The following is a 72,089-nucleotide window of genomic DNA, read 5'->3' as shown; positions in this document are numbered from 1 at the left end:
ACTTAACCCTCTAAGAGGCAATGGTTAATCCATCAAGCTCATCTCATATTGAATGTTTTGCAACCAATAGACCTCCATTTTTTATGGGAACCGATTATTCATATTGGAAAACAAAAATGACTTGGTTTTTAAAATCTATTAATCTTGATCTATGGGATGTCATTGAAGATGATCCCCACATTCCTTGAAAATTAGAAAATGGAGTGATGGTTCTAAAACCTAAGCAAGAATGGGATGAACTTGATAAAAAGAAAGTTCAATTAAATGCCAAAGTTATTTATATCTTACATTATGATATTGATATAAATGAATTTAATCATGTTTGGCAATGTAAGTCGGCTAAAGAAATTTGGAGACTTTTAAAGATCACTCATGAGGGAACCAACCAAGTTAAAGAGTCTAGAATCAACATCCTTGTGCATGATTATGAATTATTTTCTATGAAGGATTTTGAATCTATTGTAAAGATATTTTTTAGGTTCATGGCGATTATGAATGAACTTGCAGCCTTGGGAAATACCTGCACCGAAGTAGAGAAAGTCAAGAAGATATTGAGGTCTCTACCAAAGAAATGGGAAACAAAAGTGACGGTTATTCAAGAAGCGAAGGATGTCACCAAACTCCCGCTTGAAGAACTCATTGGATCACTCATGAATAATGAGATAAAATTGAACAATCATCAAAGAGTTGAAGAAAATAAGAAAAGTATAGCATTTAAGGCCTTAACAAAAGATGATGAAAAGGAAAAGAGTGAAAATGAAGACCTTGATCTCATCACCAAGAAATTCATTAAGTCCATCGAGCTTGAGAAAATAAAGGAAATAAGAAAATCTCATTCAAGATAAGAATCTTTAAGTGCCAAAAAGAATAAGAAAGCCATGGTGGCAACATAGAGTGAAAGTGAAAGTAATGAAGACTCCATGGAAGAAGAATGAACAAATAAGGATGCCAACAGGTGCTTCATGTTTTTGGAGGAACATGAAGGTGAGGTAAATTCCAAATCTAACTATAATGTGTTTCAAGATGTACTTCAAGAATTATATTTTGATCTTGAAAATCTTGGGTTAAAAAATGTCTCTCTTAAGAAAAAGATTTCTTGTCTTCAAAATGAACTCAATGAGCTTAAGGAAAAATTTGAAAATATTGAAAAGACAAAAATCTCTTTTGAAAAGGAAAATGAAGAGTTGAAAAAGAAAAATGATTGGTTAATTTACTCTCTACAAAAGTTCTCAAACGGTCAAAAAAACTTTTTATATGATTTTGGCAAGTCAAAAGTGCATTTTTTATTTTAAAAAAAAAAAAGGTGGGAAGGGGGGAGGGGGCTGGGCTACAAGCCTTTAAAAAATAAAAATTATTTTGTGAAGGAAGCCTCTAGTTTTTCACCTTCAAAAAATTGCAATCTCTGTGAAAGAGGAGGTCATATTAGTGATAATTATCCTTTAAGAAAAACCCCTCATGTTCTTTAAAACTCTAAATTATTTTAGATTCCAAAAGAAAGAAAAGGCTAACCCTCTAGGACCCAAAAAGATATGGGTACCAACAGTTACTTAATTTGTTTTGTAGGGATCCATGCAAGAAGAAAAAGGATATGCTTACCTTGGAAAGAATGCATTGATAATATTAGTAATGGAATCCCTTCTAAAGCTTAATTTGTAATATCATTTTATCATTTTGCTAACACTTGGTATAATTTTTATTAATAATATATCATTTTGTATCACATTGATAAAATTGGTATAATTGTTAAACCAAGGTTTGGATTAAAAAAGAAGGTTTTTTTTAAAATATATATATATATATATATATATACCTAGGTAAAATTGAAAGATCATATGCTTGTATGTTCTGATAGTGTTATTCAATGCATGCATGTATGCTTGTATCTTTTTAAATGCATATGTTCTCCCATATATCTTTCCAAATCGTGCTTTAAATTGGGAATGCTTCAAGGTTGAGCAATCTTTTATTTGGAAAATGTTTTTAAATGAAAAAAGGGGAGATTCATTTCTATAAGAAATTATATTTTCTTATTGTTTATTTTTAACTTTTGATATTATGTGAGGGATGTCAAAAAGTTCTTCCTTTTTTATTCAATCATTCTCATATGTTTTTTCAACCTACGAGTACATATCAGAATATATTTTCTATTCTAAGCTATACAAATTTTGCTCCTATAATTAAGCTAACATGTGAACGAAAGAAATCTCACTTTCTATAATTACTCTAATTTCCTTTTAATATAAAACTCACGTCAACACTCCCCCTCAAGTTGATGCATACGAATCCTTCATGCGCAACTTGATCAGTGAGTTGTGGAAGTCTTTGCTTGACACAGCTTTGGTAAGTATATCTGCAAGCTGGTCCTTAGATTTAACAAATGGAAACCGGATTGTATTAGTCTCTAGGTTATATTTGATGAAGTGTCGATCAACTTCTACATGCTTTGTTCGATCATGTTGAACTGGATTTTGTGAAATGTCTATAGCTGCTTTATTGTCACAAAAGAGGTTCATTTCAGACTTGGGAGCAAAACCGATCTCGGCTAGTAGTCTTTTCAGCCAAAGAAGCTCACACAAACCCTTGGCCATCCCACGAAATTCTGCCTCTGCACTAGAGAGTGCCACCACATTTTGTTTCTTACTTCTCCATGTCACAAGGTTTCCACCTACAAATGTGAAATACCCTGACGTCGACTTCCTATAAAAAATGTTCCCAGCCCAATCTGCGTCTGTATAGCCATCAACTCTCACATGATCATTCTTAGAAAACATGATCATTTTCCTGGAGAAGACTTCAAGTACCTTAGTATCCGAATTACAGCCTCCATGTGTTCTTCACTTGGACAATGCATAAATTGACTTACTACTCTCACAACATATGCAATATCTGGACGAGTATGAGAGAGATAAATGAGCTTGCCAACTAACTGTTGATATCTTCCCTTGTCAGTTGGTTTCTGATTTGGATATAACCCAAGTTTATGATTTTGGGCAATTGGGGTATCCACTGGTTTGCACTCCAACAATCCAACTTTAGATAATAAATCTAGAACATATTTTCTTTGGGATAAAAATATGCCTTGGGTTGATCTGGCAACCTCTATCCCAAAGAAATACTTGAGCCCACCTAGATTCTTCATTTCGAATTCACTAGCCAACTGCCCTTAGAGCTGTGAGATTTCTACAATATCATCTCCTGTAATGACCATATCATCGACATAGACAATAAGAGTCGTGACTTTCCCTTGCTGGTTTTTTAGAAACAAAGTGTGGTCTGCATTGCTCAGTTGGAAACCATACTTCTTCATTGCCAGGTTGAATCGCCCGAACCATGCCCATGGCGACTGTTTTAACCCATACAAAGCTCGTTGCAACTTACACACCTCATTAGTTCTCGTGGTCACTATGTAGCCTGGAGGGATGCCCATATAAACTTCTTCTTCAAGCCCACCATGAAGAAAGGCATTTTTTACATCAAACTGATGTAGTGACCAATTTAAATTTGCTACAAGAGATATCAACACTCTAACAGTATTTAATTTAGCTACTGGTGAGAAAGTATCTTAATAGTCTATACCATATGTTTGAGTATACCCTTTTACCACGAGTCTTGTCTTGTATCTTTCTATAGATCTGTCAGCTTTGTGTTTAATGGAAAACACCCACTTGCACCTCACTATTTTTTTTCCTTCCGGTAATGGCACTAGATTCCATGTCTTGTTCTTCATTAGTGTCTCCATTTCATCTTTGATTGCCTGAGTGCACTTCGGGTCTCCCAAGGCTTCCTCCACCCTTGTTGGAACGTGACACACAAAAATTTTATGCACAAATGTCTTGAGAGGTTCATTTAGCTCCTTTGTGGACACATAATTGGCGATAGGATATCTTGATCTTCTTCCCTCAATGTCTGGTGAGTAGCGACTTGGAGGCTTGCCACGATTGTGCCTGTTAGGTAACACATAACCAATAAGAGGTGCCAAGATATTTGTGTAAAAGGAGCTTACCTCAGGATCATTCTCAAGAGTTGGATTTTTGGGTACTGCAGAGGGGGAAGTAACATGTGCTTTGTGATCATCTTCATGATGTTCAGTAGCTAGAGAAACATGTTCTGGTTACCTCAGTTCCACATGTATTTCAGATACGCTCGACTAATTTAATTCTCTCCAATTCTGCTTTTCCTATCTAGTCTCCCCCTGAATAGGAGAATTAGGTGGAAAAAATAATTCAGTTTCCACGAAGGTGACATCCATAGTAATATACATGCGACCAAAAGTGAGATCATAACATCTATATCCTTTTTGGTGAAAAGCATAGCCCAAAAATAAGCATCAACGTGCACAAGGGTCTAGCTTAGTCTGCTGGTTTTTATGGAGATGGACATATGCTACGCACCCAAATACACGTGGGGGAATCAAGATTGCAGGCACAGGTGTATAGCCTGAGAGGGCTTATAAGGGGGTTTGGAAGTCCAACACCTTATAGGGCATTCGGTTGAGCCAATGAATTGCAGTGGTAACGGCATCAGCCCAAAACCGAGTAGGAACATGGACACCAACTAAGAGAGCACGAGCTGTTTCAAGAACATGTCTGTTTTTTCTCTCAACAATGACATTTTGTTAAGGCATTTAGGGGCATGAAGTCTCATGAATAATACCATGTTGTTGAAAGTATTCACAAAATTGGTGATTGACATATTCACCACCATTATCCGATCGAAGGACCTAAACCTTAGCAGAAAATTATAGTTGCACCATGGCATGAAATGATTTTAAAATGCCTAGTAATTCATCTTTATGTTTGAGCAAATAAAGCCAAGTCATGCGGGTACAATCATCAACAAACAACACAAACCATTTGAAGCTGTTGACAGTAGTAATTGGGGAAGGTCCCAACACATCAGAGTGGATCAAAGCAAATGGAGTATCCTTTTTTTATTCAAATGTAATGGAAAAGAAACCCTATGACTCTTGGCTAATATGCAAGTTTAAAATTGAAAGTCAAAATTTTCCAATTGAGAAAATAAATCCGGAAACAAATGTTTCATATAGGTGAAGGACGGATGTCCTAACCGACGGTGCCAAAGCCAGAGTTCATTTTCTTTGACACCAAGAGTATGTTGTGTGTGATGTGCATGGCCCACACTCAGGTCTTCCATATAGTAGAGTCCTCCCCTCTTAGTACCACGCCCAATGATCTCCTTCGTTAGAATGTCCTGGAGAAGACAGAAAGTAGGGTACGTTAGCACAATGCAATTCAGATCAGAGGTCACTTGGCTCATGGAGAGAAGCTTATGAGATAAGGATGGAACAAGCAAAGTATTATGTAGCTGCAACGTAGGGGATAAGGTCACAGTGCCCGCGCTAGTGACAAAAGAGGTAACACCATTAGCATTGGCAATATTGGTATGTCATGGTAGGGAAGTCGTGGTGAAATCTGTAGCAGTAAACGTCATATGGTTAGTTGTGCCTAAATCTAATAGCCATGCACCACGGTAACCATCATTAGTCGAAGTATAACAAGCACAACCATAGTTACCTAAGTTTAGCATTGTCATTTGTGGTGTGAATGAGAGTTGAGGTTCGGCAGTAGCCACAACTGCTGTAGCAGAGCCTTCATCCTTGTGCCCACGTCACGACCCTTCTTAGCCCGAAGATCATTCCACCAATCTGAATACCCGTGTAGTTTAAAATAGGTGTCACAAGTGTTCTCCGAATTGCCACAATGAGAGCACTTCAAGCCCTCTGAAGATGTACGAGACTTATGCCTGCCATTGTGCACGGTAAGAGGTTGGACAGAGGAGCCAAGTTTGAGTCCTTTGGTTGCGAGAACAGCGCTAGAAACCGTATCTGCACTGCCAGTGATCATAATAGATTGACGGAGAGCTTGGCGGCGGACGTGGGCATATGCTTGCTCCATAATAGGGAATGGACGAAACTACAACACATCACCCTGGATCTTATCTAGTCGATCATCTAAGCCATCCAAGAAAATATACACTCTGTTTTCTTGGAGAAGAAGATTATAGCTGTGAATATCAACTACACACTCCATAGGATTAGGGCAGTGGAAGTCAATCTCACGCCACAACCCTTAGAGGTCATTGTAGTATTTCTCAAGAAAGCCTCAAACCTGTTTAAGCTGCGTCACACGACATCGAAGATCATAGACCTAAGACATGTCACTACCATCAAAGTAAGTGGTAGCAATGGAATCACCAACTTAGCTGTAGGGAACCGAATGAAATTTCCTATCAAATAGGGATCCATGGAGTTGATCAACCAACCTTTGACAATGACGTTGTCAGTGCGCCATTGTCGAAATGTCGGATCAATCGAAGGTGATTGTGGTATATCACCATTGATATATCCCAACTTGTCTTTGCCAAAGATATACATCTCGACAACTTTGGACCAGAGAGCATAGTTGGTTCCATCCAGCTTGATGCCGATCGGAGCAGCAGAGGGTTCAGTGGTCAGAGTCAGTGGTTGGACTTTGGTAAGAGCTTCAGTCACCTTAGTCGTGAATTCGGAGAAGAGAGAATCGGACTGAGACGCAGTAGGTTGGAGTTCTGCATCGGAGTCCGACAACATGGTGGGCGAGGTGAGAGACGCAGTGTTTAGGGTGGGTGGGTACCAGGGTTAGGCTCTGATACCATGTCAAAAAGTTCTTCCTTTTTTATTCAATCGTTCTCATCTGTTTTTTCAACCCTACAAGTACATATCAGAATATATTTTCTATTCTAAGCTATACAGATTTTGCTCCTATAATTAAGTTAATATGTGAAGGAAAGAAATCCCACTTTCTATAATTACTCTAATTTCCTTTTAATATACAACTCACGCCAACAAGGGATTATATACTTTATTGAGACTTTTTGTTGATGACAAAAAATGGGAAAAGTAATGGTAGGTTGCTAACTTGGGAAGAAATGTTAATATTGTTTTAGCAATCCTATCCATAGTGATGCAATGTACCTAATTTGTCATATTTATATGCATCATGTTCAATAATATCTTGCCAATTGCTAAATTGCTCTTTATGTTATTTATGTTTGACTATATCATTTTGAGCACCCTTAATATACTCCTTGAAGTTTCTAAACTTGAATATTTTCTAAATTCAAATGAGTATATATTGAGGGGGAACTTTTTAGCAATCTTGGTTTTGTCATCATCAAAAAGGGGAAGATTGTGAAACCAAGGTTTGGTTAATCTCGGTTTTGATGATAACAAAACAAGGTTTGGAACTAATAATTATATTTCAAGTGTGATTAGGCAAGAAGATTTCCAAAGTGGCAATCACAAAGACAAAATCAAGCCAAATAGAAACCAATAAGAAGAAGAATACCTCAAAGAGAAGTGTTTTTCAAGACCTAAGCATTATAGGATCTCTTTGTAAGGTTGTTGGGGCACTAGGTCTTTCATGCATTATATTATTAATTTATGGACCAAAATGATTCAAAAGTAATTTTGTTTTAAATCCTTTAAAATTGGATGATTTCATGTTTTCAACCAAAACCTTGTGTCAAATGTTTTCCAAACTTGTTTAAAAGGTTTTAAGTTGGAAATGATGATTATTGAGCCAAAAATGGCTCAACCAGTTGAACCAGATGAGAAACTGATCAACCTGTTCAGCTCAATCGGTCGAAGAGTGCAAAAACCTTCTCTCTATTCCAGAACGCTTATTTAATTGATCAAGGTTGAACCTCAACCGGTCAAGGTTGAACCTCAACCGGTCAAGGTTGAACCTCAACCAGTCGAGGTCCAGTCAAGGGGTGGTCGAGGTTCAACGGTCACCCGCCAAGCATTAAATGTTAACAACTAGTCAATCGATCGACCCCCAACTCAACTGGTCGAACCCCCAACTACTAGTTTGGTTGTTTTCCTCTATAAAAAGGCTTCAATCTTCATTGTTTCAAGAGCTTAACCTTCCTAAACATTTCTTGAATATATTTGAGCCTTGGGAGAGTGTTTTTTAGTGCACCATTATTCTAAAACTTGCATATCATTAGTGCACCTTTCAATCTTAGTTTTTCTTGTACATTTGAGCTTAAAGTTTTGTACTAGGATTTTGTAAGAATATTTCCTATCTTCATTTGTAAATCTTTGAGAAGAAAAGTCTAAGTGTGTGATATCACTTAGGGATTCTCAAGTATGGGGTATCTCTTGAAGAGTGTAAAGGGTGCTTGGAGCCAAAAGTCCAAGATGATGGATTTGAATCATAATCCAATTATATTGCTAGAAGGCTTGGTTTGGAAGCCTTGAAATGGTGAAACCTCAAGCTTGGGATTGAAAGTAAAGGAGAGTGAACGTAGGCCGAGTTGCACCAAACCACTATAAAAATCTTGTGTTTGCATTCTCTTTTCCCTACTCTTTTAATTTATATGCAATTATCTTTATAATGTTTTATTATATATTTGCATATAATTATCTCTTGCATTCATATAATTTAAATTTTCAAAAAGAGACCATCACTCTATTCACCCCTCCCCCCTCTAGGGTGATTACCTTAGGTTGGATTAACCTAATTTTTCTAACAGTATGTTTTGAGAGATTTGGGATTCTAGTTCATAAGCGTACAAAAGGGCATTTTGGTAAAAACATAACGTTGTACTAGATTTTATGAATTGACTTTTTGGAATGGGTTGATTAATTAATTGGATCCCATTAGGATGAATTAATTAATTAAGTCCTAAGTAGGCTAGATTAAGTACTTGAGCCCAAATTAGGCTCATGTCACTTAAGCCCATAAGGAACCCTATAAATACCCCTATTAGAGGTTAGGGTTGATACCATAGAAAACATAGATATAGAGAATAGTGTCACATACCTATGATTCGGATGTTCTTGGATCGATTCCTACCGGTTAAGGAAACTTCAAAACATCAATAGATCTCGTAAATGCCATGATCATCCACCCAATGGCTCCTTTTGAGTCTAAGCACTAAGATGGTGGAGATCTCAAGGTTAGAAGACTAGGGTTCTCTCTCTGAACTACAGGGAGAGAATAACAAAACTTAAAAACCCTCCTTAAAAGGGAATTTTTATAGACTTCCTATTGGACCTAAGTGACTTAAGCCCACCATGGGTTTGGGTCACTTAATCTAACCTAAACATGTTGTTAATTGATTAATAATTAACCCAACAAGTCTCCAATTAATCAATTAACCTAGCTCAAAGATATTGTTCACTTACCCCTACATAACCTTTTATAATTACTAAAATGCCCTTATGCACAAAAGTGAACTAAAAACTCAACAAACACTTATAAACCATGTCATCAAGGAATATGAACTCAAGTGGGGACCATTAATACCCATAGGACAATACTAACTCCCTCAAAATCCAATTCTAAAGTTGACTCAACATCTCACCATAGAGAGTCATCTACACTCCGATACCCTATGTATATAACAACGAGACACCAAGTGCTCGAGTCTATGACCTGCTATCCACTGTATATAGTCTTCTTATGAACTATGTTGTCCATAGTCTAACAAGGTTAAAATTATCAGCCTTTCAAGACTACCTTTACAATCCTTATGTTACAAATCCTTCTATTATGTGATCAAATTACATATTTTACCTTACTAAGAGCATATGTCAAATTCCAATAAAGGAATTACTACGAGCCCACAGGTTTCATGGTCACACATCCTTAGGATCACCCAAAGGAAGACACTATCTCAAAGTCCATGAGATATCATGGTGTCTTTATTGAGAATACCTATTCTTACCAACTTCCATCAGTGACCCAATCCATAAGGAATATATGATCATCTTACGATCTCACCTATAGGTCAAAGCCAGTGCTAACTTCTACAAAAGCTCAATATTCTCTCAAGGTTGAGAGACTATACAATATAGTGGTTTGGTGAAGTCATGACTACTCGGTAGCCTCATGTCATGACTCACTATAGGTCTTTTCCATTACTAACTTCTACACATGCTCAATATTCTCTCTAAGATGAAAGACTATACAGTATAGTAGTTTGGTGAAGTCATGACTACTTGGTAGCCTCATGTCATAACTCATTGTAGGTTTTGTCTAATGTGTGCCTATAGAAACTAGTGCACTCACCTAGAAAACCCCATCCCGATGGCCAAGACCATCTATCCTTCCAATTAAGAGGTGGTGTCTACATCCATAAATTAATAGTGTAAGTTTATGAATTGGTTGTGAACAAGTCATCTACTTGCAAGGAACCCATATGCAACTTTTAATGCACCCAAGTCATGTACAATGCAAGATATGTTGGCCTAGAACGCTCATGGAATAAGGATAGATAAAAATGAACCTTGAATATTATTAAATGAATAATATAATCCAAATTTGTTACATCATGTCATGTTTTTTTAGGCTCGATCCTAACACTTCTACAATTTCAAATTCTTCAACAACATCTTCCACGGTTTTGAATTGATCTCAAAACATCCAAATCTAGGTATGTTTTCATTATTCTCTAAATCTGATATCATATTGGTGTTTTGAATACCATGATTCTGCTTTGGTTTAGATTTAAAGAAGCCTAGGGTAGATGCATGCACCCTATAAGATCCGGGGCTAAGAAACTAAACAATCTAGGATTCCAAGCAATTACCACCCCTTAAGTCTCTTAAAAACAAGCTTCCTTAGGAAAATGTCTTAAGTAATGCTGCTATGTTCCAAAGTAAAGTTGAAGCCCTCCAATACTTAACTTTCAAGCAACTATTTATCATTCATGCAATTAATTAGGTATGTCAATATTTTAGTGATCCCAATGTGGTTCACTTGAATATTATAAAATGCATTTTAAGATACCTTAAGGGAATACAACACTTGGGTTTACGTTATCTCTCCACCAGTATTATCTCTTTTTAAGAGTTTAGTAATGCTAAATGGACAGGTTGTCCAACTACAAGGAGTACTAAAGGTTACCATGTCTTTATTGGCACAAATCACATCTCCTGATGTTCAAATAAAAAATCAACAATTGCTTGCTCTAGCACAGAAGTAGAGTATTGAGTTGATGTGGATTACTTATCTCCTACGAGATATTGGAATGTCCCTCTCTAAACCACTACAATTACTTTGTGATAGTGTTCGTGCTCTATACATGTCATTTGATCCTATGTTTCATGCTTGTTCTAAACATATTGAACCTGATTATCATTTTGTATGACAGAAGGTAGGTACGAGCACACTTGTCATTCACTATGTTCCCACGCATAATTAACTTGCTAATATTTTTATCAAATCCTTGTTAAAGGATGTTTTCTCCATGTTTCGGGGCAAGCTTGACATCCTTATTAATTCCTACTCTAATTTGAGGGGGCCCATTGATTACTACCAAAAAGTGCTATTTTGTAGACCTAATTATAATGGTTTTAAGCACCTTTGAGTAGTAATCATATTCATTTAACCCAATTAATTCATTAAGGTCCTTAGTAATTGGTTTTAACCATTTTGTGGCAAGTTTACATGTTTATATCAGCTTGTGAATCAATTCAAGCATGCCAAATGATAGAGGAGCTACTTGGACAAGTTATGGCAAAGCTTTTGGAAGCTCAAATTCATGAAGAACCAAGCTTTGGAGCTCCATAGCCCTTTGCCAAATTCGTTCAAAGTATGCAAGGAAAGAACAATGGAGAAGAGGAAAGCAAAGTAAAGAGAAGCAAGGAGGAAAACAGAGGACAGCAGCTGCAGTCTTCTTTGGCACTTTTGGAGCACTTCCCGAAGTCCATTTTCTACATACTATATACCATTTCAAAGCTCAGGAAGTCAAGAATCCAACTCTTCAAACCGTGTACGATTTGGAGCTGAAATGAGGAAGATATGGCCTTCGGAAGACAACTGCTCCAGGGGTGTTCGAAATTTTCGCACAACACCTTCCAAATTCGCACACCCCTTTGCATGGTGCGAATTTTCCCCTGTTTCTGCCGACTCCACACGAGATCTTTTCTTTTGGATATTTTTGTATAAATTTCCATTCTTCTCCTTGTAATCCACCAATCATAAGATTTCTTAGCTAGGAAGGTTGGAAAAACTTCTCTATATATATTCCCTTGCATCCATTGTAATAAATATCGATCAATATATAGAATATACAAAGCTTTGCTCTGTTTTTCTCTCTTCTCCTGTTTTTCCCCATTTCTATTTTCTTAGTAGCCAAACAGCCTCTGAGGGCTTTTCCTCAAAGGATGATTGGCTAAAACTTTTAGTTTCTCAAAGTATGGATGTTATGTGATGGCTTGGATGCAATCCCATGGAAATTTCTCGCACCCGGAAGGTAAGGTAGTCGTTTTTCATTAATGGTTCATTAATGTAAAGTTTGGTTTTTATTTCCTTTTGACAACTTCCAACGGCCAATACTTGATAAGCTTTTGGATTTCTATCCATTAGTTATCTCCTACGAGCTATTGGAAGGTGAGGTTTTCAATTCCAAGTTTTGTATTAATCCGTTAGAACCAATTTCAATGACCATTGAAAGGTGAGTTTATCACCTGGAATGACTTTGAGTTGCCAATATTTGGTAAGCTTTTGGCTTTAGACCATTAGTTATCTCTTACGAGCCATTCAAAGGAAGTCTAAGGTGATTAACCATTGATGAAATTCACTACCATCTGTTTTGTCATTTTAAAGGATTAAAACTTAATTTGCTAAATCCATACCGGTTCGGGAAGCAAGCATCACCATAGTTGCAACCCCAACGCGAGGAGCCTATCCTGAGATTTCCAATTTGCATAAGAGCCAGAGCATAGCTATCCTATCTTTGAGAAACTTGTTTTTACACCCTTTCATTTTAATCTTTAATGTTAGCTTAGATTAGTTTAAATCTTTCTAAAACATTTACATCTTCTTTTAAAGCTAACATTCATAAGAAAATCACCTATTTTCCTAATTTGAATATCACTTGTGTTTGTGAAAACCCTTCCCAGTGAACGATCCTAGAACCACTATGCTATAGTAGCTTGGCTACTTTAGTAATAGTATTCAAGGTATAAATTTTGTTGATACGCCTTTAAAGCTAAGCTACCATGAGTCGAATCAAATGGCGCCGTTGCCGGGGATCGAATCATGAGTCGAATCAAATGGCGCCGTTGCCGGGGAAGGTGCCACAAGCACAGTGAAGCAACCATTAAGGGTAACTTGTGATCTTCATCACAAGTTTGGTGATTTTTCTTTTCTTTTACTAACTCTTTTTAATTGTTCGTTTTCTTTATTTATGTTTTAGTTTACCTTTCAACTAGTTTTAGTTAGTCTTAATTTTTTTAGAATTGTTTTTCTTTTGTTTTCTCTATTTTTTCACAAATTGCTAGTTGTGCATGCCATATTGAATACGAGATAATAGAGGAAGCCATGAACTTCATGAGTTATGAGCACTTGGTGGAAGAGTGTCCTATCATTCCAGTGGTGAGGGAAATGTTTGGTGATTGCAACACCTACAATTCCAATTGGAGGGACCATCCAAATTTCTCTTGGAAACCACAGCCGCCTCAGTACAACCAACCTACTCAAGCACCTCAGCAAGCCTCGAACCTTGAACAAGCTATGGTGAATCTTAGCAAGGTCGTGGGAGACTTTGTTGGAGCTCAGAAATCCATCAATGCCCATCTCAGTCAAAGAATTGATAGTGTAGAGAGTTCATTGAACAAAAGGATGGATGAAGTGCAAAATGATCTATCTTAGAAGATAGATAATCTCCAAGATTCAATCTCAAGGTTTGCCAACCTCAACACAGTGCAAGAAAAAGGAAACTTTCCTTCTCAACCTTATCAAAATTCCAAGGGCATCCATGAAGTGGAGGCTAAAAAGGGAGAATCTTCAATGGTGAAGGAAGTTAAAACGGTTATCACTTTGAGTGGTAAAGAGGTTGATTTGGCCACATCCAAACAAGAGCATGAAACAGAGAATGAAACAGAGAAAAAGAAGAGGGAGGAAATTAAAGGAAAGAGAAAGGGAATTGTTTCCATTGCCATCATACAATGCAAATCTCTAATGAAGGATGCTAACTTCATATGGGATCCGGGCAAGCTGAAACATAACAACATTTTTTTTTATGGACTTAGTCTTTCTAAAGACTAGCTAGTCCATATCTTTTTGCTTTATTACTTGTTTTAATTTTGATTTCAATGCTTTAATTTTAATTAGTTTTGATTTAACATAAGTTTTTGGATGATCATTGTAGGAGAGATTGCAAAAATGATGAAAGAAAAGGAAGAGAAGAGAGAATTCTGGCCATTGGTTCTATTGCCACTTTCGGGACATATTTTGGAGTACTTTCTCAAGTCCATTTTATACATACTATATACCGTTTCGAATCTCGGGAAGTCAGGAGTCCAACGCTTCAAACGGTGTCCAAATCGGAGTTGAAACGAAAAAGTTATGGTCATTGCAAGAAAACTGGACCGAGCTGAGCGGGAATTTCGCACACCTCAATCCAAGGTGCGAAAAATTTCGCACCGTGCGAAACACCTCCTGGCACACGAGTGCCATTTCGCACACCTCAAGCCCATTTTCACACCATGCGAAACAAGGTGCGAAAATTTCGCACACCACTATTCAAGGTGCGAAATTCATTTCAAGGTGCGAAAATCTCAGTTCAAGGTGCATCAATTTCGCACACCTCAATCCAAGGTGCGAAAAATTTTCGCACCGTGCGAAACACTCTCCTGGCACACGAGCGCCATTTCGCACACCTCAAGCCAATTTTCACACGGTGCGAAACAAGGTGCGAATTCCTCAGTCCAAAGTATGGAAATTTCGCACGATGCAATTCAAGGTGCGAAATTCTCATTTTAAGGTGCGAAAATTTCGCTACTGTTGGACACAATTTTGAAGCACTTACTGGAGCTCAAATTATGCATATGATATGTCATTTTAAAGCTTGGGAAGTCAGGAATCCAGCGCTTCAAACGTTGTGTGATTTGGATTTGAAACGAAGAAGTTATGGCCGTTTGAAGACAACTATGCAAAGCTGAATGGAAATGTTGCAGCCGCACCAAATTTCGCTACTGTTATACACAATTTTGAAGCACTTCCTGGAGCTCAAATTATGCATATGATATGTCATTTTAAATATTGGGAAGTCAGGAATCCAGTGCTTCAAACTTTACATGATTTGGATTGGAAACGAAGAAGTTATGGCCGTTTAAAGACAGATGGTGCAGAGTGCGAAAATTTCGCACCTTGAAATCCAAAATGCGAAAATGTCCAAATGTCTTTTAAACCAATTTTTAAACACCCAAGACTCTGTTTTTCATTCCTAAAAGCCATTTTGACTTCCAAAAAGAGTTTTTAAATGTGTGACCATCCAAATTTCGAACCTCACCTCTCCATTTCAGCCATGGCCAAGATTAGAGGAGAGCCCTCTCACTGAGATCACATACACCAAGCCTCTCACTCCATTTTTAAAACCTCCTAAAACCATCAAAGCTCATAGCTCCAGCTGAGAGCTCCAGTTGAGAAGACTATGCCACCTAAGGAGACTACCAGAGCAGAGGTCAATGTCCTAACCCAACCCATTCAGAAGGCCACCATATCTCCACAGGACCCTTCTATTACTTGATCATCTCTTTATTTTTTGTATTTACTTATTATATTAGTATACATAATTCCATGTTTTGATGTCTTATATTCTGGGATTGGATGTATTACTGATGATACATCATATATAGACATCATTTTTGTTTAAACTTGGCATTTTTCTATTTCCTCTACTCACTAACTCTTATGTTTTCTTTGAAACATGTGGTTTCTCCTACATGACTCAGACTCCATGTCACTCAGGAGGTACCACTTCCTCCCTATTTTTTAATCGCTTTGTCACATTGAGGACAATGTTTAGCTTGGTTGGGGGGAGAGTTGAGGAAGTAAGTTTTGTTATTAATGCTAAGTTATTTTGGTAATTTAGTTGCTTTTTGCTTAATTTTAAAATTTTTTAAGTTTTTATTCTACTCTCCATGGTTATTAAGGAAAAATTCTCAAAAGTAAATGGGAAAAATTAAATTCTTATCTTATTGCCATAGTCTTAGAGTTTGTATTATGCTTACTAAAGTTGATGAATTGTTGAAACTTCTATTGAATTCAACCTCAGTTCTTCCACTTTAAGCTTATCACACACCGTGCACACTAGGTTCCGTTTATAAGATGAAAAACTATTTCCCTCTTGACTTAGGAAAATTTTAGACTTGGTACCTTTGACCTCATTTAATAGTGTTGGGACACCTTGTAAAAGGCCAATGAGCCTTTGGAAAAAGAAAGAAAAAGAAAAATGTTTGCTTGCCTTGAAACCCGAGCAAGGTCTAAGGGGTATATGGTGAAAATCTTTAAAACCTGGTGCCCTAAGCCTTCATTGGTTGGGAGTCACCGACCTCAATGCTCGTTACATGGGTGAATAGGTGGAGTTTAACATATTGTAGGTGCTTGGGTATTAAAATTCATTCTCAAAAGTCCGGGGTGAAATCCGAGGAGTTAGTGGTTGAAAAATCCTTAAAGCTTGATGCCCTAAACCTTGATTGGTTGGGAGTCATCGATGGACCCCCGTTACATGGACAATTTAGAAAAGAATGCCTTTAAGCTTTGCACTCCTACATGAAAAAAAATTGTGAAAGAAAAGAGGTGCGTTCTTAGCCTATTGGAGGTTGATTAGTTTGCTAAGCTTTGAAAAGAACTAGGTTGAGGGGAGAGATTAGTTTGACATACTATATCCGGAAACTAATAAATAACACATAGATTTTGGTGGAAGAGTAAGGATTGGACCTTTGGGAGTGGAAATTATTTTGAAGCTTAAATTTGCATAATGCCTACTCTTTATGAATTGTGACTAGACAAAATTATTTGATAGCTCCTATTGAAGTTTGAGTTTTATTTCTTTCATGTGCCATGTGAGAGTTTGATCAATCATGCCACTCATATCATTTTTTGGAGTGATTTGCATGATCCCTTTTATGTATATTATTATAGTTTACTTAGTTTTTATCTCCTCCATTGCTAAGGGACTAGCAATGAGTCGGTTGGGGGGTGTGATTACTACCAAAAAGTGCTATTTTGTAGACCTAATTATAATGGTTTTAAGCACCTTTGAGTAGTAATCATATTCATTTAACCCAATTAATTCATTAAGGTCCTTAGTAATTGGTTTTAACCATTTTGTGGCAAGTTTACATGTTTATATCAGCTTGTGAATCAATTCAAGCATGCCAAATGATAGAGGAGCTACTTGGACAAGTTATGGCAAAGCTTTTGGAAGCTCAAATTCATGAAGAACCAAGCTTTGGAGCTCCATAGCCCTTTGCCAAATTCGTTCAAAGTATGCAAGGAAAGAACAATGGAGAAGAGGAAAGCAAAGTAAAGAGAAGCAAGGAGGAAAACAGAGGACAGCAGCTGCAGTCTTCTTTGGCACTTTTGGAGCACTTCCCGAAGTCCATTTTCTACATGCTATATACCATTTCAAAGCTCAGGAAGTCAAGAATCCAACGCTTCAAACCGTGTACGATTTGGAGCTGAAATGAGGAAGATATGGCCTTCGGAAGACAACTGCTCCAGGGGTGTTCGAAATTTTCGCACAACACCTTCCAAATTCGCACACCCCTTTGCATGGTGCGAATTTTCCCCTGTTTCTGCCGACTCCACACGAGATCTTTTCTTTTGGATATTTTTGTATAAATTTCCATTCTTCTCCTTGTAATCCACCAATCATAAGATTTCTTAGCTAGGAAGGTTGGAAAAACTTCTCTATATATATTCCCTTGCATCCATTGTAATAAATATCGATCAATATATAGAATATACAAAGCTTTGCTCTGTTTTTCTCTCTTCTCCTGTTTTTCCCCATTTCTATTTTCTTAGTAGCCAAACAGCCTCTGAGGGCTTTTCCTCAAAGGATGATTGGCTAAAACTTTTAGTTTCTCAAAGTATGGATGTTATGTGATGGCTTGGATGCAATCCCATGGAAATTTCTCGCACCCGGAAGGTAAGGTAGTCGTTTTTCATTAATGGTTCATTAATGTAAAGTTTGGTTTTTATTTCCTTTTGACAACTTCCAACGGCCAATACTTGATAAGCTTTTGGATTTCTATCCATTAGTTATCTCCTACGAGCTATTGGAAGGTGAGGTTTTCAATTCCAAGTTTTGTATTAATCCGTTAGAACCAATTTCAATGACCATTGAAAGGTGAGTTTATCACCTGGAATGACTTTGAGTTGCCAATATTTGGTAAGCTTTTGGCTTTAGACCATTAGTTATCTCTTACGAGCCATTCAAAGGAAGTCTAAGGTGATTAACCATTGATGAAATTCACTACCATCTGTTTTGTCATTTTAAAGGATTAAAACTTAATTTGCTAAATCCATACCGGTTCGGGAAGCAAGCATCACCATAGTTGCAACCCCAACGCGAGGAGCCTATCCTGAGATTTCCAATTTGCATAAGAGCCAGAGCATAGCTATCCTATCTTTGAGAAACTTGTTTTTACACCCTTTCATTTTAATCTTTAATGTTAGCTTAGATTAGTTTAAATCTTTCTAAAACATTTACATCTTCTTTTAAAGCTAACATTCATAAGAAAATCACCTATTTTCCTAATTTGAATATCACTTGTGTTTGTGAAAACCCTTCCCAGTGAACGATCCTAGAACCACTATGCTATAGTAGCTTGGCTACTTTAGTAATAGTATTCAAGGTATAAATTTTGTTGATACGCCTTTAAAGCTAAGCTACCATGAGTCGAATCACCCATTAAAGGAAATAATCAAGGAGATACACATCCTAAAGGAAATATTAAAGAAGATACACAAAATCAAGCACATAAGAGGAAATAATCCACTATAATCCGTATTTCCATACATCTACAGAAATTAAACATTAACAATATTTGCTTTTCTTAATTTTAGGATATTTTACTATATATATATATTTAGAAGTATTATTTGGTCCTTTCTTTGTATAAATCACCTATATTCTTGTATAAAATTCTGAAATAAAGTAATAGAAATTACTGTAAGAATACCAAGCATTGTTTTAATTAAGTTGAACAAAAAGGAAGTCATCAAGTCAATATAAAGACCCTCTTTAGACACATTGGGAGCTATTGGTAGTTGTTTATTATCGTCTAAGCATGGTTTGAAATATTGGTAAATACGAATATATTGGTACTTGGATTTTACGAATATATCGGAAATATCGGTAAAAAATTGATGGATATTTCCACAAAAATATCAATAAGGAGAAAATTATTCTAAATTCATGGAAATATTTGGAAAAAATCTAAAAAAAATTATAAAATAAGTAAAAAGTACACACGTTAAAGTTATTTTGTAAGTGTAATTGACATAGGTATGGTCAATGAGAAAAATATCAGTAAGTAGGGATATATCGGTCTTAATAATTTATTATTTATCTTATCAAATTAATTAAAATTAAAAGGATAAATATACAAAATTTAAAAGTGAAGTGATAGTAATTTTTTAAAACAGGATTAGTAAGATAAATTATTTAATTCAAACACATTAAATAATGTAAAATAAATTATGATGCATATATGATTTTTTAATATTTATTTTTATATTTAATTATCATATAAATGATATAAAAAAAACTTCTTAAGAAAATTATAATTATGGTTTTTATACTTTTATTAATCAATGAAATAAAATTAAAAATAAAATAATTATAATTTTTTTTTTAATAATGAACTTTAACATTATTGCGAACATATATTTATAAACGAGGACTTGGCCTAGTGGTAGTTAGGGTTCAACTCAAGCCTTTTGGCTTGGGTTTGACCAATCAACTTTTGGTGTCGAATATTATAGAAAACACTAGATGAGTGGGGATATAGAATGTAATAAGCAAAGGAATGTTTCAGACAATTTTATGCGGTTTCTAAACTTTTTGTAAACAATTCTTCAATTGTTTTACTGTTTACACCTCCTTAATTACTCTTTAATAACTAAGAATCTTGTTGATCGCATCACAATCTGCTAGCATTTATAACCGAACAATCCATTGCAGGCTTCATCACAACTATTATAGTAGCACATTATAACAAAGACCGGTAGGAAGTCTCCTACTCCTTATTCTGCTAGAGATTAAAAGAACCTTAGTGAGCAAGAAGTCCTTGACCTGCATGTAGAATATTTACATAATCACATAAATTAATCATACATGATTAAAGGATACTAACAATAGGAAATCACTATAAAGAACATACCTGTTTGAGCCATCACAAAAAAAATGATTGATTGTTGCAACCAAGTCTTCATCTCTATGATCTTGATAATAGTTATGGTGGCTCGATGGGAAAACAGAAAAAATCCTTTTTATCTAGATTAGAGAGGGGACTTAGCATAACTCAATATTGGGTTCTCATTGGGCCCTCCCATAATGGGCTTCAATGAGACCCATAGACTACACTTGCCACTCAACTGAGCTTCTACTCAAAAGATGCAAAACCCAATCCAAAATGTGATCACTAGTTAATTGGGCTCATTATACAATAAACTATCCATTAACCTTTTTTTGCAAAAACAAATTATTCAATTAATGTTAGGCTATATAAAAAAATTTCCAACATTCTCCCACTTGGGCTACATTAATTGTTTTTTGAGGATTCATTAAATTCATTTTGAAAATAAGACTCTCGGGTTAAGTACAAAAAAGTTTAGTTTGTGTGGCCACACTTTTTTTTTTTTTTTTTATAAAGAAATGATAGTCTATAAGTAGCATCTTGATAAACTTATCCGGTCCAATATGATCTTAATATTGGACTATGATGGTCTATATGTTAATCTCAACAAACATAATGCCCCTTATCGACATGGATCGTAAACCCAGTAGTGCAGTAAGAAATCAATGCCAACATGTGATCATCATCTATATGCATTGTTTTTTATCAATCCTCATTAGAATTTGCCAGAAAAATGAAATTGTACTTGCAATTTCTCAACAAAATGAAATTGCTGCAATTTCTAAACAATATGAAATTACTTGACTTTAACAAGTCATATGTCACCAACAATGCACCACAAGATCTCAAAATAGTGGTATTTGTGACATCCAATAGTATACAACTATAATTCTTAAGGTTCAATATCTCAAGATACCATGTTGTATGTAATTCAATTACAACATACGACATGCTATAATATAATACTTAATTATGATGATCATAATAAAAAGATTTTAATTTTGCAAGTCGCATAACAATAATGATCAACGTTTACACAAAACAATAATTGAAATAAGGGAAATCACAAAAGCTCCCATTAAACCAAAGAATCAAAAGACTTAATGACACTCATATTCACAACATGTTCCTTGAACGTTATGGGCTTTAAACCTTTAGTTAGAGGATCCGCTAGCATGGACTCAGTTTTTATGTGCTCAATCACAATATCTTTTTTTTTTTTCAATAACTCCTTGACTGTAAGGTACTTGATTTCCATATGCTTGGAAACCGTACTAATCTTATTATTCTTAGAGTATAACACAGTTGCATTATTGTCACAATAAATCACAATGGGTCGAAAGATGGAATCAACAACTTGCAACTCTGAAATTAGATTTCTTAGCCAAACAGCTTGAGATGATGCACCATAACAAGCTACAAACTCAGCATACATGGTCGAGGATGCAATTAGGCTATGTTTGACACTTTTCCATGAAATGGCTCCACCAGCTAACATAAAAATGTATCCTAAAGTAGATTTGTGATCGTTAGAACAACAACCAAAATCAGAATCTGAGTATCCAACTACCTCAAGATTATCCACCCTCCTATACACAAGCATAAAATCCTTCGTTCTTTGTAGATATCTCATGACTTTCTTTGCAGCAACCCAATGATCATGTCTAGGGTTCGATAAATATCTACCAAGAACATTAACAATGAAGGCGATATCAGGCCTCGTACATACTTATGCATACATCAGGCTACCAATGGCATTAGCATAAGGTATAGTCTTCATGGCATCCTTTTCCAAATCATTCTTTGGACACTATTCATTACTGAGTTTATTTTCCTTCGCAACAAGTACATCACCTGCTTTGCACGTCTGCATATTAAATCTTTTAAGCACACGATTGATATAGGCTCTCTAAGATAGTCCAAAGAGGTTTCGAGATCTATCACGATAAATCTCAATACCTAGCACAAAAGATGCTTCTCCAAGATCCTTCATGTTAAAATTAGCAGAAAAAATACGCTTGGTATCATTCAAGAGATTCACATCGCTACTAGCAAGTAGAATTTCATCGATATAGAGAACCATGAAAATGTACTTGCTCCCATTGACTTTCATGTAAACGCACTGATCAAACTTGTTCTCTATAAAACCAAAAGACGTCACAATTTTGCCAAATTTCAAGTACCACTGACGAGAAGCTTGCTTGAGACCATAAATTGACTTTTTCATTCTGCATACCATGTTCTCTTTTCCATTTTCCTTAAATCCTTCAGGTTGTGACATGTAGGCCTTCTCACTCAAATCACCATTGAGAAAAGTTGTCTTGACATCCATTTGATGAAGCTCTAAGTCAAAATGAGATACCAACACCATAATTAGCCTAAAGGAATCTTTTGTAGAGACTAGTGAGAAAGTCTCTATGAAATCAATGCCCTCTCGCTGTGTATACCCTTTAGCAACCAACCGAGCCTTATATCTTTCAACATTTTCTTTGTTGTCTCTTTTGGTCTTGTATACCCATTTGCATCCAATGGGTTTATATCCTTTGGGAAGATCAACAAGTTCCCAAACATCATTGTCTGACATAGACTGCATCTCATCTCTCATGGCAATCAGCCATTCATTTGCCTTATCACTACTGAGAGTTTCACGATAAGTAGTAGGGTCCACTTCTTCTCTAATGTCATACTCTCCCTCTCCAAGGTAAACATAATAATCGTTAGATAAGGCAAGTCTTCTAGTTCTTTGTGATATCCTCATTTCCATAGAAGGAATCTCATCCACAATAGGGTTTATTTCGATAGTGGGGAAATTGACAGTAGCAACTCCTTGTTGAATCCCAGAATCAAAAGCTCCAACATCAAGGTTAACGTTTGAGACTAGCAAAGGTAAAGAAATAACATCCATGGGTTCCACTCTTTCATCGGATTGAGAGTGTATACTATCAGCAACATCCAACTCTAAAAACTTTGCCACTTGAGACTCAACAACTCTAGTGCCACGAGTCGAACAGTAAAACTTGTATCCTTTTGAGTGACTAGGATACCCAATAAAGTAGCACCTAGTAGTTCTCGAATCCGTCTTCTTTAAAGAAGGATCATAGATTTTCACCTTAGTTGGACATCCACATACTTTAAAATGATTCAAACTGGGTTTTCTGCCTGTCCATAGTTCAAACGGTGTTTTAGGCACAAACTTACTAAGAACACGGTTCAGAATGTAGGTTGTTGTTTTAATGGCTTCACCCCACAAGTATTCTGGAAAATTTGATCTACTCATCATGCTCATCTTCATTTCCATAAGAGTGTGGTTACACCTTTCTGCCACTCCATTCTGTTCAAGACTACCAGGCATAGTATACTGAGCAACAATACCATTATCTTGTAAGTACCTTGCAAAAGGTCTCTTTTATTGTCTAGCATCACCATGCTTCCCATAATACTCACCACCTCGATCAGATCGTACAATCTTGATGACTTTCCCCAGTTGTTTCTCAACTTCAGGTTAGAAGACTTTGACCATTTCAAGAGCATATGTCTTTTCTTTGATCAAATATGCATAGTCATATCGGGAGAAATCATCAATGAATGTAATGAAGTACTTGTTGCCACACAAGGTAGTGGAATAAGGTCCACTAATGTCTATATGAACAATCTCCAACAAATTTTGATTGCGAGTTACACCCTTTTTCTTATTCTTTGTATATTTTCCTTTCACACAATCAACACAAATTTCTAAGTCATCAAAATCAAGGCGGGGAAGAATCCCAAAACAGATTAACCTTTCTACTCATTCTTTAGAAATGTGCCCCAAACGCTTATGCCATAACAATGAAGATCTTTCCTTAGTCAAAGGTCTTTTAGCAACACTGTTTTAAACATTGTAAGAACAAGTAGATAACAACGACAATCTATAAAGCCCATCAGATAAAACACAATTGCCTATCACTTTAGAGTCATAAATCACATCAACTCTTTTATTTGCAAAAGTGAAACTATATCCAGCTTTGTCAAGTACTGAAAAGGAAATTAAATTCCTTCTAAACGAAGGTACACAATAACCATTGTCCAAAACAAGCTGAAAACCATAATCTAATTCTAGAACAGCAATCCCAATATGCTCAACATCAATCCCGATGTCACTGCCAACTTTAAGCTTTAACTCTTTTTCACTTGGCTTCCTCAGATTTCTTATCCCCTATAAAGAAGTTGCAACATGAACAGTAGCACCACTGTCAAGCCACCATGAATCTAAAGGAACATTAACTAAATTAGATTCCGAACAGACATAGGCAGATAACATACCATGTTCCTTCTTTTTCGTCTCTAGCCAATTCTTAAACTTAAAGCAATCAACCCTCTTATGACCCTTTTTGTTGCAGTAATAGCACCTAAGGTCTGTGTTCTTGGCATTTCCATTTCCATCTTCTGCTTCTCACTCCCACTCTTCTTGAAATTCTTGCTTTTCTTATGACTGTGGAAGTTGGGCTTTCTAGCCTTTTCAACTCTCTTCTAATTATTCGGTTTTCCAAGAGCAACGAGATGAGCAGATTCATTCTTTTCTCTTTTTAGCTTTTCTTCTTCAGCCACACACTTAGTGATCAAGTCAGTCACACCCCAAGACTGATTCAGGGTGTTGTATGCAGTCTTGATTTAGTTGAAAGAAGATGGTAGAGTATTGAAGGCTCGATGAACAATAAACTTATCGGGAATGGGAATGTCTAGTGCTTTCAATCTAATTTGAAAATGCACCATTTTTAGGATATACTCATGAGCCCCATTCATATCATCATTCCTCATATTCATCAATTCATCCATAAAATGCCCAGCTTTGGTATTGTCAAATGTTTGGTATTGCCACAACAACGAGAAATTCCTTAGCATTGTTGCTCTCAGGTATTCCTCCAAGGAGATGCTCAGCAATGGACCTCTTGATTGAAATGAGACTCAAACGGTTCGATCTTACCCATTTCGCATAATGAGCTCTCATAGCTTCAGTACTTTCATTAGTAGGCTTAGGAAGTTCATCTTCACGTAGAGCCATGTCCAAGTCCATCATTCCTAAAACAAACTCTATGTCTAATCTCCATCTCTTATAGTTCAACCCACTTAGAATTTCAATTGTAGCATTATTGTTGTTCACAACAAAGGAAATTGATTGACAAAATTTTGCAACTAGATCAATTATGGGCAATAGGTAAAATACTTAAATAAGCATAAGCAATACAATACAAGAATCAATTGTACTATCATAAACTCCCCTTTGGGCAGAGTCCACAATAAACAACTATTCTCTAAGCATGAAGATCAACAAATAATTCATTAAAATTTATTTCTTTTGGGCAAATAAATTTATCAAATTATTTATCTCATTCAATATCCTCATGTTGTTAAATTAATTTGCACAATAACCTCCTTTGGGCAGGCGATTGTACAAATTAATCTAAAATTTTCCCCATCAACAAAGTAGGAACTCATAAACTTGCAAATTTTGATGGTTAAATCACTTTGGTGAAATATCCTCAACAATTCACATGCAACGTTCCAAAATTGGGTAAATTAAAAACAATATTGCCCAACACCAATAGTGCATATTAGCGATATATATGCATATGATCAAACAAGATGAAGTACGTCACAAAATGATCAATTATAGTTGCAAGAATTTGAACAACAATTTTTATTATTATTATTATTATACTTTAAACTAATTATTTAACTAGTTTATGTGATTTAGACCAAGTAGGAGAGTATGCTTGAAAAAGTTTCAATCTAGAGAGAGTGAGTACTACACTCCTATTCCATATATATTAGCATAATTTCTGGTAAATTCTCAACATAAAATTATGCCAAAAAATAATTTTAAGCTAATTAAATAACATAAATAAGTAATAATTATTTAATAAATATTTTCTACCCCCAAAAAATAAAATAATATATCCAGAAAAATAGATTACAAAAGAACGAGTGCACAGGAAAAAACGGGGCTCAAAACGGACACCGGATGAGGTTACACGCGCCTCACACACTTGACCCGCGAGTGGGGAATGTGTGGCATGTGCTGGAGGTCATCTTCAACCTCCAGCAGTGGGTCAAAAATTCTTCAATACGGGTCAAATGACCTGGTTGCAACCCGAATTACAAACAATTGAAAAAAAAAAGGTTTTTTGATCGAGATCTTGAGGGGTTTTAAACTTTAGGTTGTTTCTAACAATTCTAAGACATTTAATCATAAAAAAAAAACAACTTAGAGATCTCCATAATTGATTAACAAAATTCGGTTTTTCATACCTCCATAGCCAAGATCGAAAAACTCTATTTTAACACCTATTTCGGCCTTATTTTACATGTATTTTTACCTTAACAATATAAGAAATCTCTCTACAACAATTAGTTAAACAAAAAAACTTCTCAATCTTGCTCAATTTTTTTAAAAATATAAAATGTATTGTCTAGGGTTCATACCCATATTTTTGAATTTTTAATTTTTACCAAATTGAGCCAAAAAAAACTGAAATTGATGATACATATCAACTATAATATATGTAAACAACAAAGTCTAAGAGTTTAATTTGAGTAAAACACAACAATTTGAACAAATTAAAATTTTCTTGAATCTTTAAACAAGAAAATTCTGAAATTTTTTTAAAAAACTTAATTATTCCCAAATTAAACAACGAAATTGCACATATAATATATCAATTTGAAGCTTGTGACAAGAGGAACAAAAGGCCTAAGGTTTCATAATCATAAGAAACACAAAAAAAAAAAAAAAAAAACCATACACAGTCATGGATCACATATTCGACTCTGAAAATAAAATAAAATAAGAAACCAAAAATTTTATTTTCGATTTCTAATTATAGATCCTAAATCATGTAAATCTGGCGTTGATACCATATGTACAATATTTACATAATCACATAAATTAATCATACATGATTAAAGGATATTAACAATAGGAAATCACTATAAAGAACATACCTGTTTGAGCCATCACAAAAAAAAAAAAAATGATTGATTGTTGCAACCAAGTCTTCCTCTCTATGATCTTGATAACAACTATGGTGGCTCGATGGGAAAACAGAAAAGACTTTTTTTTATCTAGATTAGAGAGGGGACTTAGCATAACTCAATATTGGGTTCTCATTGGGCCCTCTCATAATGGACTTCAATGAGACCCATAGCCTACACTTGCCACTCAACTGAGCTTCTACTCAAAAGATGCAAAACCCAATCCAAAATGTGATCACTAGTTAATTGGGCTCATTATACAATAGACTATCCATTAACCCGTTTTTGCAAATACAAATTATTCAATTAATGTTAGCCCATATAAAAAAATTTCCAACACTACACCCACAATCATCAAGTGAAGTAAGACTATCTAAACATCGATTGAGTATGAAACACTCTCACACACCAGCTCGCACAAAGCATGTTTGCACAAACACAAGCGGAAAAAAAAAAAAAACAAAGAGCCATGTATAGTGCCATATATTTTATAATTCAAGTTCGTTTTCGAAACTGTTCATTATCATAAATTCTGAAATTGCGGTCAACCTATGAATAAAGCAACCAACATTCTTTGGATTCAAGTCGTTGATAATGGGGGACAGTATGAAATGACTTTTAGTGTGAAAAGAACTAAGTTATGATGGGGTTTGGAGACTTACAAAAATTCTTTAGAAACCATTTAGTATCATAAGAAGGATGTCTGAGCCCACAATTGCTTGAAAATTTCACACGGAATGAAGAATTCCACATGATACGACCCAGTTTGAGGGTTGTCTACGCTCCCTGATGTGGCCAATTGACCCATATTGGAATGTAATGTCAACTATAATGTCCTCCATTCATCCACAATGAAATGCAACCAATAATTTGGCCATTTAATGCTAAAAATTGTTTGGACAAGGAATTTGGATCTCAATCGTTGGGTATATTTTCATTATTCTCTAAATCTGATATCATATTGGTGTTTTGAACACCATGATTCTGCTATGGTTTAGATTTAAAGAAGCCTAGGGTAGAGGCAATCACCCTACAAGATCTGGGGCTAAGAAACTAAACAATCTGGGATTCTAAGCAATTACCACCCCTTAAATCTCTTATAAACAAGCTTCCAAAGGAAAATGTCTTGAGTAATGCTACTATGTTCCAAAGTAAAGTTGAAGCCCTCCATTACTTAACTTTCATACAACCATTTATCATTCATGTAGTTAATTGGGTATGTCAATATTTTAGTGATCCTATTGTGGTTCACTTGAAGGTTATAAAATGCATTTTAAGATACCTTAAGGAAACACAAAACTTGGGTTTACGTTATCTCTCCACCAATATTATCTCTTTTTAAGAATTTAGTAATGCTAAATGGACAGGTTGTCCAACTACAAGGATTACTAAAGGTTACCGTGTCTTTATTGGCACAAATCACATCTCTTGGTGTTCAAATAAAAAATCAACAATTGCTTGCTCTAGCAATGAAGTAGAGTATCACTCTTTCACTTTCTCCATAATTGAGTTGATGTGGATTACTTATCTCCTATGAGATATGGGAGTGTCTCTCTCTAAACCACTACAATTACTTTGTGATAGTGTTCATGCTCTATACATGTCATTTGATCCTATGTTTCATGCTTGTTCTAGACATATTGAACTTGATTATCATTTTGTATGATAGAAGGTAGGTACGGGCACACTTGTCACTCACTATGTTCCCACGCAAAATCAACTTGCTAATATTTTTATCAAATCTTTGTTAAAGGATGTCTTCCCCATGTTTCAGGGCAAGCTAGACACCCGTATTCATTCTTGCTCTAATTTGAGGAGGGCTATTAAAGGAAATAATCAAGAAGATACACATCCTAAAGAAAATATTAAAGAAGATACACAAAATCAAGTGCATAAGAGGTAAGAATCCACTGTAATCAATATTTCTATACATCTACAAAAATTAAACATTAACAATATTTGATTTTCTTAATTTTAGGATATTTCATTTTATATATATATAGAAATATTATTTGTTCCTTTCTTTGTATAAATCACCTATATACTTGTATAAAGTTCTTAAATAAAGTAATAGAAATTGCTGTTAGAATACCAAGCATTGCTTTAATTAGGTTGAACAAGGAAGTCATCAAGCAGCATAAAGACCCTCTTTTGACACATTGGGAGATATTGGTAGCTATTTATTATCGTCTAAGCATGGTTTGAAATATTAGTAAACACAGATATATTAGTACTTAGATTTTACGGATATATCAGAAATATCGGTAAAAAAATGATAAAATAAGTAAAAATACACATGTTGAAGTTATTTTATAAGTGTAATTGACATAGGCATGGTCAAGGAGAAAAATATCAGTAAGCAGGAATATATCGTTCTTAATAATTTATTATTTATCTTATCAAATTAATTTTAATTTATAAAATATTAAAAGTTCATCATTACTTATATATATATATATATATATATATATATATATATATTTTGAATAAATTTATATTTTTAATATTTTAAAATAAAAACATTCAAAATTAAAATAAAATTAAAAAGATAAATATAAAAAATTTAAAAGTGAAGTGATAGTATTTTTTAAAATAGGATTAATAAAATAAATGATAAAACATTTAATATTAAAACTATAATTTATTTAATTCAAACACATTTAATAATGTAAAATAAATAATGATGCATATATGATTTTTTAATATTTATATTTTTTATATTTAATTATCATATAAATGATATATAAAAAAAGACTTGTTAAGAAAATTATAATGATGGCTTTTATACTTTTATTAATCAATGAAATAAAATTTAAAATAAAATAATTAGAATTAGTTAATTTATTTTTTTAATAATAAACTTTAACATATTTATTATGAACATATATTTATAAACGTGGACTTGGCCTAGTGGTAGTCAGGGTTCAACTCAAGCCTTTTGGCCTGAGTTAATTGACCGATCAACTTTGGTGTGGAATATAGAGAACGGAATATAGAGAACAGTGGATGAGTGGGAATAATACACCATATGACAAATTCTAGTAGATATAGAATGTAACAAGCAAAGGGATGTTTCAGACAATTTTTTGCGGTTTCTAAACTTTTTGTAAACAATTCTTCAATAGTTTTACTGTTTACACCTCCTTAATTACTCTTTAATAACTAAGAATCTTTCCGATTGCATCACAATTTTCTAGCATTTATAACCGGACAATCCATTGCAGGGTTCATCACGACTACTATAGTAGCATATTATAACAAAGACCGGTAGGAAGTCTCCTACTCCTTATTCTGCTAGAGATTAAAAGAACCCTAGTGAGAAAGAGGTCCTTGACCTGCACCCACAATCATCAAGTGAAGTAAGACTATCTCAGCATCGATTGAGTATGAAACACTCTCACACACCGGCCCGCACAAAGCATGTCTGCACCAACACAAAAGGAAAAAAAAACAAAGAGGTATGTATAGTGCCATATATTTTATAATTCAAGTTCGTTTTCGAAACAGTTCATTGTCATAAATTCTGAAATTGCGGTCAACCTATGAACAAAGCTACCAACATTCTTTGGATTCAAGTCGTTGATAATGGGGGACAGTATGAAATGACTTTTGGTGTGAAAAGAAATAAGTTATGATGGGGTTTGGAGACTTACACAAATTCTTTAGAAACCATTTAGTATCATAAGGATGTATGTGCCCACAATTGCTTGAAAATTCCACACGGAATGAAGAATTCCACATGATAGGACCCAGTTTGAGTGTTGTCTACGCTCCCTGATGATGCCAATTGACCCATATTGGAATGTAATGTCAACTAAAATGTCCTCCATTCATCCACAATGAAATGCGACCAATAATTTGGCCATTTAATGCTAAAAACTGTTTGGACAAGGAATTTGGACCTCAGTCCTTGGGTCTGTTCGTCCACAACTGAAAAGTCTTCATGGAAATTCCACATGGTGGACACTTTTGAGAAATCCCGAACGCATTCTGCCTGGACAATATTGCAATTATATATAAACAAAACAGCTACAGAGATCTTGAAACCAAAGTCTCAAAGGTGAAGGGGATAACTTTTCTTTTTTTAATTCCAATGGAGTGGTTTTTATCCAAGCATTTGATGTTGGTGTTGATAGTGTTGCTCCAAATCAATGGATACAAAGCTTGTTTGGAAGAGGAGAGAATGGGCCTCTTAGAATTCAAGTGGTTTGTGAAATCCAACAATGAAGACGCTGACGGACTTCTCCGCTCATGGGTTGATGACAGGGAGAGTGATTGTTGTGGGTGGGAGCGAGTTAAGTGCAACTCCATTACAGGCCGTGTAAACGAACTCTCCCTCGGCAATATAAGACAAATTGAGGAGAGTTCTAGCCTAATTCGCATTTATACCAGGATATGGTCCTTAAACACCTCCTTGTTCCGTCCTTTCCAAGAATTAACAAGCCTTGACTTGTCCAGAAACTGGTTCAAAGGTTGTCTTGAGACTGAAGGTATGGATTCCCTCTTCTGTAATATTCCCTCAAATTGTGCTTGGTTCATTAGTTTTACTGCTTGACAACTCTTATATATGTAGCATTTTCTCAAATTGCATTTGATCCATCAATTTTATTGTATCACTAGACCTTTTTATTGCGTCAAAATTCTCTCCATCCCTATGCATTAATCTTTGTTACTCTCATGCAAAATCAAGTCATGCATGTGTAATATATGAGCATTATATCCACTATTTATAAGTTTCACTCACAAACATTTAAAATATTTTTACTAATATTTGCATGCACCATTATTTTTTAGCATTTGATTACATAACAAAGTGATGATCAAATATTATTATAAATATGTCAATAATTGATATTAAAACTAGCATTTTCCTAGTGACCATTAGAACCTCTTTTTTTTTTTATCTTTTTAAGTCAATGTAAGATAAACTATATTCATTCATTTATGTACAAGGTGATCTAATTTTTCTTTTTAATCTAATTTTCCTTTTTTAAGATTTACAACCTCTACTCATCATAACCCCCTAACTGAATCGAACATCTTCTCAATTGATTTTAAACAAATAGGATTAGGATAGATTCGGATGAACCAGGATGCAAAGTAATGAGACCTTATATGTGGTACATACGAATGAGACTCAGTACAAAGCAATAAGATTTGAGTTGTACATGTGACAACATCTTATTGGTGACATTTTTCAATTTTATTGAAAAAGTACATTCAATACTATAATAGGACCCCATTAGCTAAACATAATGAAAATATACTATTTTATCAATTTTTATTTTTATTTTTATTTTTTATTATTGTTTGTCTTGATATATATAGCAAAATTCATGAATATTTTCTAACAATCCTCATCTTCTTCTCGTAGGTTTTGAAAAGTTGTCAAGCTTAAAAAAGTTAAAAATTCTAAACCTTCAAGATAATCAATTCGACAAGACTATCATACCATCCTTGGGCACCCTCACATCTCTGAGGGCTTTGACCCTTAGAGAAACAAATATTTTGGAAGAATCATCATCTCCTATCAAAGGTATGTCTTCCATTAAGAGTGAAAAATGACAATACATCTTAAGTGAAACATTCCTCTCTGCTTCTTGAAATTATTGACTTATATTAACTTTGGTTAGCCTTGTAAATTAGCGGTCAATAGAATTTGTATCTTTATTTTGCTTGAATTCCAATGAAATCACTGAATTTTCACTGCAATTGTTGGTAAAAAATTTGTGAAATTTATTTAGATCCTCTTTTCATATGGTTTGGTTGGGAAATTGTAATCCTAGGTGCAGTTTCTAGAGGAGAGCAAGAAAGTGTTTTTGAGAGACCAATTTTTTCTTCTTTGAAAGAAAGTGATTCTGAATTTAGTTCTGGATTGCCTATGGGAAGTTTGCAGCCACAGAGAGAGGAAGAGAACAAAAGAAAACCAAAAGCTTAAAGGCCAGGTTTGAATCATGAAATGGGGTTTAATTTCCTTGAGCCGAGGAATATTTGGCTTAGTGATGAAACTAAATACTATATATGCACTGGCCCCAAAGCATTACATTCCTCAAAAATCATTTTGTTGAAGTATCTCTATATGAGAAATTTTAGGTACAATGAGAAAATGACAGTATATTGGATGTAGTGTGATACTTAGAAAGAAAGAGTAAATGGAACTAATTAAATTGTACGCCTTCTAATTCATTAGTTCTATAAGAGTCGCCATTTTCCAATCCTTCCTTAGAATGGGTGGAAAATACTGTTGGAAAACAGTAGAATAGGAGGTAGAACAACATGTAACAAACTAGAAACATAAAAGAAAGTCAACACTCACCACCTTGAGAATTAAAGTGTTGAGGAGTGCTTTCCGCTGTCCATGAAAATTAGCTTACCACCTTGAGACTGTCCCGATGTAGTGTGTGAAAGGCCCTCTATCATAATGCACACATGAAAGTTTGAGATTTATATCACAAAACTATCTAGTGGGGTTAAATAGGTAGCCCTTCAATATTGGCCCAAAATACTAATTTTAAATATTTTAGAATTTTTAAATTTTATAAGGATATTTTTAATCAGTTAATCCAAGAACATCCAACCATACCGGCAAACATGTGATTTACACGAAGACCACCTATAAAGTCTCCCTCAAACTTAAAAGATGTAAGAACCCTAGGTTCAATAGACACATAGCTAAGCCACTAGTTCTAGAAGTATACATAATTACCTAGTAAACACTACTCTACTTGAGACCCATATTCACAAAACCTACACTTATCCTCACATCTATGACTCAAGACCAATATGCTCAACAACTTCAAGTGATGTGATCCGCTACCACAAACTCAATGAACAAAAGTATTACTTTTGAAAGATTGGATTAAGTATGAAAAATGATGACATGAAATTAATTCTAGGGCATAAAATTGTGAAAATGTGTAGCTAGGCATATTTATTCTTAAAGGAAACCTTAGTGGACTTGGGTGAATTTTGAAAATAATTAAGTACCAAATTGGATTGAGGAAATAAGGCAGAATTGAAATTTCTTAAATACTAGACAAAATTATGCTCAAATGCCTTAGTGTCCCTTGGGGTGCTTGAGTGCTCCTTGTTAGAATGGAGCCTTAGAAAGCATGACATGATATAACAAATTTTAATTTCATTAACAAATTTATTTATTTATAATTTTGGTTCTCTTGACCATCTTATTTGCATTAATTGGTTATTTGAGCATTCATACCCATATCATTTGCATTTTTCATAATTTGAGTGCATTAGGAGTTGCACAAAAACTACAAGTCCTAAGTTCCTTGCAAAATGGTAAGTTGTGCAAAGTCAACTCATGGATTTGGGCAATCCATCAAAGATTATAGTTAGCTCTTAATTGGAGGAATGACTTGTTTTAGTCATCAGGATGGTTGTCCTATGATAAGTGTAATAGTATGTATGGACACATTAAATATGACCTATGGTGAATCATGAAATTCGCTATTTGATGGTCATGATTCACAAAACTACTATATTGCATGGATTGTCAACCTTAAGAAGATATTGAGTATGTACTAATGAAGTCAATATGAGGCTCTAACCTATGTGTGAGACTCTAAGGTTGTCACATATTCCCTACAGGTTGGGTCACTATTAATGAAGACTAGTGGCGGTAGATATCCTTGATAGAGGCACCATGATATCTCATAAGATTGAGACAATGTTTTACCTTGGGTGATCCTAAGAACATGTGATCAAGAAAACTATGAACGTAGTAATTCCTTAAGTGGAATTTGATACATGTTCTTTGTGATCTAGAGTATGCTAGTGGATCACAAAATAGGAGAATTTGAAAATCAAGGATTAGAGAGGCAAACTTGAGAGGATGACAACACTCACCTCATTAAATTATAGACTAGTTTATGGGAAGTTTACATGTAATGGATAGTAGGTCATAAATTTGAGCTTTGTCTCATTGTAATATCATAAGATACTAAAGTACAATTAACTCTATTTAGTAGAGTGTTGAGGATTCTAAGAGAGTCAATATTTCCCTATGAGTCTTAGTGGTCCCTATTCGAGCTCTTAAATCATGGTGGCACAGTTGTTTAAGGGAATTATGGGTTTATAATTTCTAAGTGTGCATAAGGGAGTTTTGATAAAAATGTAAGATTGAACTAGATCTTACGAGTGGTCTTTTTAGATTGGGTTAATTAAATTGGATCAATCTAGGAGCATCCTTATCGCATATGTTGGGATAAAGCCTTTGAAAACATGACATAATATAATAGATTTTAGATTTATCAATAAATTTATTTATTTATGATTCTAGTTCCCTTTATTATCCCTTATCCATTAATTAGTTATCTAAGCATTCATATCACTTGCATTGTACATGACTTGGGTGCATTAGGAGTTGCATAGAAGATACAAGTAATGACTTCTTTGCAAGATGATAAGTACTTCACAATTGATTCATGGATTTAGGCAATCTAGCAAAGATTGTGGTGCACTAACTCATAATTGGAGGGATAACTTGTCTTGATCATCGGAATGAGGTTCTCATGGTGAGTGCGTTAGTGTATGGTTACACACTAAACAGGACATATGGTGAATCATGACATAAGGCTATCGGTTGTCATGATTAACCAAACTACTATACTATATGAACTCTCAACCTTGAGAAGGTATTAAGCTTTTGTTGAAGTCGATATGAGGCTTTTACCTATGGGTAAGACCCTAATTTGTTCATATATCCTTATGAATTAGATCACTATTGATGGTATAAGGGACACTAGATTTTTGCATTCCTTATCCTAGGTTTAGGTTAGGTATATGAACACTCCTTAAGGCTCTAGATCCTAGTAATGGAAGCATAAAAATATAATTTTTATTAACAATATTTAGAAGAACAATGTTTTAGATAACTTTATGTGTGATTTAGATGTTCCCTAATTAATTCCACATAATAAAGAAAGTGTTTGAAGCATTTGGGAGTCTCGTACACCCAAGATCTTCCAACTGATGACTCAAACCATGACCTTCGCACCCCAAAGAGTGGACTATGGAAGGGAGGATGCCTTGGCTCTCAATCTCTCTCTATGGATGTGGAAGACAACGGTAAAAAAACCTTGGAAACCCTAACCTCTAAGCATATATTTATAGGGTTTCCCTAGTTGACTTAAGTGACTTGAGCCCACCAAGGCTTAGGTTACTTAATCTAGCCCAAAACAGGTCTGAATTGATTAATTAACCAATAAAGTCATCTAATTAACTAACTAGCACAATCCAAAGGCCTTGTTCACTATCTCATGTGCAATCTTGCATAATTATCAAAACGTCATTATGTACAAAAGTGAACCTATAGTCAATCCAACCCTCATAACCCATGCCAGCATGGTATATGAGCTTAGAGCGAGAACCATTAGGACCCATAAGAGTATTAGCTCTCTCACAATCCAATTCTAAAGTTGATTTAACATCCTACTATAAAAAATCAACAACACTCCAATACCTTATGTAAATAATAACAAGATGAAACTTAGGTTCATGACCTACTATCCACTATATCTAGACACCCCATGAATTGGTGTTCATAATATAATAAGATAGTATTATTACCTATCAAGATTACCACTCTAATCCTTGAGTTACAGATCTTATTATGTGATCAATTCACATACTCTAACTCCAAGGATACAACAACCAATTGACAATTGACAACAACTGACTTTGAAATGTGAGCAAAAGATTTTTCTCACCCTCAAGTGCTAGGAACCTTGGATTGCTCTATTCCCAGACCTTTGATCATATAAGTTCATGCAAATCTACCCTAGGCTTCTCTAGAAACAATTCTAGCAAACACAATAGCATTGAAAACCATTTAGAATAATGAACTAGAGAAGACATTAATCATAGCTGGATCTCAATGTTTCCATATCAATTTTTCATAGTAAGAACATGTCTGAAAGGTCTAAAGGTCTTGTACACCCAAGATCTTCCGCTCAATGACTTGATCCATGGTCTTGGCATTCCAAAGTATAGTCTTTGGAAAGGAGAACTCCTAGGCTCTCTCCACCTCTTTAACTCTCTAGAGGTGGAAGACAACTATCTCTCAAAAAACTAGAAACCTTAACCCTTAAGGGGGTATTTATAGGGTTCTCCTAATAGGTTCATTAACCACTAAGGATTTCATCACTTAATTTAGCCCAAAATGGGTCTTAATTGATTAATTAATCGCACAAGACCATTTGATTAATCAATTAGCCCAATCTAGAGACCTTGTTCACTGTCCCCTGTGCAACCTTATGTAATTACCAAAACACCCTTATGCAAAGAGTGAACCTAAAGCCAATCCAATCCTTACAACCTATGTCATCACGATATATGAGCTTAAAACGGGGACCAGTATGACTTATAAGAGTACTAGCTCCCTCATAATCTAATTTAGAAATTGATTCAACGTTGCACTAAAGAGAGTCAACTGCACTCTAGTACTTATGTAAATAACAACAAGATGAACTTGAGTTTGTGACCTACTATCACTTATCAAGGTTATCTCTCAAATCCTTGAGTTATAAATTTCACTTATTATGTCATCATTTTACATACTCTAGATCCAAGGAGTATATGTCAAATTTTCACTAAAGGAAATGTTATCGCTATAGTCTTCTAGATCACATGTCCTTTGGATCACCCAAAGAGACACACTGTCTCAATCGCATGAGATATCATGGTGCCTCTATTAAGAATAGTTGTTGCCACTAACCTTCATCAATAGTGACTTAATCTATAAGGAATATATGACCATCTTAGGGTCTTACCCATAGGTCAAAGCCACATGTTGACTTTGGCACAAACTCAATATCCTTTTAATATTGAGAGTCAATGCAGTATAATAGTTTGGAAAATCATGATAATTGATAGCTTTATGTCATGATTCATCATGGGTCCTATCCAACATGCACCATATACACCAGTGTACTCAACCTCTATTAACTCCTAATGCACCCAAGTCATGTATAATGTAAGAGATATGATCTAAATACTCAAATCAATGTAAATGCATTAAAGGGATAACTCAGGGACAGTGAAGTCTAACTTTGTTAAATTATATCTTGCTTTTAGGGACTCAAGCCCAACGTGGAGTTCTCTTATTAGTTCATTTAAGCTCGTCTCCATCTTAGTCATATAATAGTTGAGCTTGAATTGTTTGAAAGAATCCACTAAGGTCTCTAAAACCATGTCAACTTGGGTTTCCTCATTGATCTCAGCTTCAAGGATTTCCATCTTGTTAAAGAGTTTGATCGTATGAATTGTATGATCTTTAAGGGGAGTTCCTTTTGGCATCTTCTTACATTAACCTCAAAGGTATCTAAAGATAAGATCAACATACCTTTCATTTGGTCCATGGACTATGCAAATGGGACTATGGTGGGTGATTCTACCACTTCATATCACAAGTTAAGTGTATAATCATAGTCATTGAACTATCAATGTCACAAAGTAAGAAACCCACTGGTGAGGTGGTTGCTCCCACTAGAAACATATCTAGTCTCGTCTTAGAGGAAACTCCATATCCCTTGATTCCTAGGGTCCAACCCACCAGTAGGGTGGTGATGAACTGAATCAAGATAGGCTCAACAATGGAGGTCATGGGTTTTGTTAAAGCCCTCTCCCACTTAATCTTTTGAAAAGAGACTTTGAGTGATTTTGGTAACCTTTCTTAAAATAAATTCTATATCATGAGAACTTCCAAATTCATTATTTACTTGTTAAACAAAGACTTTTGTGCTAAAAGAATTACTCTCTTATTCCGTTATCCTTATATTATCCATAGACTAAACGGTTTCCTCTTTTCTCAAAGAAGGAGAACTAGAAGGACTAATGATAGATGTAGTTCTCCTTCTCTCAGGAGGGAAAAGCCAAAAGAACCACCTATCTAACCAAATGGATAATCCAAAAAGGAACAGCAATACCTTTTAACAATAACTAGTTCAAAGAAAAATAACATTGGAAAAAACTTCTCATGAAAAATTATTTTCTTAAGAAAAACCCAAAATCACTTTTCAAAAATTAAACAAATATCTTGGTAGGCTTTCTTAATCATGAATTATCTATCACGGATTTCCAAAAATAACTTATTTCTTTAAATTAGAACCTTATGCATAAAAGGAAAAATCTTATTTTATAAAGACTTAGAAAAATAAAAACTACTTCCTTGAAGAAAATAAATCCTATATACCTTTCCAACTTGTCTTTTCCTAAAATAAAAGATTTCCTAATGACTAACACATTCCAATTTAATAAGTTATCCAATTAAAAAAAAAATAACGTGAAACTTCACTTACCTAAAGCATGCCCAAATATTCACATGCTATAAATTATACCAAAATAGCATATCAAGCATAAAAAGAAATTAAAAGAATAATTCCCATGGCCTTAGGGATGTTGTTGCATATTTGGTAATTAAATTTGGATGAAAATCCAAATTACCAAAATAATCCTGCAACCAAAAAAAAGGGTTAGGTACTAAAAAAAAAAAACTCTATGCCCAAATTTTTTTTTTTTAAACCATTAGAAGCACCACTTGATTGCATGAGCTACTCAAGCGCTATAAGTGACTGCTCAAACGCCTAAGGCGCTTGAGCGTTTATCTTAGTGTTCGAGCATTGCATCCCTTTCTTTCACATCCAAGGCTGCTTATTTGGTAGATTCCAACTATTTTCTCTACCAAAAACTTATCTTAACTAGAGTGGAAGTCATGATGTTCATGATTGATGTCTTGGGTTGCTTGCTTGCCTTCGATAGGTTATAAGATTGATAAAAACTTATTTTTACAATAAAAAAAACCTATACACTCCTCTGAAGGAGTTTACAATCAATCTAATAAAAAACAATATTTTTGCAATCAAGGAAAATCGTATGCTCCTAAACATAGAGCTTACAACCCATTCTAGAAAACAAACAAACCAAACATTATTATAATCATCATATTACAACCATCAAGTGAAACTCATGCACAAATTTAATTATCTCATATATTCATCCCTATGGCCATGAGATGAAATACAAGCCTTGCAAAACAAAGTTAGCACACCCTAGAAAAGATCTAACAAACAAAAACCTATCTTAGGCCTTTGATACCAATTGGTTGGAACCTTGGATTACTTCATTCCCATACCCTAAATCATATAGGTACATGCAAATCTAGCTATGCTTCTCTAGAAACTATTCTAGCAAAAACAATGTCTTTAAAAACCATTTAGAATAATAAGCTAGAGAATATAGTAATAATTTCTGGATCTAGATGTTCCCAAATCAATTCTTTATGGTGAAGAATGTGTCTAAAGGTCTCGTACATCCAAGATATTCCGCCCAATGACTCAATCCATGATTTTGGCACTCCAAAGTGTGGGCTTTGGACAGAAAGACTCCTAGGCTCTCTCCCTCTCTCTAATTCTTTGAAAGTAGAAGACAATTATCTCTCCAAAAGTTGGAAACCCCAACCCCTAAGGGGCAATTTATAGGGTTTCCTTAATAGGCTTAAGTAACTTGAACCTACCAAGGCTTAGGTTACTTAATCTAGTCCAAAATGAGTCCTAATTGACTAATTAATCATACAAGGCCATCTAATTAATCAATTAGCCGAATTTATAAGCCTTGTTCACTATCCCCTATGCAATCTTGTATAATTACGAAAATAACCTTATGTATAAGAATGAACCTAAAGCCAATCCAACCCTCACAAACTATGCCATCTAGTATATGAGCTTATAATCAAGGACCACTAGGACCATAAGACTCCCTTAGAATCTAATTTAGAAATTGATTCAACATTCCACTAAAGAGAATCAACTATACTTCAATACCTTATGCGACTAACAATGAGATGAGCTCAAGTCGGTGACTTACTATCCATTGCATGCACACTTCCTATGAACTAATCTGTAATCTAACAAAGTTATGCTATCACCTATCAATATTATCTCTACAATCCTTGAATTAAAAAATCCACTTATTATATGATCAATTCGCAAATCCTGGCTCCAAGGAGCATATGTCACATTTCCACTCAAGAAATGTTATGGCTATAATATTCTAGATCATATATCCTCTTAATCACCCAATGGGACATATTACCTTAATCCTAGGAGATATCATGGTGCTTTTATTAAGAATGCCTATTTCCACCAACCTCCATTAACAATGACCCAATCCATAAGGCATATATTACTAGAAACCTTGAATTACTCTTTTCCCATGTCCTTGATCTTGTAGGGTGTATGCATCTATCCCTAGGGATCTCTAGATCTAACACAACAAAAAAATGGCTTTAAAACCATTTTAGAATAAAAATCTAGAGATTAAAACTCATACTTGCAATCTAAATGTTCTCAGATCAGTTTTATCACAATGAAGAATGTGTATGAATGCTCTGGAAGTTTCATACACCCAAAGTCTTCTGTTGATGACTTGAACCATGATCTTAGCACTCCAAAGTGTGGGCTTTGGAAGAATGGAAACCTAGGCTCTCTCTCCCTCTCTCACTCTCTAGAAGTGGAAGATGACTTTCTAAAGCCATCTAAAAACCCTAACCTCATAAAGGTGTATTTATAAGGTTTCCCTACTAGGCTTAAGTGGCTGAAGTCCACATAGGCTTAGGTCACTTAATCTAAACCAAAATGGATCTTAATTGATTAATTAACCACATAGGGTCATCTACTTAATCAATTAGCCCAATCCAAAGACATTATTTACTATTCCTTATGCAACCTTGCATAATTACCAACACATCCTTATGCATAAGAATGAAGCAAGAGTCAATTCAATCCTCATAAACCATGCTAGCATGGTATATGAGCTCAAAGCGAGGACCATCGAGACCTATTGGAGTACTACTCTCTCCCAATCCAATTCTCAAGTTAATTCAACATCCTACTACAGAAAATCAACTGCACTCCAATACCCTATGTAAATACTAATGAGACAAAGCTCGAGTCAATGACCTACTATACACTACATATAGACCCCCATGAATTGGTGTTCATAATCCTAACATGGTAGTTCTATCACTTATCAAAATTATTTCCAATCTTTGAATTTAAAATCCCACTTATTATGTGATCAACTAACAAACTCTACTTGCAAGAAGCATATATCAAATTCTACTAAAGGAATTACTATTGCTACAGATTTCATGATCACATATCCTTTAGATCACCCAAGGAGACATTGTCTCAAACCTATGAGATATCTTGACGTCTCTATTGAGAATACTTGTTGCTACTAACCTCCATCAATAGTGACCCAATCCTTAGGGATATATGACCATTTTAGGGGATCACCCATAGGTCAAAGTATCTTGTTGATTTCAGCACAAGCTTAGTATCTTCCTAAGGTTGAGAGTCCATGTAGTATAGTAGCTTGGTGAATCATGACTATCGATTGTCTTATGTCATGATTCACCGTAGGTCCTATCCAATGTGCATCACATATACTAGTGCACTTACCTTGGGAAACTCATCCCAATTGCCAAGACAAGTCATCCCTCTTATTAGGACATAGTGCACTACAATCTCTACTTGATTGCCCACATCCCTGAGTTAATTGTGGATAATTTATCTACTTACAAGGAACCCATGACATGTATCCTTTGTGCAACTCCTAATGCACCCAAGTCATATACAATATAAGAGATATGGATTGAATGCTCAAATCAATGCTAATGCATAAAAGGGATAGAAGGGGAACAGTCAAATCTGACTCAATGGCTTAATCCCAACATATATGACCACCTTAGGGTCTCACCCATAGGTCAAAGCCTTCTATTGACTTTAGCACAAGCTCAATATCCTCTTAAGGTTGAGAGTTTATGTAGTATAGTAGCTTGGTGAATCATGATAATTGGTAGCCTTATATCACGATTCAACATAGGTCTTATCAAATATGCATCACATACACTAGTGCACTCACCATGGGAAACCCATCCCGACAACCAAGACAAGCCATCCCTTCAATTAAAAGGTAGTGCATTATAGTCTCTACTAGATTGCTTAAATCCATGAATTGACTGTAGACAACTTATCTACTTACAAGGAACCTAAGACTTGTATCCTCTGTGCACTTCTAATGCACCCAAGTCATGTACAATGTAAGAGATATGAGTTGAATGCTCAAATCAATGTCAATGCATAAAAGGGATAACCTAAGGGTAGTGAAGTCTAACTTTGTTACATCATGTCTTACTTTTAGGGGCTCAATCCCAACCTCAAGGATACACCAATTGACTTATTCCCATTGTATCTAGTGAATGATACTCTATCCTCTAGATAGGATACAACAAAACTAACTTCCAAATATCAACAAAAGAGTTTTTTAATTCTCTAGAATACAACTATAAGTTATTCTTGTTAAGGTGATTGCACTAATTCATGGTTGGAATTGAATTCATGGGTGCATTAGAAGTGAATAAACAAACTAATCATCCTTAAGTTTCTCTTTCCAAGCAATATGGGACAAGACAAGAGTAACTTAGGCAATTTCCAACAATCTACCATAGATGAGTGGATTGGGTAAGTTAAGGGTAGTGAGAAGTTAAAAAATGTTATGATTTTTTTACAACAACTTAATGCATTTGATTTGATACTTATGGGCTATGGACATGCCTTAGGATATATATGACCTTCGAACCATAGATATTTGGTAAAATTAAATTTCTAAGAAACTAGGATTCCTTAATGTGCATTAGAGATCCTATCACCCATGGTGTTTTCTCTACTTATTGTTCTTAGTGGTTTGGTGTTAAAGCTTTACAACATACTCAAAAGTTCATGAAAGCTCTAGAGAAACTGTCTAAGCTCGTATAGGAAGTGGTTTCATTTCTATTCTCATATAAAGTGACTTTTATCAAAGTGTATGGTATGGTATTCATTAAGAATTAGTGTATGATATGCATTATCTCCATCATAGGGAAGACTCTTGATAATAAATAACTAATAATGTGTTCCACAATCAACAAGTAACTTATTATTATACCTATTTAAACCTACTTCCTGGGATTTGTTTTCATTAAGGTTGGATTACCATCAATTTTGATTTATAGTTGGCATGTTATATTCCACTTGATTTATCTTTCAATTATTACTTTTTCAGTTAGAGCGATTTGGTTGGAGGGTTAACCAAATTTACTTTTTATCTCATAAAATCTAATGATATAATTATTATCTTAAGTAGTTTGTACACTCTTGTGCCTTAAATGTAAGTTTTAATTTTACTTATATCTGGAATGACAATTTGTCTAGTCCTATGATACATAAATTAGGGGGAAAAATGTAATCTTATCCATATAGGGATATTTTCTAAGAAATTTATAAGCTACTCAACCTCAAATGCTAAGGCAATAAACTAGGCCTTCATTGTTGACAAAGTTAAGAAAGTTTACTCAGATGACTTCAAAGAAACTACACTACCACTATGAATAAAGATGAAGCCAATAGTGGATTCCATTTCATACAAATTAATAATCTAATTAGTATCATCATGTCCTTTGATTATCACTAGGAAATCCATATTAGCATAGTCCTTGTATAGTCAACAGTACACCTCTAATGCTTAATACTATATAAAAAGCATTATGTTCTTAAAAACAAAAGAAAGTTTGCTCAGAGGACTTCCAAGAAACTACTCCACCACTGTGAATAAAGATGAAGCCAATAGTGGATTCCATTTCATATAAATTAATAATCCAATTAGTATCACCATGTCCTTTGATTAGCACTAGGAAATCCATTGTAGCATAGTCCATATATAGTCAATAGTACACCTCTAATGCTTAATACTCTATATAAAGCATTATATTCTTAAAAACAAAAAAAAAAAAATTTAGATTCAAAAGAGTGTTTGGCAATTTTTTAATAGGAAACAAATTTTTGAAAGCTCATTCTAAAAATAGGGTTTTTTTCTAGTATTACACTTTAGTTTTCTATTTTGTTTTCTAGTAGTTCTTTTAAATAATAATTGTCCAAACATGGAGAATGTTTGAAAATGAAAAATTACAATAAAAGTTATTCTTAAGAAATATTTAAAAATACAGAAAACACATTGATAATAAGTTTCTAAATATACTTTTATTCTAAATAAAAAAAATTGGAAAACACTATTTTTAAAACTATATTTTTTTTTTTGAGAAATGTTTTCGAAAATATTCCCGAATAGACACTTTATTTTGTATTTTTCTTTAACTGTGAGCTAAGACCATTAGAAGTAGACACTAATTTGCATTTATAGAGTTTGAGTCTCCTTATAAAATCATCTCTATATAATGTTCTTATGAGAGTATTAGCCCATTAAGTTTTCTACTAGTATTAATTCCTAGAATCACTTTGTTATCTCCTATATCTTTCACGTCAAATTTAGTCCTTATGAACTTCATTTTGTCTTCCATGATTTCTAAGCTAGTCTAAACGATCAAAATATTATCTATGTACAAAAAAATAAAATAAAATAATAATACACATTCTCTACAAGTGTTCAATAATTACATAAGCATCACTAAAAAAATCCATTAGATATCAACACATTATCAAATTTATTATGCCACTATCTATGAAGCTGCTTTAATCCATATTAGTATTTAATTACCATGTACACTTTTTTTGCTCCATTCTAGGTAATACACAACCTGGTTTAGATTTCCTCGTCAAATTCCTTGTTCAAGAATACAATCTTCACATCAATCTAGAATATCACTAGGTTATGAATGGAAACGAAATACTGATCATTGAAGCAAAAGTGTGTAAACAAATATACATTTCCATTGCTTAAGCTTATACTAGTGATAACTAGTTTCCTCCTTTTCAACTGAAACATTTGGTTTATTTCTCTTTGAAGGTCCACTTACAATATATGATTTCTGCCTCAAGATTTAGAGACTGTTTGGCAAATCAACTTAAAGACTTAATATGATTTAATAGCTTAATTTTTGTCATTGAGTAGATTAAACATGTTTCATAAAATATCTTAATGTCACTTCTTTAAGTTAAAAATAATTTTAAGTACTAAGTCAAAATAATTAACTTATTCTTAATTTCAAATCCTTTTTGTCATATTTGTCCATGTTAATGAGAGTATATTTCACAACCATAACTCCACATCTATGACTCATTTTTTATTGTAAATTTTTTGTATCTATCTTATATATGTATAATACTTTAAAAATCGATGTTTAATAAAACAAATTTATTATTTACAATTAATAAAAATAAATATTAATTAAAATTAATGAGGGTAAATATATCAAATTGATGATGTAGAATAAATTTTTAGTTAACTTTACCAAATAACCTTAATACTTAAAATAAAAATTAAGTAATAAGTTTTAAGTTAATAATTTAAAATTAATTTAGCTCAAAATCAACTTAAATCATTAAGTAATAAATATTAAGTTTTGCCAAAGACCTTTTTAGATGTGTCCTTGCCAAATGTGGTTTGACATATTGACTTAATATCATTGGTAATTGCCTCTTTCAAAAAGCAACAAATCTTCTTTAAGGTTCATATTTTATAAATAAACTATAAATTTTATCTTCAAACATTTTTTCTTTCCTATCAATGGGCCTGTTTATTGTATTAAAGAAAGAGATAGGAGGTGTAATATCTCATTGATTCCTCAAGAAGCACTTGTGAATTCTTTTCCTATGGATATAGGTGATCTTCACAAACCATGTAAAATCTCTTTGTTGTGAGTGTTATTTGTTCTCGTCTTCTATATAAGACAACAATACCATTTTGCTCTTAAGACGAAGATGAATAACTATGTTGTTTAAAATGCAGTTATTCAAATAACACTAAGATTTATTAGATGCTACTATCTATAGCTTTTTATGTAATAAAATATTGATCTTCCTTTTTTTATTTATTGCAGAGTTAGCAAATCTAAGGAACTTGAAAATGTTAGATCTTGGAGGTATCTTTTGTTACCACTCAGATCTTGACTTCATGCAAGATATGCAAGATATGCAAGGTATGCAAGGTATGCCATAAAAAGGAAAAAAAAAATTATTTACTTTTTCTTCTTAGGCACAGTACATGTCCTCAAATCACATTTTTAAAATAATCCACATTAGCAACCATTCTTCTCCTTCAAAGGGCAAATTTAGTAAATAACCAAATTTAAGACTTGGGGTAAAGGTCAAATTAGTAATTTTTCTTATATTACCCCTTTGGAACCCTGGTCAATAAATAATATCAAATACTAAAAGAAAAGAACGTATATCTAACAAGATTTAGCGAATACAAAATTATGATCATCTTATTTCTTTTTTCTTTTTTTAAGTTGAAAAATATTTTTGAAGGGTTTTAAGTCCCAACATTGCATGATAATTATCATCAAAACTCAATACTATGGAGGAAATTAAGTATAACATGATTTTTTGTTTAAACATTAGAAAAGTCTAGCATCAAAGAGATTCTTGAGCTGCAAGTGGTGATGTTTTACATCCAAACATCAGATGTCCTAAGCCCATTTCCTTTCTTGGGTATACTATAGGAAACAATAGATCAGAATTCCTCAAGATTGGTGAAAAGATTGAAAATATATATATATATTAATAAAAATGATTTTCTCTTGATTTTATTATGAAAAATACAAAATAATTTATTGACGATAAATCTGCTTTTTATTTTTTATCACTTTTTTCTTTAATTCTATTTTTTTCTTTTTATTTTCTATCACTTTTTCTTTAGTTTTATTTTTTCTTTCTATTTTCTTTCTCTATCATACCCAAAAAGAGTTTCTCCATCCAATCCTTTTCCTTCTTGTTGCTAAATATCCCGATTGTACATATTTTCTATTGGTTTCCTGAACCTTTTATGAGTTCATAGTTCTTAAAAGGTCAAATCTTTAATGAAGGTGAACCGTTTGATGACTTAGTAGATTGAATGAAGAAAAATTCTTATTTGGGCCACTTTTCATATGCTTAGAAATAGAGGAAATTTTCAATGATGTTGCAGATATCATCATTCTCCATCAATCACATTTCTGAATGTGATGGTAAAGACATCATTTTTCAAAAATTGAGTAATGCTCGTCACTAGCCTTTTTTCTTTTTAAATATATGTTTTCTCTTAGAAGTATAGTCCAATATGCATTGACCAAATGGGACTTTTGTCTTCCCAACTTCAACATAGTCCCTTTCATGAATGACATTATCTCTTTTCCTATGTGCCTTGTTCTAACCCATCTTTCAACCTCCCTTTCCCTTTTCTGTGGGCTTGCCCAAAACCATCTTCAAACAACTCAGATTCAGATTCAGATTATTCAGCTGCCTGAATAAGATATCTTCATCTCTTCATCCTATGCTGATTGATAGTCTATACCAACAACATCCAAAGATGAATGAATACCCCATGTGAAACCTAGGGGTTCTTTCTTCAGAAACTAAGAACCTGGGGGAGTATTCTATGAGCAAGTAGACAGCCATGGCTGGTGAAATTGAGCTATCATGTAAATCAATTCTATGAGTTACATCTTAGAGGGGAGAAAGAGAAAAAGGAATGTTTTACATCCAAAGTGGATTGAAGGTATTGGCAATTATTGTCTCTAAAAAATACATCTACTCTCAAACATGCTTATGACACTTTCACTACTAATAATTTGTTGTAAATTTAACATCTGTTTTAGAGTAATTATTGGAGTTAAAAGCACTTTCCAGAAAGAAAGAGATATTAGTTAAAGTTTTAAAATCACTCTTAGAAATTAATAAAATCATTGAAATAAACTTAATTTGTACTAGTACTTGATAGATGCTTTTGTTCAGAAATTGCTTTTTAATATTTAACACATCACCAAAAACACTATCAAAACTATATATATATAAGTTTTGTATAAACTAACTGTTTATCCCTAAAAAATTTTCTAATGCAAGTGACCAAAGGCTTGACATATAAACTTGTCTTTGTTATATTGGGCTAGGAGTGAGAGAGGTGTTTGGAGAAATAAAGGTAGAGATATATTTCAAAATTGGCTTTATGAGTATCACTATTTTTCACATCAAATATTCAATCATAAGATGTATAGATATTTCTTATTAACCATGCACACAGTGAAACTTGTGTCATTTGCTCTACACAACAGGTATGATTTGCATATTTATAACTTTAAATAGAGTGATCAAGATAAATTTGCAACTAGAGATCTCAAAGGAATGTGCATTAGTATTCACATAAAGCATAAGTTTCAATAGCCACGGTAGTGATAAAGATTTTGTTGCCACTAGCTATATTCATTAGTTTTTCTCATTAATGAGGCCCAGTGCAAAATAGGAAGTACAAGGACATTGTGTTTGCAGTAAGGGCATATTTCAATAACCTTTCCTTCAGAATGCTTTTGTTGGTGCAGGTAAATTGTGGTGTAAGATCAATTGGATGTGATGTGAGCCCAAAGTTGGGTTGCTTGGGATTTATCTTAAATTCCTTTTTGGCTTCTGGTTTTCATATTGTACATGGCTGTTAATCCATATTAAAACTTCTTACTGCATGCATGATGGTTACATGGGTATCAGTAAACTATTTCTAGAAGACAAGATGGTTAATTTTTCCCCCACAGAATCTAATTTGGACTTGATCAATTTCAATTGGACATGTAACGGGTATTAAGCAACAGACCTAGACTTAACCAATCCCAATTATAAATATCTTCAGTCCTTTATTTCGATTTCTAGACTTGTATATATCAATGGCCAAGAGTTAGACTCCACTCTTCCATTATTTTCAATGGACATTCTCTTCAACAACAGCAAAAAGAATATAGAGAAAAATATTGGAAATTAAATCCTTTGAACAATGGAAGAATTTCTAGATTGATGCATTAGTTGAGTTAGATTTATTTACCTTGACAATAACCCTATTTTATTTATTACGAATGCAATATTGGAAAGGATGGATGTTGGCAGAAAGGTTTTGTGAATTCTCATTAGAAGTGGCTTGGTTATTTGCATGCTGTATGTTTAATACTTCCAGTTGCAGGTTTTGAAAGGCTGTCAGCGCTGAAAAAGCTAGAGATTTTAATGCTGGATTCCAATTGTTTAAATAATTCCATCCTTCCATATTTGAGCACACTCACTTCCTTAAAGAACTTAAGTCTATCATACAATTCACTCTCAGGATGGTTTCCTCCAGATGGTATTTCTTATTACGTTCCTTTAAAAATTCTTAATATTTATTCTCTCTTTAGTATGTATGCATGCATGCATTTCCTGACTTCCATATTTCTTTGGGCAGAATTGGCTACCCTGGTCAACTTGGAAATATTGGATGTAAGTGGGAATAAATTCGATGCAGCTCAAACAGTGAAAGGTAAACCGGCTAATCCTAAAAATGAAAAATAAAAATAAATACAAAATAAAATAGAAGTTTACCTGCATACTTAATTCAATGCTAGCAATTTGAAGGACAAATTCATGGGCTACATGACTATAAAAAATAAATGTTAAGGTTATGATAAGTCGTAGGCATGCATACGAGGATTAGAAAGGATTACATTAAATTTGTTGCTTTGCATCAAATATCATTACCTTAGAAGGGCATAAGCGATGTCCCAGACGTGTATGGCATGTAGCTCAAAGGGTGATCCAGTTTGCACTTCAAAGGGTGTCAAGGTTTTTGGTAGAGCATATATATATATATCAAGTGTAATTAGTTTCTAATAAATGTCAATGCTCATCTTCTTATAGGTTCTGAAAACATCTTAAAATTGAAAAGGCTAGAGACTTTGGATCTTAGTGACAACAGCCTCAACAGGAGCATGTTACGTGTACTGAGTAAACTTCCATCCCTCCGGAATCTCAAGCTTTCCGACAATGGGTTACAAGGGCCATTCCCTGCTGAAGGCATGTTCTTTTTTCAATTAATTACTTTATATATATATTCAGGAGTTTGGACATGTTTGTGTTTAATTTCTTATTTAAATTTAATATGTGCAGAATTAGGAAATTTTAATAACTTGGAGATGCTGGATCTGAGTGCCAATTTATTCAATGCCTCAGCGCCCATGCAAGGTAATTAACGAGGGGGTAAATTTTCCATGTCAATGTCACCTGTTTTTTGGCATGAGCAGCACCAAAAACAGCTATGATTTTCTTCTAGTCATCAGCTTAGTACATCTTCTTGAGATGATTTCCAGCTATGGTTTTGTTTTGTCGTGTTGAGATTTGAATTTTAACACCTAATTCTTTTTACTCGAGCTTTCTGTTACAGACTCTCGAAGGCTCTCAAAATTGAAAAAGCTAAAGACCTTGGATCTTGATGCCAACCACTTTGAAGTGAGCATTTTTCAATCATTGGCTGTGTTACCATCGCTTCGGAATCTGATGCTTAGCAGCAACGCTTTAGAAGGACCTTTTCCTACTAAAGGTATGTTTGTACTGACATAAATTTAAAGAAATCTTCATCCTTTCCCATTCAGTTTGCATTGTCTTATTTTCATTTTTATGCAGAATTGGCAATTTTCAAAGACTTGGAGACTTTGGATTTATTGTTCTTCATAATAGACATTTTCGATCAGTTGTAGGCCCGTGGTTTTTTATCTCTTCGAAGATTTTCCACATTAAAATTTGGTGTCATTGTCTCTTTCTTTCATTCTATTCTTTGATTTACTTTCAGTTTTTGATATCATTGGTTACTTGGACATATATGTTGCATGAGAGAAAAATAAGTTGAAATGGGTGTGATTATTCATTAGATATCTTGAATTTAATAATTGTTTTATTCATTTTGGTTAATGATATCAAGTAATAAATGGAAATGAGTTAGGGAGATAATTGTTCTTATGAATTCATTTTGGGAAGTGTTGAAGCATTTACATGTGACTTGCCTTTATAAATTGTTAGGAGAGTGTTGTTGCATTCATATTTGCTTGTAACTTTTATTCTTTGTTGGAAGGTTGTTGGAAAAGAAGTTCATAGTCATTGAGAAATTTTAAGGAAAGATTATGTGTTGGGAGAACCTTTAAATTGTTCAAAAAAACCCTCTTCACCTTCAAAACCAATTGTCCAATAACCTACAAAAAAAAACAAAGGAAACTTATTTGTAGAAATATAAACCCCCGATTACAAGAATCTCTCAATAAGATTTTCTTAATGATTAGTTAGAAGTTTAACTGAAATTTTATGAAACTGGGACACTCTACAATAACAAGTCCATAAATTTTTCTTGCCACTTGTCTTGTGTGTATGCCTATGTGTGCATGTTTAATTAATTCTCTTACATATCTCTTTTGATTGAGTTTCAGAACTTGCTAACATGAGCAATTTGAAGATCTTAAACTTGCAAGATAATCAACTCAGTGATGTCCTACCAGTCCAAGGCAAGGGAATATATACTTCTTTCATTTTTACATCAATTCATCATTTTTCCCAACCAAAAGTTCCCAATTATGACTTAATTTGGGCAGCCAAAATTCACTGTTTTATCTATAGAATCAAGATTCATTGATCAGTATTTCCAAATTTGACGAACTTAAAAGAACGTTGGGTTAAATTTTAACATCATAAAGATTGCTTCCTACCCATGAGGAAGTGAATAATTAGGTTTACACTCAACACGGGAATGTGGTTGTGGGAGAGTGTTTGGAAGCGTTTTCTTTATAAAAATTAGATGTTGGGCAAAAATTTTAAAAATGCTTTCAAAATTTTAGATGATCACTTGAAATAATTCTTACCTACACTAAGTATGTTTTCTTTTGAAAATCACCTTTTTTTAAATATCTATTATCTAAACACTAGGGTGATGTTTGTTTTTTTTTTTACTTAATTCTGAATAAAACTTTAATGTTTAATATTATTAAATTTTAGGTTGTTTATTTTTTTAATATTTTATTTCTATTAAACATTAGAAAGTAAATAAAAAAAATCAACATGTTACTTTTTTCATTTAGAAAAAGCTAAATATTTTAATTTTTTCTGTTCAGCAAAAAAATTATAATAAGTCATAAAAAAGTATAAAAATAAATAATGTAAAGTTTGAAATCAAATTACTTTCAGCAAAAAATTAAAAAAATAAACGCCCTCTAAGGCTATATTTAGTCCTCGAAAAGTACTAAGAAAAGAAAAAAAATGAAAGAAAAATGATTTTTTCATATTTGATTTTACTATGAAAAATATGAAAGTAAATCAAATATAATTAAAATTAGTTAGAAATTTATACATCAATTTTAAATTATTTAATCTTTATATAATAAAGGAAAATAAATTAAATGAGTTTAAAGAAACATATGAAAGTAATTTATTGAAGTTAATTTATTTTTTTTCAATCATTTTTTCTTTCCTTCTACGTTTCTTTTCTATTTTGATTCCTTCATATTTTCTCTCAAATTTTCTAAGAACCAAACATACCTTAACTGATTCATTATAACAATATTTCCCGTTGACTTGCTACCCAACAATTTTAGAATGAATCTAATTAAAGGGCTCTTATTTATTTATTTATTTTGAGAGGATGCATGATTTCAACCGATCCCAACACTAATACTTGTTTTTATTTTGGTAGGTTTGGTAGTCTTCAATAAATTGGAGGTCCTGGATCTGGGTGATAATGCCTTGATTGGGAGCATTCCCCAGTTTATATGGAACTTGTCCTCTCTCCAAATTTTATCTTTGAGAAAAAATATGCTCAACAGCTCTCTACCCAGTGAAGGTAAAAATCAGATGAGACATTATCCTATATGTATCCATAAATTAGTTTCTTTTTTCTTCAACAAACAAATGAAATGCTAAGTTTCATCTGTTGGTTTCCAATATTGACTAAAAACGAATGAATAAGTCAGATAGTAGTTGTTTATAAATTAGACGAAATTATACTCTTATGGCAAGTAAAATTTGAGAGGGAGATTGAATGTGGTATGGGCTTTTGCAGGCTTCTGTAGAATGAAGAAGCTCAAAAAGTTGGATCTTAGCTGGAACCGGTTTGATGGGATGCTTCCTACTTGTCTGAGCAATTTGAAGTCTCTCAGAGAGTTGGATCTCTCGTTTAACCAATTCACAGGAAGTGTTTCTTCTTCATTGATAAGTAACCTCACATCTCTTGAGTACATCCATCTTGGCTATAACCATTTCACGGGTTTGTTCTCGTTTAGCTCATTTGCTAACCATTCGAAGCTTGAAGTAGTGGCTTTGCCAAGTAACGATGACAATTTCGAGGTGGAAACTGAATATACAACTTGGGTTCCCAAGTTTCAGCTCAAGGTATTGGTGCTATCACGTTGCAATCTGAACAAGCTCACTGGGGATATCCCAAAGTTCCTCTCTCACCAGGCATACTTACTGCAAGTCGACCTCTCCCACAATAACTTAAAAGGAGATCTCCCAAACTGGATGCTTGAAAATAACAGAAGGTTGGAATATCTAGATTTGAGGAATAATTCATTTAATGGTCAGTTTCCCCTTCCCTCTTATCCTAATATGCTCCTTTTAAGTGTGGATATCTCCAAAAACAACTTCAGTGGACTACTCCAAGAAAATTTTGGGGAGATGCTTCCATGTCTGGAATGGTTGAATTTAGCAGAAAATGCTTTTGAGGGTCAAATTCCACCCTTAATTTGTAATATAAGTAGCCTCTGGTTTTTGGATTTATCAAGTAACAACTTCTCAGGAGAAGTACCAGCACAGTTGACTGTGGGTTGCACCAATTTATATGTTTTGAAATTATCAGACAACAGATTTCATGGCCCTATATTCTCAACACAATTCAACCTGCCTTTGTTACAAGTGCTGCTTTTGGACAACAACCAGTTTACAGGAACTCTATCCGGACTCTTGAACTGCTCGTGGTTGACTTTCTTGGATATCAGAAACAACTATTTTTCAGGTGAAATTCCTAAGTGGATGCATGGCATGACAAATTTAAGAACACTCATCATGGGAAATAATTCTTTCCATGGTCGGATCCCTCATGAATTCACTGATGTACAGTATGTAGACCTCTCTTATAACTCATTTACTGGCTCTTTACCCTCTTTCTCGCACCTTGGCTTTGTGAAGCATCTACATTTGCAAGGGAATGCATTCACGGGATCAATACCAAAACATGTCCTAAACCCTGAATTTCTATTGACATTGGATCTTGGAGATAACAACATTTCCGGCAAAATTCCCCATTCAATTGGCCAATTTTCTGAATTGAGGGTTCTGTCATTAAGAGGAAACAACTTCATTGGCCAAATTCCAAATTCCTTGTGTCAGCTGAGCAAGATGAGCATATTGGATCTTTCCAATAACAGATTCTCCGGGCCAATTCCCCATTGCTTCAATAATATGACTTTTGGGAAGAGAGGGGCTAATGAGTTCTACGCGTTTTTTCAAGACTTGATTTTTTTCTTTCAAAGACATTACGAGTATGCAGTTCTTCAAGGACCAGAGCCTTCCTCCAGCATGCGAGGCAGGAATGAGGATCCATATTTGCAATACGACCCACAAGATGAAGTTGGATTTATTACAAAGAGCAGGTATAGCATCTACAAGGGTGATATCCTCAACTTCATGTCTGGCCTGGATTTGTCATCTAACGACCTCACTGGTAGAATCCCTTATGAACTAGGACAGCTGAATTCAATCCATGCATTGAACTTGTGGCATAACCGGCTGATAGGATCCATCCCCAAGGATTTCTCAAAACTTCACCAACTAGAGAGTTTGGACCTTTCTTATAACAGTTTGAGTGGAGAAATTCCTTCACAACTTACTAATCTAAATTTTTTGGCTGTGTTCATTGTGGCTCATAACAACTTCTCAGGTAGAATTCCGGACATGAAAGCACAATTTGGAACATTCGATGGGAGCAGCTATGATGGTAATCCTTTTCTTTGTGGGTCAATGATAGAGAGAAAATGCGAAACTGTTGTAGATCAGCCGCCAACCATGCTATATGATGAAAGTGAAGGAAAGTGGTATGACATTGATCCTGTCGTTTTCTCTGCAAGTTTTGTAGCATCATATATTACGATTTTATTGGTATTTGTTGCACTTCTCTACATTAATCCTTATTGGCGAAGAAGATGGTTCTATCTCATTGAAGAATGTATATATTCATGCTACTATGCTGCTTCTGATATGCATTATAAGTTATTTGCTCTTTTGTACAAATAGAACTTGGCATGGAGGGAAGCTTAAATTTGATAAATGTTGTTGCAATATGAATTTTCCATGTACTTACCAATGAAGTATGAAGCACTGATACTATTTATGAAATTTATTCCATGTTTGCTTACATTTTTTTTCCTTTCTTTCTTCGTTCTTTCATCCAAAAAAATTGGTATTTATTGCTTGATATATATATATATATATATATATATTCCATAGCAATATGTAATGACTTTTCTTATCATATGTTTATTATATTTAATTTTACGAGCAAGATTGTTGGAGAAATGATCACAAAGTTAACTTGAGAGTAAGAAATTAATATGGGGGATTTGTTATGTTGTTATTCATGCTTGAATTTTCCTCCAAAATTAAAGAAATTTGAAATAATCCATGCTAACTATAGAAGCTAAAAAATTTCTCCTCATAATGATAGCAATATGAATTGAATAAAATATTAGAAAAAAAAAATCACATCATAAAAAGTTTCTAGAATGCTAAAAGTTGTAGAACTCCATCAAAAGATGTCTCTTCTATAGATATCAGTAGGAGGTAGGATTTGTCACCTCCCCACTATCCTTAGTTTCCTTCTATTGATAATCATTGCATTAGTTGCACTGTTTCGAATATCAAGGATAATGTAGACAACATGAGATTACAACTAATAGAAAATATTCAACATGTTGTCTATTTCTCTCAACTATCTATACAATTGTTATTAGAAGTAGGCTTGGTCAACAATCAGTTTTCTTTGAAGAAGTCGAGACTCAAAATTCTTCCAAGTAGTGTTTTTGAGTTGGATAAAACACTACTCATCTAGACATATTTTTGAAAAAGGGTGCAACAGACTCTACTTGTAGTCAGTGGCAAGAAACTCAACTTGCTGAATATTTGTTGTTAATCTTCTTAGATCACCCTTTCTTGATCTACTTTTTGAATTTGATTGAATTTTGAGCCTTCATGTTGAAAAGTTGTGGAGCTTTCACATTTAAGTATATAATTTCTTGCTCGATTCAATGCTAAAATAAATTTAGTTTATGTAATCACTTCTTATATATCTTTTGGGAGAAAATTTTGTTTCCATCCATATTTTAGATGCATGCACCCATGATCCCATCCTAACAAGGATTACTATCACAAAATTTTCTTTTTGTGCAAAACTAAAATTACAAAAGAACTTATGATTATTTAATTTTGAGTTTTTTAAATTAAGTTAATTAATTAATTAATTAATTAATTAGAGTTCATTGAGGCTAATTAATTAATTAGGATCTAGTGAACTAGATTAAGCGACCTAATCTCATGGGGGGCTTAAGTAACTTAAGCCCACAAGAGAAATTATATTAGCCTTTTTAGGGTTTAGAGTTAGATTGTGTGCTATTCCATCTTCTAGGAAAGAAAACCCTAGCTACCCTCTCTCCTCTAGATGTGTAATTACTTTACATACATGCTAAGGATCATTTTTTTTTCTTTCTGAAAACTTATATGTTCCTTATTCTAATTTGGATCTTAGATGCATATGCCCATATCCCATTCTAGCAAGTTAATTATTCCTTGGACTAACAAATTCCCACTATTTTTGAAATCTAATTTCAATTTAATTTGGTCATGTTTTTTTATCGCAACCAAGGGCTATTAAGGACACAAAACTCAAATTTGGATATCCAAAAAAGGTATTCATTTGCCCATAAATACTCAACTCAGTAAAACCATGGGAAGGGATTGATTAATATTAAAAAATAGGATTCATTGCATCTTTTAGAGATTAGTTTTTTTATGTTCAAACATGTCTTTAGAAGTTTTTTCATGACTTATAAGTTTATTTCTTCTTGAAGTTATGATTGTTAGGAACCCTGAATTACTCCATTATGTCTTGGAACTTTAAGGTGCATAAGAATCTATCCTAGGCTCTCTAAATCTATCACAGAGGAAACCTAGGTATTCAAAACACAATATTGATACCATAGAAAACATAAATCTAGAGAATAATGTCACATACCTTTGATTCAAATGTTCTCAGATCAATTTCAGCCGATGTTGAATTCTCCAAAGTCGTAGTAGATCTTGTAAGCACCATGATCTTCCACTTGATGACTCCTCCTTGAGTCTAGGCACTGAAATGGTGGAGACCTCAAGGTTGGAGTCTAGGGTTCTCCCTCTAAACTATGGGGAGAGAATGACAATACTTAGAAACCTTAAGCCCTAAAAGGGTATTTATAAATTTCCTACTAGGCTTAAGTGACTTGAATCCACCATAGGCTTAGGGTTACTTAATCTAGTAAAAAAATGTTGTTAATTGATTAATTAACCACACAAGGCTTCAATTAATCAATTAGCACAGACCAGAGATATCGTTCACTTACCCTTTTGCAACCTTAATTATCGAAACGCCCTTATACACAAAAGTGAATGAAAAACCCATCCAACTCTCATAAACTGTCATCAAGAAATATGAGCTTAGAGCAAGAACTATTGGGACTTATAAGACATATTGGCTTCCTCGGAATCCAATTCTGAAGTCAACTCAACATCCACTACAAAGAGTCAAGTACACTCCAGTACCCTATGTATATTAAAACAAGACACCAAGTGCTCAAGTCTACAACATGTTATCCACTATATATAGTCTTCCCATGAACTAGTTGTCGATAGTCTAACAAGATGAAGCTATTAGCATTTTTAAGACTACCTTTACAATCCTTGAGTTACAAATCTTCCTATTATGCGATCAAATGACATACTCTAACTCACTAAGAGTATATGTCAAATTCCACTAAAGGAATTACTGCAAGCCCATAGATTTCATAATCACATGTCCTTAGGATCACCTAAGGGGACACATTTCTTAAAATACATGAGATATCATGGTGCCTGTTGCTACCGATTTTCATCAATAGTGGCCCAATTCATAGGGAATATATGATCAGCTTACGATCTCACCCGTAGGTCAAAGCCACTATTAAATTCTGCACAATCCTCTCAAGGCTAAGACACTATACAATATAGCAGCTTGGTAAAGTCATGACTACTTGATAGCTTTATATCATGACTCATCATAGATCCTATCCAATGTGTAACCATACATACTAGTGCACTCACCATGGGAACCTCATCTCGATGGTTAAGACCAATCATCCCTCCAATTAGGAGGTGGTACATTACAACCTCTAATGGATTGCCTAAGTCCACGAATTGGTTGTGAACAAATCATCTACTTGCAAAGAACCTGTGACTTGGATCTTCTATCTAACTTTTAATGCACCCAAGTCATGTAAAATGCAAGAGATGCTAAGGAAAAATGCTCATAAAGTATAATGCATAGATTAAGGATAGATAAAAGTAAAATAATGTATTCTAAGAATGTTACATCATGTCATGCTTTTAAGGCCTCTGTCCTAACAATGATGTAATGAGTTGAAGAGTACAAATATTGTTTATGCCTTGCATGGAATCAAAGGTTAAATCTCTTTTTTGGATTTTGTTCTTTACATTGCTTTGATGGAGATGTGGAGGATCTTTATTGATACTTCAAAGGCTTAGGTTCATCTTTAATTTTGGGTTTTCCTACACTTAGTCTTTTAACAATGAATTTATTTGCAAGCATTGAAAGAAATGAATTAAAAATAATTTAACAAACTAAATTAGATTCTAAGAACTCAAGAAGACTATAAACTTAGTATTTTCAAATTGGTTTTTTATCACACTTGATTTTGACATTTTCAAAGTGTTTTTTAGTCAATTAGTTTAACAATTAGATGATTCAACCATGGAAATCTAACTTTCAACATTATTTCTTTGATTTTCTGTTTCATCCAAACACCTGAATCATCGTTGATCACATCACCCCAATCTTTTCCATTTTTTTGATATCTCAACAATCATTTTGTTGTGAGTTCCAACTATTGCTACATGGAGGAGGAAACAATTTTGTTAAAATATGCACAATATTTACTATGTTTAATTGTTTAAATAGTCAAACAATATACATTTCAATTGGCCTATTAGCTCAGTTGGTTAGAGCATCATGCTAACAACACGAAGGTGGCAGGTTTGAGACCTGCATGGGCCATAAATTTGAATCATTTTTCAATTCTATATTATGCATAATTTTAATCTAAATCTTCATTTATATGATCATAAATTCAATATTATGCATAATTTTAATCTAAGTCTTCATTTGTATGATCATACTAAGTAAAATAAATTCAACTCTTTGATGATTTGTTGTTTGAAGAATGGTATTTACTCATTTTAAATCTCCTTGCAAACACACACTTATAATGCCCATTTGAAGTAATTATCAATAATGTTACATCACATATGATTTCTCCTTAGCACCACTTCCACCACCATTGGGTTTATCCCATGATGTGATTTAGTACTTAAGATACAAATCAATACTTTCTATTGGATATTTTTGTTTTATAAAATTTTTAGATAGTGTTCAAGTAACATTACTTTCAATTATTATTTACTTTATATTGATAGAAGAAGTGTTGTATGTACTTAATTTTTATATGTTATTTGATTGCTTGATTTATACAATGTCATCATATTAAAAAAATTGTTGAATATCTTATAGGTTTATAGAAATTTATATAGGTATTAACAAGATTATTAAAAAATATATATATATCCAAGAACAAAAATATTTCATCTATAAATGTGTGCAAAGAATGACAAAAATAATTTTGCTACCCAAACTTTATCAACCTTTAGGGATGAATTATTTTGTCTCCAAATTAGAGGAAAAACATTTAGATACATAATTATTTTGTTTCCTAAATTATGTGTCAATATTTTGTCTCCTTATGTAAATAAAATAAAAATAAAATAAAATAACCTTTTGAGACAAAATCATTTGTGTCAATATTTTTTGAACAAAAATATTTTGTTTCCCTATGTAAAAATAAATAAAAAATAAAAAATAAAACTTTTTGAAATGAAATCATTTTGTTGCCCAAATTATGTGTCAACATTTTGAGACAAAAAAACTTTCACTTCCTAATGTGTAAAGAAACCTTTATGGACAAACTAATTTTGTCTCCTAATGAATTCTTACATCTCCAAAATAGTTAAACATCATGTTTGCTAATTTATTTCACAACAAAAGTTATGACTTTAGGTCACAAAAATTTTTGTCGAAGAATATATTTGGCCACAATTTTGTTTTGTCATAAAATAATTTTCCTAACAAATTTGAATATTTTGTCTCCTACTATATTGGATGACATATCTATAGTTTTGAAAATGAAATAGCTTATCTTTAATGTCATAATTTCTTGTAGTGGTTTTTATGCCACCCTAAGAAAACTCGAAAAAATGTTTATTTTTGCTACTACAAAAAACGTTTCTTTGTAGTCTACTCTATGCATTCATCATGTAAATCCTTTAACAACAAATCTCATTTTATATCTACTGGTTTCAACTTTCATTAATCACACACTTCAAATATTCTTATCATAATTATTTTTTTTCTCATTTGATATGCATTAATTATAACCTTAATCATTAATATACTCAAATAATTCTTGTCATAATGAAAAAAAAAGTGAAATAGATCAACCCTTAGATAACTTATTTTTCACTCATATATCTATTATGGAAAAATAAAAAATCTTCCTTTTTTTATTGTCACTATTCCTTTTCTTAAAATTTGCTTTCTCAATGAAACATGAAAAAATAGAAAACTATAAATTTAAAGAGAATTAAAAGTTAAAGAAGAGTTAGCCTGATTTGGTAAGGCTCATGGTAGCACGTTGTCTTAAAGCTACTATCGCCTCCCTACGTGCGGTTTTAATTAATGAATGATAGCTACTCCAAGATACAATCCCAATCATTGACTCATAGCAATGTCTCCTCTATGGGCACGTCCATAGGAACAATATAGAGAACCTATCCCCAATCTTGTTGCCCAAAAAAAAAAAATCAAGGAAGAAGAAAGGAAGAAAACAATTTCTCTATAATATTTCCATAAAATGAAAGGTCATTTTTAAATAATGAAATGACCGTTGTCTAAATCTTATTTATTTCAGAATGGTCAACTCCATAAAATCTCGTAAATATCAATAAATGCACACAACCGTTGGAAAAGTAAAAGTCATTTATCGCCTTTTACTTTCACAACCAAGATTTTTATCTCTTCCTTATTTGTAATAGGAAGTTTGAAACTTAATATTTTTAAATAAAATCTTACACTCCCCCACAAGGTTTAAAACTTCAAAATAATAAAATAAAATAAAACAAATAAATAAATAAAGTAATGGGCAACTTTATACTATGCAATGGGCAACTTTATACTATGCAATGGGTATAGGTGTCTTCCAAACTTGAACCTACACTTAGTGTTGACAATTTTCATTTGAGGATCCATAGTGAACTATGTCTTGAACTAGGCCCTTGAGTCAAACTTTAACATGTCACACACATAGTATTGATATCGGACTTGGTTCTAAGCGGGTTAGTGCTATTAATGGCCATGCACTATAGTATCTTAATTCTCTTGAGAGTTACTAGGGAACAGTCCTACTCCCATAGTTGCGGCCTCACAATGACTCTTATTTAGGTGAGTCCTCCAAGGGTATGTGTAACCTGTACCTCACAGAATTTCTTGCCTTGGGCTCATTCAAGGAAATACATTTCTTAACATCACATCAAAAGCACTATTATCATAGGGATAGAAAGAGACTTTCTCCTGAAAAGTAGTGTTATTAAGTCACACAGTGTGGATCGTTACCACCCATTAAACCTTCTTCATGGGATCTCCAATCACAAAGGTTAGGTTACTGATTCGTGCCCAATTGGTGTCTCAGTTGATTCGTGTCCAGTTGGTGCTCCTTGATTGAGGGAGTAATCAACAAAATTTATAACCTATTACACCATATACTAGGGTAGCAAAGAAAAGGCTACTATAGCATAGTGGCTCTAGGATCGTTCACTGAGATGGGTTTTCACTTCACAAATGATATTAATTCAAAGTTGAATTGGTGTCTTTTCATTTCAAGGTTAGCTTTAAAAGAAAACATAAACTTGCGTTGGAAAAGGTTTGGTTTTAAACTAACCACAAATAGTAACTGATTTTACTTACAAAGAAAAGTGTTTCTTGGAGTTTCAGATCACTAGGCTCAGATTCCTCATACAAAAAGGGAGTTCTGGTCACTTGTTTCTTTTCCTCGCATTAGAGAATTAACATATAGTTAATTATCTAACCGGTGTTGTACAGATGCTTCCCATTAATGGGTTCAAACACTAAATCCCTCTCACTGATGCATCTTGCAATGGCTCGTGCCTCTCACCTAGCATTTGCCATTCAAGGTGATCTTTAACCTTGGATTACCCGTCAAAAGCTCGCAAGAGATAACTAATGGATGTCTCCTTAGAGTCCAAAAGCTTACCAAGTGTTGGCTATTCTAGAAAATCCTACCTTCAAGTCACCTCCCAAAGGCTCGCAAGAGATAAACTAGTGAATCTCCATGGACGGAGATCACTTACCTTACCAAGTGTTGGCCCAAGTGACTTCAAGGCGTTTTAAATTAACTAAAAAGATAAAAACCATTAACGGGTCACACTTTCTCTTCATTAAAAACTAAAACAACAAAACTTCCAAATAATGCATGTGGAAACTTACCCAGCTTTCCTCACTCCAAGAGACGAAAAGCCTAGTCTCTCATCCTCTGAGGAAAAATCCTCAGAGTTTGGTTGGCTAGAAATAAAAAGAACGAGAAAACAAATATATATATGAAAAGCAGAGCAAGTGCTCTGTAGATATATTTCTTACTTATACAAAAGGGTGTCCCCTCCTCCCAAGAACAGGCTCCCGAGAGCTATATATAAAGAAAATTACAAAACAAAATATCTGAGGTTATTCACCCCTTTTCCAAACTTAATAACTAAGGAATCCTATAATTGGTGGGTTACAAGGAGAAAATGGGGATTTAGACATCAAAAATCTGAAGCAAAATATCCAAAAGTGTCGGTCGCAAATATCGGGAAACTTTAGGAGAAATTCCGTTGCACTGTGCAAAATGGCTGCAAAATCATTTCGCAGCAAAAGGGTGATTTTGCAGCCGTGCAAAATTCTTCCTTCAGCTTGGAATGATCGGCTTCCAATGGCTGTAACTCCTTCATTTCAACTCCAAATCGTGCATCGTTTGAAGCATTGGATTGTTGACTTCCCGAGCTTCGAAACGACATATAGCATGTATAAATTGGACTCCAGGAAGTGCTCCAAAAGTGGCTGACATGACTGTCATAAAGAATGCTTCATGGCAGATTTCTCTTTGCTTCCCCTCCTTGCATTCCGGATTTGCTTATGGCAAAGGACTTCAAAGCTTCGGTTCTTCATGTTTCTGAGCTTTCCATTGCTTTGCCATGGATTCCAAATAACTCTCCTCAATCTCAGATTGCTTTGGTGATCAAAAAGCTATCAAAACACCAAAACTTAACACAATTTGATTAGAATTGATTGCAAGGGTCCTTAACATGCCAATTGAGTTAAAAGGTAATAACTACTACTCAAAAGTGTTTAAAAGAGTTAATTACAAGCTATGAAATAACACTTTTTGAGTAGTAATCAGTTACCTCCTAAGGTGACTTCCTTAAGGGCCTAAGCCTCATCCCCCTTGATGATTCTAGGACAAAATTTCTAGAAAAACCTATGGTCAACTGATCAACAACATTCTTTTCAAATCTTACAAGATCCAAGGATATCACATTTTTATTCAAAAGGTTTCTTACTAACTTGTACCTCACTTGTAGATGTTTATTCATCTTCTTGGTTGTGTGAGACTGATTCACCAAATCTATTACAAGTTTACTATCACAATGCACAGATATTGCAAGTAAGGAGTTACTCACTAAAGGGATATCTAAGAGTAAGTTTTTAATCCATTCAACCTCAATGCATGTTGTATCTAGTGCAATTAGCTCAGATTCCATTGTACTTCTTGATATTATAGTTTGTTTCTTAGATCCTTAAGAAATAGTAGCACTTTCTATAAGGAAAACGTACCCTACAGTGGATTTTACATCTAGATTGCCAATTATCCAATTTGCATCACTATATCCTTCCATTACATTAGGGAATCCTTTGTAACATAAAGATAATCTAAAGTTCCTCTAAGATACTTAAATACTCTCTTTAAAGCAATCTAGTGTTCATTACTAGGATTATGAGTAACTCAGTCTCCCAACTACATATGTTATGTCAAGTCTAGTTTTATGTGTAATGTACAATAAGGACCCTATTATTTAAGAATACTTTAATTGTGATATTAACTCTCCAACATTTTTGTTCAAATCAATATTAGAATCATAGGGTGTGGATACTGGTTTACTATCAAAGTAGATAAACTTTTTTAATATTTTTTCAATGGCACTTGATTGATCTAAAGTTATACCTTCACTTGTTCTTGATAGTCTCATTCCTAATATTAATATGTGTCTATCCTAAATCCTTCATCTCAAAATTAGTAGACAAATACTCTTTTTATGTCATTCACTATTTCTACATTACTTCCAAAAATGAGAATATCATCCACATAAAGACAAAGTATGATGCATTCTTTTAGGTCCATTTTATAGTACACACATTTATCATGATCATTGACCTTAAAACCATAATCTAAGATGAATTTATCAAACTTTTAATGTCGTTATTTTGGAGCTTGTTTATCACCATATAATGACTTCATTAGTTTACATACTTTATATTCCTATTCTTTTACCTTAACCTTCAGGTTGCTCCATGTAAATTTCATCCACTAAATCACCATTCAAAAAAACGGCTTTTAATATCCATTTGATGTATTACTAAATTATGGATTGATGCTAAGGCTATCAAAAATCCTAATAGTTGTAATCCTATAGACCATAGAATATGTACCAAAATAGCCAATTCCTTTCTTTTGAGTAAAACCCTTAGCTACTAGCCTAGCTTTATAATTATCTATTCTACCATTAGGTTTTAGTTTCTTTTTAAATACTCACTTGCACCTAATAACTTTACTCTTAGGAGGTAAATCAGATAATACCCAAGTGTTATTTTTAATTATTGATTCACATTCATTATTGATAGCTTCTTTCCAAAAAGGTGCATCTATAGAAGTCATAGCCTCTTGATAGGTTAAAGGATCTCCTTCCACTAAGAAAGTATAGAAGCCATCTCCAAAGTCTTTTCTATTCTTCCTCTTTTACTTCTTCTATGTTCAACATGAGGTTTCAATGCCAAGTTTAAGGGAGTCTCACCACTAAAAGAATTCTTTGAACCGGATGGTCTATCTTTGACTTAATTAGAAACCTTAGTTCTAAAAGGGAATATACCTTCAAAGTATGTAGCATCTCTAGCTTTGATTATTGTGTTATTTGAAATTTCATTAACCTCGGAATTTATAACTAGGAACCCATTTGCATTACTATTATGAGTGTATCCTATGAAGATAGCGTCTATAGTTTTAGGTCCTAGTTTTTTTCCTTTTAAGTTCAAGTATAGCTACTTTTGTTAAACACCCCCACACTTTTAGTATATCCGTTCTAAGCACTCTACTTTTCCATATTTCATAAGGAGTCTTTTCATTATTTTTTTATAGTGACTCTATTCAATATATAACATGCTAAAAATATCACTTCTTGCCACAAGTTTTCAAGGGCTCTTGAGCTTAAAAGTATAACATTTACCATATCCATTAAGGCGTAGTTCTTTCTTTCAGCTACACCATTTGATTGGGGTGAGTAAGGTGGTGTGACTTCATGTATTATTCCATTTTCCTCACAAAATGTTGTTAAGTTGGTTCCAATATATTCTCTTCCTCTTTTTGATCTAAGTATTTAACCTTTCTTTCTAATTGATTTTCTACCTCAGTCTTATATAACTTAAACTTTTCAAATACTTCATCCTTAGTTTTGATAAGGTATACATAACAATATTTGGAGAGGTCATCTAAGAAGGTTAGAAAGTATTTACTCCCAACTCTAGTAGGAGGTCAATTTGAGTCACATACATCACTATGTATTAATTCTAATAATTTAGTATTCCTCACTATAGGTTTATAAGGTTTCATTAGTTGTTTTTCTTGTACACATATTTCACATTTGTGTTTAAAATCTATATTGGCTTTAGGAATTAAGTTGAGATCCATCAATCTTTTCAATTGTCCTAGGCTCACTTGTCCTAATACCATGGCAAGTGTTACTGGATTCAACATTGAAAATATAAGAAGGAACTTTATTACTTCCATCTAACAATTGAACATTCAACTTAAATAACCCTTCACATACATAACCTTTTCCAATGAACACATTATTCTTGGTAATTACAACTTTATTGGATTCTAATACAACTTTATGACCTTGTTGGACTAACGATGATGCATTAACTAGATTCCTTCTCACTTCTAAAACATGTCACACTTCTTTAAGAGTTAAGACTTTCCCAGATGTCATTTTCAAATCTACTTGTCCTATTCCCAACACATGTGCAGTGGAGCCATTTCAAGAGTCACACTTCCTCCACTTGAGTTGTAATATGATTTAAAACATGCACGATCAAAACATACATGGACATTAGCTCTAGAATCTAACTACCAATCTTTATTATAATAGGTAAAATTAATAAGGGTGAATTTAGATTATACCTCATAGAAGGTTCACTTGAGTTCTCACCATCCATCAACATATTAACTTGGGCCCTTGTACCCCGTTTGTTGTTGTCATTGGGCTTGTATTCCTCAATCTTTTTGTAATAGCAATCACTAGCTATATGATTAGTCCTTCAGCACACAAAGTAAGCCCTCTTTCCATTACTTTTGCCCTTTACAACATTGGTTTTGTGGTTTGGTTGGTGATGATTGGGTTGATCATTTTGGTGATAGTTTTGATGATTATTACTTTTCCTACTACTTCTCTTAAAATTCTTTCCCCTAGAACAAAATTGACTTTTAAAGTTTGATTTATTTGAGGTTTCCACTAGATTTAGCTTTGACTTCATTTCATTTTCTTGCTTAACATTTGACCTATAATTTTCTTCAATCTTCAATGAATTAATTACTTGAGTCAATGTTAATTCTCCTTGCTTATGTCTAAGAGATTGAGCAAAGTTGGACCATGAAAGGGGAAAGTTTATCTATAAGGCAAGATACATTAAAATCTTCACTAAAAGTTGTGCCTTTTTTCTTTGCGCCTCTTAGAAGCTCTTAAAATTCATGAATTTGATTACTTATTGGTTTCTCATCTACCATAATGAACTTATTTTATACCTGCATCAACTATGCCATATTGGGCTTTTAAGGCATTCCAAAGATCTTTAGCACTATTGGTATTGTGGTATACATCACAAAGATGATAAGAGAGTGCACTAAGAATCCTATTATAACAATGATAATCTATTTGTCCTAGTGCCAAGGAGGATGAGGGTTTTTCATTCCTTTCTTCTACAACAGAAATAAATCCTAAGACAATTAACCAATACTTCATTTGTTTTTACCATCTTTGAAAGTGGGACCCACTAAATTTTGCTGGTTTAACACTATTGGCTTCTTCAAAAGTAGTCATTATAACAAAAGGTTTTTTTTTCTTTTTAATAAGGGCAAAATCATTCTACAAGTATATAGAAATCTATGTCAATCTAAATCAACTAATTCAAAGTTTTTCCTTTTTTTAAAGGAAATTAATATAACAATTAATATTTGAACAAGGTAACTCTAGCAACTTAAAAATTTTTAAATAATATTTTCCAACAAAATATTTTCTACTAATACTAAATTAACAACTATAATGATCAAAATACAACAACAAATATACGTAGTGAATAATCTAAATAAATCAATAAATATCAACAAAGCAAATCTTAGCAAATATAATGAATATTAAATATAAAAGAAAACCAACAAATGAAATTTTCAACAAATGACATATAGATTAAACAAGTTAATAATTTTTTTTCTGTATCAAAACTTGTATCCTCTTACAAAGTTTTTTTTTTTTTTTTTTTTTTTTTTTGAAAAGAATACTACTACATTAAATCAGTTTTCTAAATGCTCACAATAAAAAAAGGTTTGAGAATTTTCAAAGCTACTTCTCTTTACAAATAAGGTGTTAAAATCTTTCACAAGTCAAATTTATTATAAGAAGAATATTTCTTTTTTCCTTTAAAAATATATAGTAGCTTTAGATTGTAATGAAAAAATAAAAAATCTTTCCTTTTTTTAATTTCATTATTCCTTTTCTTAAAATCTACTTTTTCAATGAAACATGAAAAAAATAGAGAACTAAAAATTTAAACAAAATTAAAAGTTAAAGAAGAGTTGGCTTGATTTGATAAGGCATGTGGCAGCACGTTGTCCTAAAGCTGCTATAACCTCCCCACGTGCAGTGTTAACGAACTATAGCTACTCCAAGATACAATCTCAACCGTTGGCTCGCAACAATGTCTCCTCTATGAGCACATCCACAGGAAGACTATAAAGAACCTATCCACAATCTTATTGCCCAGAAAAGAAAACTCAAGGAAGAAGAAAAGAAGAAAACAATTTCTCTGTAATATTTCCATAAAATAAAAGGCCCTTTTTAAGATGACCGAATCTTATTTATTTCAAAATGGTCAACTCCATAAAATCTTGTAAATATGAATGAAAAGTAAAAGTCATTTATTGTCTTTTACTTTCACAATGAAGATATACAACCAAGATTTTTATCTCCTCCTTATTTGTAAAAGGAAGTTTTAAACTTTATAATTTTAAATAAAATCTTACAATATCATGCATTAATCTTAAATCTTAATTTTCATTCATATACTCACCAATGATTCATTCACTTTTAAGTCGTGTTATACTTAATATTAATCTTCATTTATATTCTCATATTAAGAAAGTGAAATAAATTAAACTCTTTGATAGTTTGTTGCTTGAAAACTGCTAGTCCAAGGGTTCTCCTAATCGTGTTTTAATGATAACAAATTATGGTTAAGTTGTTAATTGGTTTGAATTATAAAGAATTTCAAATGTTAATTTGGAAATTCATCAAAGGACCCAATGGATGCACGATCAAGACTATTGGAAGACCTTTAATCATAGGAAACATATGTAAAATGAATAAATGGGTGCACTTTGGATTTTCATATCTTTTCATGCATCTTTAAAAACTCGGTTTATGCATTAAAGTAACATTTCCATCTAAACCCAAGTTTTATCAAATGAACCTTAGGTAATCGTTTCAAAATTGATATATTACATAAAGATCTCGTCTAAGTGTTAGAAGCAAAGAGACTAGAAAAAAAGAGGTTTTTGGGCCAAAAATGGTGAACCAGCTCAATCGGTTAAGACACCGGTCGACTTGTTGACCTTTCCCGGTCGATGTCCAGTCGAAAGATGCAAAAATCTTCTATCTCTTCCTGTAGTCTTTCTTTCCCAGTTAAGGACCGATCGAGGTCTAGTCGAGGCCTAACAATCACCTACCATGCATTTGATGTCCAACGGCTAGTGAACCGGTCAACCCCAATCTCAATCAATCGAGATTGTCTTTTTGGCATTTTGACTCCCAATGATATAAACCTATAAATTGAGAGCTCCACTTCATTTATGAGGAAGAGAACAACTGCATTTATTTGTTTACCTACTTGTTCTTGCCTTAAAATCTCTCATTTTTTTTCTTGATGCATTAAATCTCTATTTACATCTTTAGTGCACCCTTGTGATTCTTCCTATGATTTAAATTGTATTTGAGCCCCTTGTTGAGCTAGGTTGAGAGTTTCAAACTTGTTATTTGAGTGTTAGAACCTTCAAGTGAGTAGAGACTTGAAAAGAATTGAGCCAGAATTCAAGTGTAAAGGTGATTAAAAGTTTGGTTAAAGCTTCAAATATAGTGGAACCCCCACTCAATAAGGAGCTTGAGAAGAGTGGATGTAGGCAAGAAAGTGTCGAACCACTATAAAACTTGAGTTTGCTTTCTCTAACCTTATCTCTTTATATTTGTGATTCTTGTGCTTAAATTTATTGTGTTTGAAAAATAATTTTTTAAACCCCAATTCACCCCCCATCTTGGGTGTTTTTCTCTATTAAGATTAGTCTTTATTTTCTCAAGCATGAATATGCACAAACCTAACACACCTAAAAAATTTAGAAGTAAGCTTGTAAGTGATGTGAGAATTTGGAAAATGGTGGAAAAAACACTCATAAGACTCTTGAACCCTAGAATCCTTGAGGGATGTTGTCGTCAACATAGCTTCTTCCCAATAAGATTTAGGAACATATGTTTGAAACAAAGTGCTCGTGTAACCTCAAGTAAGTGTTTTTTTTTCCGTTTAGAGAACCCATTTTGTTGCAGAGTATCTACATAGGATGAATAATGAACAATCCCTTCTTTTCAAAGAAAAGTTAATAGGTTTGATTAAAATAGTCCTTTACGTTATCACTCTTTAAACTCTTATGCATACCCTAAATTGGTTTTTGATCATTTTGAAAAAAAAAATGGGAAAAACTTCAGTCATTTTGGATTTTTGTTTCAAAAGAATTATCCTTATGCAATCATCAATAAATGAGACAAACCACTTTGTACTTGAAATATTAGGAATTTTTTACCGTCCGCAAATATCAGAATGAATCACAGAAAATGGAGAATATGATCTTGTATTACTTGAAGGAAAGGAAACACAATGATGTTTAACAAACTCACAAATATCACAATGTAAATTGTTAACATCAACATTTTTTAAGAGTAAAGGAAACATATTTTTTTAGTAAACTAAAAGGTGGATACCCAAGATGGAAGTGTTAAAGCTAAATGCTATCTTTATTGAAGTACAAATTATTGGATAAATAAGA

The 72,089-nt window shown here is 33.6% G+C and overlaps 2 protein-coding genes and 1 non-coding gene across 4 annotated transcripts; all 3 read left to right on the top strand.

Annotated features, from left to right (window-relative positions):
- The first annotated feature begins 31,163 nt into the window (after nt 1-31,163).
- Nucleotides 31,164-51,713, top strand: LOC100253471 (receptor-like protein 13). Its single transcript, XM_059739591.1, has 9 exons — nt 31,164-31,668; nt 32,553-32,714; nt 47,070-47,168; nt 50,171-50,326; nt 50,426-50,500; nt 50,878-51,033; nt 51,127-51,201; nt 51,401-51,556; nt 51,640-51,713. The coding sequence occupies exons 1-9, from the start codon at nt 31,272-31,274 to the stop codon at nt 51,711-51,713; spliced, it is 1,350 nt and encodes a 449-aa protein (XP_059595574.1). The 5' UTR covers nt 31,164-31,271.
- Nucleotides 51,714-53,654: 1,941 nt separating this feature from the next.
- On the top strand, nt 53,655-56,382 carry LOC132254322 (receptor-like protein 1). Of its 2 annotated transcripts, XM_059739706.1 has the most exons (3): nt 53,655-53,836; nt 54,056-55,643; nt 55,931-56,011. In XM_059739706.1, the coding sequence occupies exons 1-3, from the start codon at nt 53,809-53,811 to the stop codon at nt 55,932-55,934; spliced, it is 1,620 nt and encodes a 539-aa protein (XP_059595689.1). In that variant the 5' UTR covers nt 53,655-53,808; the 3' UTR covers nt 55,935-56,011. The 2 variants fall into 2 exon arrangements, with proteins under 2 accessions (XP_059595689.1, XP_059595688.1); XM_059739705.1 differs by having other exon boundaries at nt 53,656-53,836; nt 54,056-56,382.
- Nucleotides 56,383-60,272: 3,890 nt separating this feature from the next.
- TRNAV-AAC (transfer RNA valine (anticodon AAC)) lies at nt 60,273-60,346 on the top strand. The gene has a single exon. It is a non-coding gene; the product is annotated as a tRNA-Val (tRNA).
- Nucleotides 60,347-72,089: the final 11,743 nt, after the last annotated feature.

This window comes from Vitis vinifera, chromosome 9 (assembly GCF_030704535.1).
Source record: "Vitis vinifera cultivar Pinot Noir 40024 chromosome 9, ASM3070453v1".
Classification (NCBI taxonomy): Eukaryota; Viridiplantae; Streptophyta; class Magnoliopsida; order Vitales; family Vitaceae; genus Vitis; species Vitis vinifera.
Note: the sequence above shows the minus strand (reverse complement) of the source record. Positions and strands in the feature narration are given on the sequence as shown.

Coding starts and splice junctions, on each gene's coding strand:
- LOC100253471 (XM_059739591.1), top strand. CDS start 31,272: ATGGAGTGGTTTTTATCCAAGCATTTGATGTTGGTGTTGATAGTGTTG. Junction 31,669..32,552: donor AGGTTGTCTTGAGACTGAAG/GTATGGATTCCC, acceptor TTCTTCTCGTAG/GTTTTGAAAAGTTGTCAAGC. Junction 51,034..51,126: donor AGGGCCATTCCCTGCTGAAG/GCATGTTCTTTT, acceptor TAATATGTGCAG/AATTAGGAAATTTTAATAAC.
- LOC132254322 (XM_059739705.1), top strand. CDS start 53,809: ATGCTCAACAGCTCTCTACCCAGTGAAG. Junction 53,837..54,055: donor CAGCTCTCTACCCAGTGAAG/GTAAAAATCAGA, acceptor GGGCTTTTGCAG/GCTTCTGTAGAATGAAGAAG.